Source organism: Mustela nigripes, chromosome 7 (genome assembly GCF_022355385.1).
Source record: "Mustela nigripes isolate SB6536 chromosome 7, MUSNIG.SB6536, whole genome shotgun sequence".
NCBI lineage: Eukaryota > Metazoa > Chordata > Mammalia > Carnivora > Mustelidae > Mustela > Mustela nigripes.
Genome location: NC_081563.1, coordinates 58,454,564 through 58,526,652, shown reverse-complemented (window position 1 = coordinate 58,526,652; position 72,089 = coordinate 58,454,564). Strand labels below are relative to the sequence as shown.

Genomic DNA, 72,089 nt, shown 5'->3' with positions numbered 1-72,089 from the left:
TCTAATGAATATAACAAAGTTGCATCATGATACATCTAACTTCTTCCCCCATACCAATCCTGGGGTTTCTAAATGTTAATGGTCAAATGACTAACAGATCACAGCCAATACCTAGTACCTTCTCCCACCTCACCTGTGCTGCTTAGCAGTGTGTCCAGTTTTCTCCAGTAACCACTTCAGATCTCATTTGTTCTCTTCAAACTTTTCTCTCTTCCTTCTCCCGTTTCCCTCTCAGCAGTTGGTCTCTCCTTATTTCAGAAGGAAAATACAAAAACCCATTAGATAGAGACTACTCCCTCATGACCCACTTCCTAGATTATCCATATCCACACCCATTTTTTTTTCTTTTCCTCCAGTTACAGTGAGATTAGCTTCTGAAGACTAATTCTTTCCCTTGCTAAGGACCCAGTCTCTTCCATCCCACAAAGAGACTACCCATTATCTTCCTCCCTTATTCCACTGGCTCCTTTTCAGTTTCAACCATCCTCAAGTAGTTCTCATTTGCAAAAGAAACACATAAAAACCTTCCTTCAGCCTTGCATTCCTGTCCAGTTTTCTCTCCTTCCCTGCTTCCCTCTCCTCCCTCTTCCCTCTCTAACACCCTCCCCATCTCCTCCTCTCCACAGTCAAACTACTTGACTTTTCTAGGATCTTCTCAAACTTCCAGAGCATGGTTTCTGCTCCTACCACTCCACAAAAATACTGTTGTCAAGGTCACCAACACCTTCCTTGTAGCCAAATCAATGGATATTTCTCAGTCCCCAACTTGCTTTGCTTCTCAGTAATGTGACTCTGTAGACCACCACTCCTTAATGCGTTCTCTTTTCTTAGCTTCCACATCATTTATCTCTCCTGGCTTTGTCTTTTTTTCCAATGACATCTCTTTCTCAGTCCTTGTTAAGTTTTTTTTTTTTTCCTTTACTCCATAAATGTTAATCTTCCTGTCTGTCTAGGTCACGACTTCCTGGGAAGTTTCATTCACTTATAGGACCTCAGGCTGGTGATCCCCAAATCTTCATTACCATCTCCAAGGTGGATCTCATTTTGGGGCTTCAGAGTCATACATTCAACAAGCAACAGAGCAGCATCATGGATGTATTATAGTGATCTCAAACTACCTTCATCCCCTACCCCCAGACCTGCTCTTCTGTTAGTCCGATTCAGTAAATAAACAACCATCCATCTAGTTGTCCAAAACAGTCATCGGTCTTCTTTAATCAATCATTAAGTCTTGCCAAGTTTATTCTTTTTTTTTTTTTTTTAATTTATTTGACAGACAGAGATTATAAGTAGGCAGAGAGGCAGGCAGAGAGAGGAGGAAGCAGGCTCTCTGCTCAGCAGAGAGCCCGATGTGGGGCTCGATCCCAGAACCCTGGGATCATGACCTGAGCCGAAGGCAGAGGCTTTAACCCACTGAGCTACCCAGGCGCCCCGCCAAGTTTATTCTTAAATGTGTTAAATATGTTTCAGATCCATCCACTTCTCTCCATTCTCACTGTTACTTCCCTCATGCAGTTCCCCACCATCTCTCCCTTGGGCTATTCTAAACTTGAGCTCTGCTTTCCAGTCTTGCACACCCATTCTCTACAGTACAGCTGAGTGATCTTTCAAAAGTGCAGATCTGCCCATGGCATTCCCTGATTCCTTGTGGCCATTAGGATAAAGCTTAATATCTTGGCTTTCTTACAAAAGCTGTCTGATACGTCTCCAGCTGTGTCTTGGGCTTCTTCTCTTGCCATTTCCCTCCTTTTATTCTCCACTTGGCCACATTCAACTTCAGTTCCTCAAATACGTGCGGCTCTCTATTTGTGCTGAGACTCTGAACAGGCTAAGCTGTTTCCTCTGCTGGGAATCCTCTCCCCACTGCCCTCATCTGCCACCCTCCTTCATCCTTGGTTACCTCCCCCTTCTTTCCGGTCCCTGATTGTTATCACTTTCATCTAAAGAACCTTCTCTGACCTCCCAAGTTTGGTTTAGTACCCTTCCTATGTGCTTTCTGCCAACCACAAAGACTGAGATCTTATTTCTGTCATAGCACTTACACACCACATTGTAATTGTTTACTTATTCACTTCCTTTTACTAGATTTTTGGCATTATGAGGGTAGGGATCATTTCTATTTTACTCATCTTTATATCCCCAGTGTTGCCCGCTTAGTAGATGCTCAATATATTTTTAGTGACTGCGTGAACCCAAAGTAGGTATCTGGTATTCAATAGATGTGTCCTTTTCTCATGGCTAAACTCATCTGACTAGTTAGGCAATTGAGAGATACTCAGTGAAACAACGCTTCTGGTGAGTGAAAAGAAAGAATCCCTCTCTTTAGACATTTTTATTTAATGTTTTTTTAATATTGCTAAGTTCAACAAAGCTCTGGAAATTGTGATGCTCATTCAGAGAAAAAGATTAAATTAAAATCAGCTCTTGCTTTCCAATTAAGCTGTCAACAGGCTTCCCTCTTTGAGGTTTCCCCAGGAGTCCCATAGACTAAGGAGAGAGAAAAGGTTTATCTTAACTGTGAACAAAGACCCTTATTAATTTCCTACTCTATGCAGGAGTGGAGTTCCTCTCTCTTCCATCTTGTGATCTCAAGTTGCTAAAAAATTAAAAATAGTTCTTCATCATTCATGAAGGATGAAGGGTCCACTTCTCAAATATTCAGTGAATATTTAACTGAATGCTGACTATATGCAAGACACCTCTTATTTGTCACAACCTCAGGTTTTAAGAAGGATCATTGGGGCGGGTATGTGCCATGGTGAGTACTGTGAAGTGTGTAAACCTGGCGATTCACAGATCTGTACCCCTGGGGCAAATAATACATTATATGTTAAAAAAAAAAAAAAACTTAAAAAAAAAAAAAAGAAGGATCAAACTTTTTTCTTTTGCAAGTATTTTATTCTCTCGCAGACCTCCCTTCAAGAGGCCCCCTGGCCTTGAAGAAGCAGAATGAAATCAGAGATATAGTTTCAGTCACAGTCATTCAAGTCTAGATCACATTACAGATTTAAGACACCAAAAAAATTTTTGCTCTGAGCTGTTTTTCTAATCATATTGATCATGATGCATTGCACTACTTACATGCTTTGATCCAGTCATTCCAGATGGTCCCTAACTTATAATGATTTGACTTAACAATTTTCTGACTTTATGATAGTTTAAAAGCAATATGCATTCAGTAGAGTGAATTTTAAGTTTGGATCTTATTCTGGACTATCAATGGACCGTTTGAGCTCTTGTGACACTGGGCAACAGCATCCCAGTCAGCCTTGCAATCAGGAGGGTAATAACCAATATACTTACACACATTCTGTCCTCGTACAACCATTCTATTTTTCTCTCTCAATATAGTTCAGTAAATTACATGAGATATTCAGGGCTTTATTGTAAAATAGGCTTTGTTTCACCAACTGTGGGCACATGTAAATGTTCTGAGCACAGTTAAGGTAGGTGAGGCTAAGCTATGATGTGCAGTAGTATTCAAAGCATTTTCAACTTAAGATATTTTCAACTTATGATGGGTTTATTGGAATGCAACCCCATTGTAAATCAAGGTAGATCTGTATATATTAGCCCCTGATACATGTTTGTTGGTCATAAAATAGTTTTCTCCATGAGAAGATAATTGGTTTAGAAGGATCAGAAATTTTAGTGTTATTAAAAAACCCATTTCATTATCTCCAACTTCACTTAGAGAACTGAACTCCTGGAATTCTCCAAAAACATGGCATTACTTTTGTTGGCCCCCATGTAAGTTGAGCTTGCTTAAACACAACACCAGAAAACAGAAAGCCAATGCTGGCATTTCAGAAATGCTGTGTTAGCTGGAAAGAAAGCATGCAAACAGAAGCAAATGAAAGAGGGCCTTAAAAGTTACAGAGTGCTTGCCAACCAGGAAGATAATATCACTGTTTAAGATTCCATTTTGTTTCATTACACCTAGTTCTCCAAATAAATAAAGACTTCTATCACCTTTCCACATAAAGAGAAACTGTAAAAAAGCAAAGTCACAAAATAGGTTTTCTGGAAATATTCTCACTTGATTGCATGTAAATCTTCTCTAGTGAAATGTGGTTACAAGTGAACTTATGATTCAGACCAAGGGTATTTCAGAATCCAGAAAGTTGACTGGTAGCTCAAAGTGTCAGCCATTATGAGCAATGATAATGACCTACATCAAATTAATGTCATATTCTCAGTAAAAATTTAAACTACTACATGTGTTGCCCATTCTTTCATTCATGTCTCTCTCATTTGATGGTATATTTTATGGGTGAGCAGGCTTAATTCATAATACAGAAATATATAAAAAGGTTAAGATCAACTATCTATTCAAATTCCCATCATAACCAAATATTTTTGCAGATCAAAAAGATACTCAAACTGCTGTGATAGATCAACATATAGCTAAATTGCAATACAGGCTAATATGGACAGATCCTTGGGATCTGTTAGGAGATTTCAAATGTTGCATCTCAGAATTTCTTTAAGACTCTCTGGTTCTGTTATATTTCAGAGAGGCTACTGAGCTGTTCAACTGAAGCTTTCTTAGTCTGGGACCATCTGCTCTGACAAGTCTCATTCCACACAAAGACCAGCACCCAAGTCCTAAAGGACTAAGATGAGGTAGAATGAGTACTAATGCACCGATGCCAAAGAGTCAGATTATCTTGTTCCCATAGGTTAGCAGGTAATGAGATTCTTAACCACAGTAGAGCTAAACATAAAAAGTATGTTGCAAAATTACAGGAAACGCTGGCTTCAGCATAACTGGATCATCTCCAAAAGGGGACTACTTATCTCCATATTTTCGAACTCCCCTCACTCAGTCTCTAGTTTATTTACAGCGAATAACTGCTCATTGTTACCTACTTTGATAAAAGAACATCTAAGCACTGATATCTGGGGCCAGACTGGATTAAGGCTTGGACTCATGCCTTGTCTGAAGAATTCCTTGTGTTTGTGAAATTCCACCCAGACATTTTCAATGGTCCTTTTGTATTTGAAGAGGAATTAAAACACTTTGGTAAATAAATATGGTCATATTTGAAGTCAGGAGTAATAATGAAACCATAAAAGCACCTTTAAACAAACCGTTGATTATAAACTCTCAACCTTTTAAACTCCTAAAGCACATGCCAAAGCGGTAAACGTTCTCTTAGTGCTTGTCTGCAAAAGGCCGCGTCTCAAGAGTAGTATCTCTGACTTTCACTTCATCATATCACAGGTATCACTTCATAGTTATTTATATTCATTACCTCTGCCACAAGATACCAACTTTGCATAGGACACCTCATTCAGGAATTCCTGCCATAGTCGAGTTCTTTGAATAAAATCAATCAAAAATATAATTAACTTTTGCATTCATGCAATGTGACTAGTATAGAAATTACACTAACAAACTTGTTAGAATTTACACACTCAAGTGAACACTGTTTCTTTCAAAAAGTCATCTTGAGAGGCTATACTTATTCCAGAATTGCAAGCAGCTGTTTGGTGGGTGTGTGTGTGAGACAGAGACAGAGGGACAGAGAGCTCCAAGAAACTGTCAATCTCTTCTTGTTAGGATTCCTTCTTATAATGTCCACACCTGGACATGTGGATAATTACTATGGCTTCTCAGGGGAGAGGCACAATTAATTCTCAAACCCACCAACCCATCCCCAACCCCTGTTTACACTCAACTCTGAAAGTAATTACTTTAGGGATCCTAACATGTTGCTAAGACCCCTCTTATCATGTTACTAAGATCCTAATATGTTACTAAGAATTCCTTTCCTTACCCCTTCTCACCTGCACCTGAGCCCATCTCTGCTTTGGGAGCTCTTACCTACTGTAGGTATTCGAATTCCTTTTGTAGGAAATTCCTTCTTTTGTCCTTGTACAGCTAGGTACAACTGTCAACTACTGTTTCACTACCTAGGGATCTCTCCCTTGTAAGGGCCTATTCACCCAGAGCAGTCTCACCCTGGTTGAACTGCCATTTTGTTGTAAAACTTAAATTGACTTTGCCCCCCCCCCCCCCAGGGGAACTTACTTAAAAGCAAGTCCGGGAAACCAGTTCTAGGTAACAAAGTCCAAATACAAGGGTGGGTCAGGCCAGGTGGAGGTATTCAATCAGTGGTGGCGCATACTGTCTCCTGGCTACTGAGGAGTATGGGTTCCGCCCTCTGGGCACCTTTGGGGCGCCAATACTGAACTAGGTGATAGGCTGGTTCAAATGTCTACTAGGGTAAATTGTAATTCAATTGGTCACCTAGCATCACTGTGGAGTTTCCTGTGTGTGTTACAATCTCATTGGCCACCTGTGTGTGGCCAGGCCCAACCACATGGCCTTGCTCTATAAAAGTTAGTCTGTAAAGCAGGGAGGGGTTGTCCTCTGTGTAGGAGCGGGCCCCCAATCGGTCTGTTTGACAGTCGGTCTGATTCCTGATGCTTGGCGGAAAATAGAGCTTTGCTTGACCTTTGCTTTGTATCAATCTTGCTCCTTTAAAAACGGACCCATTATTGGGGTACCCAACTTTGGGGGGACCCAACACTTTCATGATTCAAGCTTTGGACAACTTTATGGGCACTTAGGATTCAGGTGACTATGGTTAATTACATCATGGATTAAAAAAGACTTGGGGTTGCTTGCCAATACAATAATTTTAACTTTTTTTTTTTTTAAAGATTTTATTTATTTAACAGACAGATCACAAATAGGCAGAGAGGCAGGCAGAGAGAGAGGGGGGGAAGCAGGCTCCCTGCAGAGCAGAGAGCCCACTGTGGGGCTTGATTCCAGGACCCTGGGATCATGACCTGAGCTGAAGGCAGAGGCTTAACCCACTGAGCCACCTTGGCACCCTAATTTTAACATTTTGATGAGACATTACATCACCATTTCAAATAACTCATTTTCCAAAGGTTGTTTGACAAGCCAATTCAAAGTGAGGAGTATCTGAGCGTGCTGCATTCCCATAGAGGTGTGGTATGCAAAACAATTGTGCTAACCACACAATAAACAGAAAAAGGGACAGAAGAGCCTTGTCACTGAGTGAGTGCTCCTGTTAGCTGAATGAGTCATACAGAGTACCAAAGGGCTAATAGTCAAACTACTGCAGGTTTTGATTCTCACTTCCTCTTGTCTTTCATTTCCAAACTAGGCAGCCTTTTAGTTCAAAGAGTTCTGAAGTAGATCATCCCCTACAATTGGGAATCATTGTTTATAACACAAGGACAGTTGATGTTTTGACTCTACTGGCACTCATAATTTAAAAATAGAAACTATTAAAGTGCAACATAGTTATCTCTGCTTCAACAAACAAAACTTGGGAATTTAACTGAATCTTGGTGACTTAAGTCCCTGAATTAGGTGGACATAGGAAACAGAGGTTCTAGTACCAAATTTATCAGTCAAGAGCCACTTTGCCTGACTAGGCTTTGGTTTCTCAACTGTAACTTGCTTGATGGAGGGATAGTCCTAGTTTCATATTCTGTATTTTTATTAATAGTTACACAGTAATATGATATAGTAGAACTTTAGGAAATTCCAAGGTGGACAGATCTTAATTTTCCCTTTCAGTCTTGGATTGATTTTTGTGCCTTTCCTACCAAAGACAGGCTCTCAAGTCTGTATAACATACTTCTGGGCTGTAATTGATATTCCTTGTCTTTTCTCCAGGAGAATTCTTTTTTTCTCTTCTGGCATCATCCCTGGGTTTCTTTCTGTTGCCCAGTTACCTACTATTGTTACCTTTTGTTATGTCTACACATTTTCCATTTTTATCTTTTTAGCCAATAAAAACCATTTTCTTATCAAACAAATAGCTTCTGTAACCTTCATTCTTTTGACTGTTTTTGTTAATGCTCCTACTTAGAGACTGTTTTGGTAGCTAATAGTTCAGAGTTCTCACAGTTTCCTACAATTAACTAAGAAATAGTTTTTGAGCATCTACCTTGTGCGAGGCACCATGATAGCTCATCAACTGGGTTAAGAATTCCTTCAGTGTATACTCTCATTAAAGTGGGGAAGGAGCAGACAGGACATCTGAAGCACAGGCAACAAAAGCAAAAATAAACAAGTGGTACAATATAAACTAAAACCCTTTTGAACAGCACAGCAAACAATAGAATTTTGAAAAGGTAACCTGTGGAATGGGAGAATTTATTTGCAAACTGTATCTGATAAGAAACTCATACGATTCAATAGTTTTTAAAAAACAACTAAAGTTGATTAAAAAATGGGCTAAGGACTTGAATAGCTATTTCTTTTAAGAAGATATACAAATGGCCAATAAGTATATGAAAATGCTCAATGTCACTAATCATCAAGGAAATGAAAATCAAAACCACAGGGAGATGTCATTTCATATCTATCAGGTTGGGTCTTTTTTAAAGACATTTTCTTTATTCACTTGAGAGAGACAGAGCAAGCAAGAGCACAGCTGGTAGGGGTGAGAGGGAGAAGACGACTCCCTGCTAGGCAGGAAGCCCAACACAGGGCTGGATCTCAGGACCCTGGGATCATGACCTGAGCTGAAGGCAGACATTTAACTGACTGCGCCACCCAGGTGCCCCAGACAGGTTGGCTATTTAAAAAAAAAAAAAAAAAAAAAAAAAAAAGACAACAAAGCATTGGCAAGGTTGTAGAGAAATTGGAATTCTTGCACACGGTTGGTGGAAATGCAAAATGGTGCAGCCACTATGGCACACAACACACACACACGCGCACACACACAACCCTCAAGAAGTTAAAAATATAACTACCATTTGATCCAGCAATCCCGTTTCTGGGTATTACCCAAGAGAATTGAAATCAGGTTCCAGAGGAGATACTAGCCCTCCTGTGTTCACCATGACACTATTCACAAGAGCCAAGGTATGGAAACAACCTAAAAGTCCAACATGTGAACAGATAAAGAAAATATGGTATATACATACTCTGGAATGCAATTCAGCCTTAAAAAAGAAATTTTACAATATGCAATATGGACAATACCTTAAGGACATTGTGTTAAGTGAAATAAGCCAGTCACAGAAAGACAATCCTGCATGAATCTACCTATATGAAGGAATGGCACTATTTCCCGGATGTGAATTTCTCTGGTTATAGGATTAGAAATGATCATGAGTTTCTTCATCAGTGAGTTTGCTGTTACTTTCTAAGCAGCTGCCCAGATCTTATAACTGATCGTGTTGCCCTTACTGAATAACCCACTAAACACCTTTGTGCTAGACTGATTTGTGATTCTCATCTAACAAGTTTATAGGTCTTTATTAAATCCATTCATGTACTCATGCCACTTCTGGTTCTATCTTACTTCGTTCTAATTTCAAACCCTTTTTTTCTTTTTATTGTTGTTCATTTAAAAATTTTTGTTATTGATGTTTTAATCTTCCTAATTATAATTTTGGTTAGCTACCATAAATCATTTTAAAAACAGTGAAAGAAATAGACTTCAACTCCCACTCAATAAAAAAGGTCTAAGGAACAAACATGGTGGCTGTGTACACAGGAATGGAGCAAGAATTTCTTTTTTTAAAGATTTTATTTATTCATTTGACAGACAGAGATCACAAGTAGGCAGAGAGGCAGGCAGAGAGAGAGGAAGGGAAGCAGGCTTTCTCTCTCTGAGCAGAGAGCCTGATGCGAGCAGAGAGCCCGATGTAGGGCTCTATCCATGGACCCTGAGATCATTACCTGAGCTGAGGGCAGAGGCTTTAACCCACTGAGCCACCCAGGTGCCCTGGAGCAAGAATTTCAAGGTTCAAATTCCAACTTCTGTAGTCATGGGCCATGTGAACCTTAGGCAAGATACTAGAATACAATGTACCTGGTTTTTGTCATGACATGGAGACAAGAATTCCTGTGTCACAGAGCTCTTTTCAACTTTAAATAATATACGTAAAATTGTGCATTTAGAACAGTGCTTGACACATAACAAATAGTCATATGTTAGTTGTGAGGAATTTATTTTATGCTGTGGTTGAACTTTAACACACGTAGCTGAGTTTACAATCTAATGTCAACCTAAATAGACCAGTATTTCCACCATATCATCTAACAGAATGTTTGGACATGATGCTTTACAAGTCACTAGGGAAACTCTGATACTCTGATCTCATTTCCTCTGTTTTCTGCTGACAATATTATCAAATACAGGCATACTTCTTTAAGGGAAGCTGAATATTGAAATCTGGATTTATAGGTTCAAGATTTATTTTATGTAAACATCTGAATATTTGACATTTTTAAAAACAAAACACAACTTATACTTTGCCAGAAAGAATTTGAAGTAGCAAAATATTAAGATTCAAAGGACTTTTTTTTGTTTCTGTTTTTTTAAAGGCAAGAGCAACAGAAAAAAGATGTACATGAAAAGGGAGAAAAACTGTATTAGAACACATTGGTTAAAGGAAGTTACTATAGTTGAAAACAGAACTGCATTTCCTCAGAGGGCAGCCAAAGCAAAGAGACAAACATGAGAGGTCCCAACTCTATCTAATGACAGGAAGTTTGCCATTAATCAGGAGAAACACTTGTTTCTAAGCTAACAGAGCATGTATGGAGAACTTTGTTCATGATGGTTAAGAACTTCGACAGCAGGGACGCCTGGGTGGGCTCAATGGGTTAAGCTTCTGCCTTCTGTTCATGTCCTGATCTCGGGGTCTTGGTGTTCAGTCCCGCATGGGGCTCTCTGCTCAGCAGGGAGGTTGCTTCCACCACCTCCCCCGCCCCCCCCCCCCGCCTCCTCTGCTAACTTGTAATCTCTGTCAAATAAATAAAATCTTAAAAAAAAAAAAAATTTGAGAACAGCTTAAAAAAAGTGGAGCCAGCTTACCTTTGGCAAGTACCTTGTCTAACAGAGAAGTCTCAGTCTAATGTCCAGGGCTCTGTTCCTGGTTCTTAAGTAGTGAGCCCTCCTCCCCAACACCGTCTCTTCTCATAATCTCCACTTTATTTAAATGGTAATTCTATTCTTCCAGTTGGTGAGGCCAAGTGATTCTGGACTCCTCTCCTTTTACACCCTATGTCGGATCTGCCAGCAAATATTGTCAGCTCTGCCTTCAAATATATTCAGATTCTGGTCACTTTTCAAACCGGCTCCACAGCCACCACTTTGTCCCATGCCGCCATCATTTCCTTCCAGGGTTACTGCATTGGTCTAACTGGACTCCCCCTGATCACTTCAGTCTATCTGTATCTATAAAAAACGTGAAGTCGGATCATGTTACCCTGCTCAAATTCCTCCTATAGCTCCCAACTCTCTCAGAATAAAAACCAGCCTCAGGAGGCACTCCATGATCTAGTTTCATCCCTTTTCCTCTTTGGCCTTACCAATTACTCCTCCCTCTCATACTATATAGCTACACTGCCGTTTTGCCATTATGGAAATATTCCAAGCACACTTTTACTTCAAGACTCTTGCAATTCTATTCCCTTTGTCTAAATGCTCTTCCCCTAAGTGTGGCTTTCCCTTGCTCTCCTCTTTAACATTGCAAACATTGCACACACATTGCTTTATTTGATCTTCAGCACTATTTACTATCTATCATGCTGTGTCTTTTATTTTTCTTATTCACTTTTATCTTCCCCACTAAAATATAAGCCCCATGAAGGCAGGTATTTTTTTCCTGTTAAATCACCCAGTGTGGCTTGGTGTGTAGCAGATATTCAAATATCTGTTGCAAGAATGTGTAGATAAAATTTGAGGGCATGGTCTTAAAGTATACTTGTTTCTGAAAGTGGGAGTGGGTGACAGAACAATATAGTTTCCTAAGCAGTATTTTGATAATCTGATTTGCTACAGGGTTAATGCTCGGAACACAAATTATGAAAGAATGGATCATAGATCTCTTAGCTAGTGGTCTCTAAAGTGGAATAGAACAGTTAGATAACCCGTCAGGATGAGGGCCCAAGTGTTTAAATTTATATGAAAAATATAATCCTAAAGAATAATGGATGGACTTTCACTGGTGCCCTCACTCAGTCTATGTGTCAGAAGATCGTGCATCACCCATGGTTCTTGAGGTATCCTGAGAGAAAAGTAGAGTAGGAGTACTATGTTAGATGTAATTATATATTTATTTACATTATTATATATTCCTATCCTATTTTAAATGTTCCAGAATATTTTTAAAATGGTAGAAGTAAGCAATTATAGCTTCCAGAAGATAGCCTGGTAAAAGACTCCTCCTTTGGGTTATTTAGCGTATCTCACATCAAGACCCTAATATTTTAGATGATGGGAACTTCCCTATATAAATTAAGGAACATTTAGATGGTAAGATCACTTTGATAAAAGAGTTAAGCCATAAAGATGATCTTTCTTTCAAGTACATTTGGGAGATCTAAATATGACTTCTTCTCCTTGGCCAGGATACTGATATTCCCTTAATACAACTAAGTAACTAAAAGTGTTCCATTAGGCATCAGCAAAATGACAGAACAAATATTCAAAATGCTTGAACAGAAATACACCTAATGATTTAAATTACTGGAGTTTTCAAAACTTGAATTTGGTAGAAAATGAACCTGTCTTTTCATAGTCAGTGAAGCACTGTTTCAACAGTCTAGTATCACATCCTTGCAGAAAGCCAACTCCGTAGCAGGGCTTAACTAAAGCTTCAATTATTCGACCACTAAACAAAGTTCTTTTATTAATAAGTAAGAGATGCTTTCCCAAAAGAACCAGAGATTTGAAGTGTTACATTAAATGCAAATTCTTTATCTATTTCAAGTGAATATTTTTGAAGTCAGGGGTAGATTTGTCCACAAGTTTTCATTTCTGGTTTCCCATTCTCAGTTATGCAAAAACGAACTCACAGAGACAAATTCAAGTATCTATTTTGAAAAGTATTTACTTAGTTTGAATAAATTAATTGCAAATAAAAATTAGCTACAATATATAGCCTGAATAGAAATGACTAGAACAAATACAACACAGGGCTTGATTTCCTTGCATTAGTCACAAAGCATGTGACTAGAAAACTTCAAAATCAATTATATTTCTTTGAAAAGGGGGTAACAGCAGTTACGGATACATCACAACTAGTAAACTTATAATACAAGTTTCCTGACATGCATTTCCTGAGTGAACCCAAATGATCATTTTTTAAAAACAAGGAAATTTTGACAAGTTGAATTAAAGTAAAATAGTTCATGGCTTCTAAGCAACAGGTTTTTTTTTTTTTTTTTTTTTTAAACCAAAAGAAAATTCAGAACAGCATAGTAATAGTTATGATAAATTAAAGCTATACTACCACATACGAAAATTTGCTAGAGTCAATTATTACACAACTTTTGAACTAAAGGAAAAACAAATCAAAAGATTAAAAAAAAAAAGATTCTGTCTACTCTAAAAGTGTACTGATTTCTACAAGTGTCACAAAGGGTTTGATGTAGTGCAACTGTCTATACTTCTCTTGTGGTGTATTAAAGAAAGGGGAGGGGAGGGAGTGAAGAAACGTTTCCTTGCTTCTTTAAGCAAAGAACTTACTGGAATTAGAGAATAAACATACCATGCAAGTATGTTCCTCTACTCGGCTGTCACTGGTGCTCATCTGCCAACCAAACATTTCCTTGAGTCACACGGTGGCAACTCTCCTTAGGATTCAAAGCCCACAAAGTTAAGGCTGGTCTGCTAGGTTAAAAAAAAAAGAGGGGGCACTATTGTCATTGAACCCTTTATCTCTCTCTACATTTCTTAATGCCTGGATAAAATCACACACAGAATAATCAACTTATTTATTTTTCTAAAAGCAAATCAAGACACTCTCCTCCTTGTTAATTTATGCGTTTTCTCATGAAAAATTTTTTTTCTAGAAACAGTGAACAGATGAACCACAGTTTATATCTAAAAAATAAACTTGCCAAATGTTGCTGGTACTAAAAACAGATTAGTTATCATGGGAGAAAAATAGATAATCTAGATTAAATTGCATATTCAAAGGAGCATATAAAATGTTTCTTAGCATTTTTTGTTATATACTACACTTGAGAGAAACATTAAGAAAAAAACCTTCCTGATTATATTCAATGTGGTTAAAAACAAACAGCTCTTACACAATAATAATTAATATGAATTTGGTTTTACAAAGTATTTTAATTTACCAAATTCCATATTTAGAAGGGGGTAGGGAGAGAGGCTCTCTTGTCCTTCTTTCTAAGCTTAGAAATCCTTGAGCTGTGCTCACTAAACTACCATTCACACCAAGAGTGTGACACCATCATTACCATGCTACTCTATCAAGAACATTCTAAGATGTTTTCTATAATAAAGATAAATAGAAAAAAGTTAATATACATGTTGCTGTATTTTACAATGTTTGCAACAAACTGTAAACTAACATAGTTTGAACCAACAGTACCCTCAGTTATATGAAACAATTTTCAACACTGAGGATGGGTGATTCAAAAACACTAAAAGGAAGGCAACAAATTAGACTGTGTCTTTTCATCCTCAAAATATATTTCCAAAACTCAGAATTCAGAAGTCTGGTACTTTCAGAAATTCTTTTCCTTGAGTTTCCCAGATTTTTTGATCAGAAATTGTTACTTTTTATTATAAATGTTTAAAAAAATTCTTCATCTTAATGCAAATGACCAGAGCAGAGAAACTGTGACATGGACAACAGGTTGGAAAACCCAACTCACTTAGCTTATAAATTTATAATGTAGTCCTGGAGGACAACTGTCTGTTAGTCTAGAGGTCCTTGGAAAATAAGTCTGATGTAGCCTTGTTCACCAGCCAACTGATGTGCACAAAAGGGGCAGGCTGCATGAAAAGTATGAGTACCATGAGGAAGCGGGATCTGGGACCAATAAGCAGTTGTCTTTTCTGAACACACATGCCCACATGGGCTGAATGCATGGGTTGGAGGGCCGGCGTCCACATAAAATCCAGCTTCACATCCAAGCCACAGAGGGACATAGGGACCAACAGACCTACACATGGGACATTCACGATCTTTTCCATCACGTTCTTCTTTGTTTCCCCAGTTATGATAGCCATGCACATGGCCGCAGTTTAGATACACCCATGGTTGTTTTTCATCGACAACATCTTTCCTCTTCATACTAGGAAATGCTAGTGTGTTGAACCCTACGGGGCATTGAGGTCGTGCTGCATTGATTTCCTGTCTTAAAGCTTCTAAATGCTTCACTGTAGGAGTGTGGGAAAGGCCTTCTGCAGTACGCCACAGCAACGTTGCACCGCAGAGGTCAATTAATGAGCCATCTTGTAACTGATTGGTTTCAATTTCCACCTAGAGGAAACAAGAATCAAAAAATACATTTACCACTATGTTTTCAATTTTTACATAAGAGTTTTGGTCTTATATGCTCCTTACTCAAGAACTGAGATTTCCTATGATTATTACTAAATATAAGAAGCTCTATTGGCAGTCATGAAAAATTTAAGTCTGAAAATCAAGGATAAAATATTGAACAGGAACATATTTCTTCTCAGCCTTATAGTAAAGACAATTTATGATTAAAACACCTGGCTACTCAGTAAGTCTAATATTTCCTATATATATCATGGCCAAAGAGGTAGAAAATACACAGTGTTATCTAATTTAGGAAAGCTTAGGTTTTAAAATATATTAACATAACATGAAAGAACAAATTTTTAAAGGTCCTGATTGAAACCTTAAGATAATACCCTGTAGTATAATATTTAGTGGTCAGCGTTTTTGATAGTCAGACTTAAGTACTCTGTGTCAGCAAGAGATTTAAGTTTTTGGAATTATGTAATGCATTCAATCCAACACACCCAATGTGTTTAGTGGAAGTAAGTAAGAAGCTACATCTCAATACTTGCCATTTTTCCTCTCTGCTGGGCTGATCTGGTTTCCCGCAGGCTGAATACATTTCCACACACTGATATTTCTCTCCATATTCCAGGCTTGGAGTCTTCTGTGAACCCATTGCGTGGATGCATAACAAGAACGCCATTAGTTGTCAAACCATCCATCTGCCCATCTGATGTCTTCCATTTGGCAGCCTTCTCCTAGTAGCAATAAAAATAGTGAGCTTCCAGTTCTTAGGAATTTGGAAACAGAAATGGTTAAAAATAATGCACCATTCAGGAAAAAAGTTCTTTACCCCAAGAAAGATGTTTTTTGATGAGTCAAATCCTGCAGCATAAATCCGTGCTGTAAAGGGGGGATTCCGTTCACATATGATTCTACAGGCAAATCTTGATATAGTGCTTTGCACTGACTGTGTATCAGAATTACTTTGGCTTCCAGGAACTGTGTCAGTTACTACAAAATCAATGGGACTTTCAGTAGACCGACCAATCTAAGGGAAAAAGAAATATCTATAAACCTATTGAAAGGAACACTGGAAAATCCATTCAAGAAAGGTACAAGAAAAAAAAAAGGTACAAGAAGATGAAATCATTAAGCCTCTGAGATTTCTAAAGTGCAAACATAACTCTGAGAGCATCTACACCCTAGAAAATTAATCTGTCGAACTTGTTGTGACTTAATAATTATTTAGAGCATAGGAGTAAGTAGGAACTTACCATCCAGAATATATGAAACCCTCAGGGAATGCAGAATTTAGGATGGCTGAGATTTCTAGATGGCTGCAGATTTTAATTTTAATCCCTCTGGATGGAAATATGGCTACCATGTATTACTCTACCTTCTTTAACAGAATATAGTGAACATACACTATGTTATGATGACTCCAGGACATTGAACTATGAATACCATTTATACTACACTAAATGCAGTAATGTCTTCAGGTGCTATAGCAATGTACAAGAAGGCTGATCCTTACGTTATGGGTTTACATAGCTTCCTTTGAGGTCTTATGTATACTTTATAGATATTCTTGTGTGTTCTGTGAGGTTGTCAGCTATCACTTCTTGCGGTTGGGCATACCTGACTCTAGCAGCATACCCCTCCTCTAACTAGTCACTATTATTCTGCTGTGGGTTGAGAAATTAAAAAAACTAAACTTTAAAGAACAGTCTTTCAAAAGGTTCTTGGTAAATACCTAAAAGATTCTCCAGGAAGCAAAGAAAAGGAATTTTAGTGTGTGGCCTACATGGCCTTTATTTTATATGCCTAGATGTCCTTTTTATTTTCTTCCTGGTTCTCAGCCATGTTTTAGAGAGACAAGGTTCCCAGATCAGAGTTCTGGTGGATGGGTGAGCAAATTAAAAATCTCCAGAGGTACTAGCTAGTAAATAAATTAATTTTTATTTTGAAAGATGAAAGTTGAGGGAAAAAAAAAGGAAACAGATGACAGAACTGATCAAGTGTCACAGGGTTTTAAAGTAAACATTTAAAAATGAAAAGAAAAAAAGAAATCTATGGAATAGATGACAGACCTGATAAGTGTCACAGAGTTTTAAAGCAAACATTTAAAAATGATGAGTTCATTCATGTACTGGTTATAAAGTAATATCATAAAATTGAAGAAAGTGGATACTGAGAAAAAACACTGACCCTCTACAATGATGATGACACTTCAAAGTCATTCTTAGCATAGTTAAGTCTCAAGAATTCCTCATAACCACATACTTTTAGATAAGATCCTTTTAGCATTTTTGTCTTATCTAGTGTAAGTCTTTCTTTAGTTTGGATAGTTTTAGAAGAAAACTGGCTGGTTAACAAACTTAAGATTGGATGTCCCTTTTCCTGCTTTTTAAGATATGATATCCAAAGAAAATGGTCTCAGCCTTTTGAAACTAAAAATAGTTCTAAGAATAAAAGACTCCTTTAGATCCAAAAGATGTAGGCCCAGGAATGGATTGAGGATTGGTATTTAGAATCAAGATATTCAGAAGGGGCACTTATTTGGAAGGAGAGATTGTTCCAAAACAGTTGAAACTTGATCTGTGTCTTAGAGGAGATTTAAGACTTCAAAGCAATATTGGTCAAGATTGGTAAGAAGGAAGATATGTTAAGTATCTACAAAGAGAAAAAAACCTATGTGATCATGATCAGTTGACAAAATATAACTATGTGGTAAGATAAATTTTAGTAATTCCTCCTCTTTCTAACTGCCACTATTAGCTTTAAAGGTATAGATCTTACCATGTCATTCCCTCCCACTCTCATTAAAAACCGTAACAGTTCCTTACAGACTATTCAAACTTCTTAGTTCCTTCCTTCTTTTTTTTTTTTTTAAAGATTTTATTTATTTATTTGACAGAGAGAGATCACAAGTAGGCAGAGAGGCAGGCAGAGAGAGAGAGAGAGAGAGGAGGAAGCAGGCTCCCCGCTGAGCAGAGAGCCTGATGCGGGACTCGATCCCAGGACCCTGAGATCATGACCTGAGCCGAAGGCAGCGGCTTAACCCACTGAGCCACCCAGGCGCCCTTAGTTCCTTATTTCTGTAATAATTAGAAACTGACTTCACAATTTGCATCCCACTGATGCAGCTTAATTTCCTATCATTGCTATTCACATAAAAAGTATATTCTAGCTGCAAGCAGCTCATCGGTCAATCTTCTTTTTGTTTTTTTTTTTAAATTTATTTTGATGGACAGAGATCACAAGCAGGCAGAGAGAGAGGAGGAAGCAGGCTCCCTGCTGAGCAGCAAGCCTGACTCGGGGCTCGATCCCAGGACCCTGGGACCATGACCTGAGCCGAAGGCAGAGGCTTTAACCCACTGAGCCACCCAGGTGCCCCTCATTGGTCAATCTTCTACTACACTTTGCCATCTCTTTTGTCAGAATGCCTTTCTACTGGCTGGACTGATAAAATCCTACTCAAATTTCATTAAAACAAACAAACAAACAAACAAAAAAACTCCAAACATATCTGGATAAAAAGGCACTACTATGAAGTCTTTCCCTCACCCTTCTTCAACCCAATCAGAAACTTGTACTTCATATTTAGACTGCCAGTGTACCACCTATGAATATAAACAACTTGTAATGTCTCCTTTATTTACTTCATAGTGTTAACCAATGCAGAGAGTCAGAGTTTGAATAGTTGATGAATTGAACAATAAATATTCTTTGTTCAGTGTGGAAGGCAGGTAATCTCAGAATGGTTATAAAACCAGTTCCTCAAAGACTGGTTAATTTATCAGGGTAGTTTCAGATATATCTCTGTTTTTTTTTTGATGTAGAAATGTTTGGATTTTTCACTGGTCTCATGCTTTGTAGAAAGAACATTATGAAGACTATTTAAGAAAAACTCTATTCCTTTATGAAAAGGAAAAAAAAATGTTGAAAGTTATTTAAGGACCTTCATAAAATGGCAAAGACACTGTTCTATAATTCAGAATGCCTGGTTTAATCCCAATTCTGCCCCCAACTAACTATAACTTTTAACTCACAAGACTTCAGTAAGTTTTGACAAAAAACAAGGGGTAAACAAATGAATACAAGGTATCTTCTGAAACAAAACTTCTAGTCTGGGGTCAAACATCTAGGTAACATCTTGACTTTTTAAAAAAGCTAATTAAGCGGGCGCCTGGGTGGCTCAGTGGGTTAAGCCGCTGCCTTCGGCTTAGGTCATGATCTCGGGGTCCTGGGATCGAGTCCCGCATCGGGCTCTCTGCTCAAGCGGGGAGCCTGCTTCTCTCTGTCTCTCTCTCTCTGCCTGCCTCTCCATCTACTTGTGATTTCTCTCTGTCAAAAAAAAAAAAACCTTAAAAAAAAAAAAAGCTAATTAAGCATATTTATTTTAACTGGTTGTCAGTAAAATAAAATGTGGAAAATTATCCTAAAGCTTGTGTTAGGTTCTCATTAAGATCCCAACCTTAATCTTCATTAAGAGTGTTATTTATTTTAAATTTTTTTTGGCAAAAGCAAGAAAGATAAACATACATCCATACTCTGATATTAACTATAGAGACCCTATTCTAAAAAATTCAGTATTTTACTAGAAGGGCTAGAGGGGAACAATTGACTTCAATGAGAAATATTTTGCTATTGGTTATAATTAAAGACATCTCCAGGCCTTTTCTATTTAATCTTATAAAACAAAACAAAAAAAATTTGAGAAGTCACTGAGACAGTAATTGCAAAAGCAACATTATTGGGTACTTTATGTCTTATTTGTTTCCAAAAATCCAGGCTCTACAAAGCCAAACAAGAGAAGGCATCATGGATCCTGTTTATATCTTTGGGTTTGACTGTTCTATAATCTATTAAGTTTATGAAAACATCAGCACTGGATTGGTACAAAAATGAGAGGCAGGAAAAAAAAAAAAACTTTAACTGCATTAGTAGCAGAAAATATGTGCTAAAAAACAAGCCTGATCGCAAACATTATACAGACAATTAGAGATCGCCTGTACATTTTGCTACCTAGAGAGGAAGGTGGGAAACGGTGGCAAAAAAAAGTCACAAGTATGTGCAGACTATTTGTTTGTTTTTTTTTCTGATAACAGCTAACTAAGCTATTTTTATAACCACTATTATTAATTGCTAAGTGTTTACCAGCTCTCTGGCCCAGCTTTGAGCACTTTACATGTACTAACACATTTAAGCCTCCTAAATGTCCTATGAAGGAAGCTCTATTATCTGCACTTCACAGGAGGAAACTGAGGCATAGAGTGATTAAGTAATGTTCACCAGAGCCCATTTTTAAACCATGCTATGCTGACTTCTATATATGAGATTTAGAAATCAATATATATTTTAATGTAATACTTGACTAAAATATGATCATCATCAAACCGACCACAGCAAAAGTCACAGACAACAGGTTGTCAACTTTTTTGTTTTTTCAAGAAAAAAAAAAAAAATTCAGATGTTATAGTACCTGAAACATATCTGTGTTGCTGTCATGAGTATATTCAACCACCACTGTCTGGGCCCGAGATAAAGTATATGATATGCTGTGCTGGTCCTTGTTGCTTATTGCCTAAGAAAGAAAATATTAATAGCAAAAATTAGCTGGTAGGCCAATCAAATCAAATTCAAAAAAGAAAAGTAATCTATCACATGTTTGATATATTTTCTCCCAAAATTTAAGGTAGAAATTAGTAACTTTTCTGTAATGTGAGCTGTGATAGTAGTTACTCAGACTGAGTGGGGTGTACAAGAATACTTTGAAGATTCTAGAGTAAGCATAATTTCATTGTATAAAAACACTGTAAAATCTGGGTTTCCCTTATAAATATTTTTATTATAAAGTAATCAAAATGAAACTCCATGTAGAAACTGAAAATAGTACTCGATTATACTTTATTAAGGAGAAAATACAAAATTTTACAAGATAAGATTCTTATATTTAAAGTAATTCAAAGAGTTATAAACAAGTTACCAACATGCAGAGTTAAATGTTTTTCTTAATCATTCTGTGACTCTACTGGTGACAAATATTTGTCATATGCTGGGCAAATACGGAAAAATTCATAGAATGATTAAACCTTACACCAAAGGAAATGGACATAATGCTTACGATGGTACTTCTGACTTATCCCAAACTAAAACTAAAAACATTGCTAAAAAGAACTTTTTGGTTTTGTTTTTGGGCATTTTCTATGTATTTGAGTTGAAGATAATATCAGAAAGGGGGAAAACCTGCACAAAGGAAGTGGAGACAGGTTGCGTAAAAGGAAAACGGATACAAAGACGTAAAGCAAAGAAGCTAAATTCAAAAAATGTTTCTTAATTAGAACCGTGGCATTATAAAATCTCACTTGGTTTCAATTTGTAGGTAATCTATCTGTAATAGATAAAGCCTTAAAATAATAGATTTAAAGTTAATTAAGGCTGTGAAATTTTCAAATACTTAAAGAAAATTTTAAAAAACCACCTGGATACCAAGCTTTATCGAAGCATAACAATGCCATTTTTGCTTCTGGTTTCTTAAATTCAACAGAGTGTCAAGGCTGCTTACATGTTTCTCTCACTCTGCTCTCTTCATAGAGGTATCTTAACCTCATTAATGCATGTACATCATTCCCATGCATGTTGCTGATGTTTTAAAAATAAATAAAAATTGTTTATAGATTTTTAAAACCTTTAATTACTTTAACTTAGCATAAAGCAATGATTTTTCAATCAAATAACTGCCCAGAATCTTGGAAGTAACGTGTTCTTAATGGCTAAAGAGATTTAAAAAACACAAGTTTTTGTGTACTTTGACATTGTAATCTCTGGCTTTATTAGCAATTAAACCTAGTCTTAATTATATTAAGAGTAAGAACTATGTCTAGTTAAGTTCTCACTGGACTGAAAGGCAGAGTTTAACCTTCTCCCAGATGATTGCCAGAACAGGTATTTTAGATATAGAGATTATAACTATTTTCCCTCTGCTAGTGGTTCTCAACCAGAGGTAGTAGTAGCTGTGAAAGGGGCACTTGGAAATATGTAGGAGCATTTTCTGGCTGTGATTTGCAGGCTTACATGGCATTAGTGGTAGGGACAACAGATGTAACAACCCTGCACAAAGAAGTGGCATACACCCAATGTAAGAGCACTGCTGCCAGGGCAGGTCTGGCATCGAGCTCCTCGGGTTGGGTCATTAGCTTTCATTCACTCTCACTACCTGCTTAGCACAACCTTTCTCTGCAAAGGAACAAAAAGAAACATTTGAAAGAAACTGTCCCTTTTCTACATTTACAGGGTTTCAAACAGTAATAGATGAGAGGCTGCATCAAGACATGAAGACTGTTCTAGACACCATGTGGGATACAAAAATTCAATTAACTTCAGGGACTGGAGCTATGACCTAAAACAAGTCACCATATGCCAATTTCTCCATCTCTTTTTCATTTAACTTACAGAGATATATCTCAGGGGTATAATATTAATGCACATGTTGGGGCTGCCTAGCTAAAGATACAATTAATTCCAGAAGGTGAGAGACTTTGTAATTTTTATTCACACAACACAATATCCAATACAAATTCTGTATTATGAAACTGGAAGTAGAAGAATTCACAGAAATGTAAAGATTTAAAATTCCCCCCAAACTGTCTATCACTCCAGGAAAAGCCTGAGTGTCCTGAAATGATGGCTCAGGTTCTGGATATTTTGGCAGGGAAAGATAAAGGAGCCAATACAGTTGGGTATTTGCTTTTATAGTTTTGATTCAATTTAATAGTTAACTGTGGTCCATTTTGTTCAAGGCACTATGTTAAAAGCTTTGAGGCCCATAAAACAAGCAAACAAAAAAATAAGAGCATAAGCAGAATCTTTGATAAAGATCTCCTGTAAGAATCACACAATTAACCCTGAGTTTAAAAAAATCACCTCATCTATACAATGCTTCAACTACCTGAGTATGCTTATTATATACTACATTCATTGGCAAGGCCCCTCTAGTACCAGTGGAAACTCCCTACTTCTCAGGGTAGACAGCTGTATAATTCTAAATACTAGATAAAGCCCTGGTCCCAACCTACCTTTTTAAAAATTTCTTATTGAAAGGGAATGTTTCCTCCTAATTTCTACCCACTGATCCTGGTTTTTTATTTAAAAAAAAAAAAAAAAAAAAAAGTCTGATGCCCTTCTATATGGCAGCCTTTCAAGTAATGTCTCCAAAGTGTCTGCTCCCATTGAAACAAAAGGAAACTTCTGGTACAGAATGTGAAGGGAACCCTAGAGAACATAAACAACATGTACGGGTCTTTCAATTTCTCAAGTTAACTTATTTAGTTTAATTTGGGTTTGTTTGCTTTTTACCTTTGCAGCCTGAGGAGTACAAGCGATATGCACAGTGCTGGGCTTCACCCCATTTGCCTTAGGTCTTTTAAACAAAGCAAACCTACTTTTCCTTCTTCCTCTGTCACCGTTTGGGAGAGATCCATTATACCTGGTGGGGGGAAAAAAGTTTAGGTGATCTCTTGTAAGAACCACACAATTCTGAAACAAATGTTTTACTTTGCCTTAAAATATGGATCGATCTCCAATTAATTATCTATTAGCACACTGTAAGTATCTCAAATTCCCTTCAGTAATTACTGATCCCTAGACCAGCTGTCTGAGTATGAAACAAAATGATATTCTGGTTACATTCCAAGTCACAAAGAAGTATTTTTTGGATTATAAATAGCTTTAAATTATCTGTATTTTTCTTCCCTCTTTTATTCAAGATAATCAAGAGCTGATTAATGGCATGTCTGATTCCTTATGACTCATTCTATGTTTTTTAAAGGTGGATGTTTGCATGTGCTAATACAACCTTTAAAAGTACAGTATGAATTGTCTAAAACAGAATCTCCTTTAATTGTCAACTAAATACTTTAAATACCTTTTGAAATAAGACATTTTTAGACTCATTTGATAAGTCTGATAAGACTTAGGACATGAATGCACACATACACATTCACATTATGTTGGGAAAACCTATCTAATTAAAGATGCCTGCTAAACAGTGACAAAACACATTTTTGTCATTCAGATCTTATAACCATTTCTCCATGATACTATATACATGTCCTGAAAATAAGCAAGTAAATGAGGATTGGATAGGAAAGAAGTTCACAAGAAAACATTTGGGTGTTTACTGTGTATTAGGCACTATTGTGTTCTCTACCATATAGCACCTCATTTAATCCATCCACATAAAAATTCTAGAGATTTGCATCACTTGGCTTTTACCAGTTATGAATTTAAGTTATTCCTCAGGGGAATAAAATTCCTTAGAGGCTCAGGGAAATTAAGTCATCTTCTGAAGGTCACACAAGTGGCAATGAAAATACTAGAATTTGAATCCAGGTGTTTGTGCCATGCTTTTTTGAATTCTTTTTTGCTTCATTTGGCCTGAGTAGTGGCTTAATAATAATTTCTCCTCATTCACTGCCCCCTGCCCCCTGGCAAATCTTTGGTTTCCTGGTCTCTTATATATAGTTGGTTAATCTTGAGGGAAAATGAAGGAGGGACCAGGGACAGTTTTGAGGTTGAAGGAGAATGTGATTGTAAAATGGCCTCCAGTAGTGGCTGACAAGGAAGAGAAGGGGCTTTACTCAAATTTACAGAAATTATATTTGATAAAGATCTCCTGTAAGAGATTATATTGATTCTTTACAAAAAATAAAACACACTGATTTCTGTTGGAGAAAGCCCTTGCTAATCTTGCTAGCCTTGCTAAGAGCTCAGAGTCACACCCCTTAGTTAATACAACACTAATTCTAGGCTGTGTTTTGCCACCGGTCCTACGTGGATCCTGACTATTCTGTCTGCTTAGTTACTTGACTTGTTTCTCTTCTGGGGATATACTCTCTATTCCCAAACACTGTGTTTCTGTAGCTCAAAACTCTATTCTACAGTAGCAATAACACCAAACTGACAATCTTATCCAGCTTTATTTCTCCTGAGGGCTGGAAAGAAGTATTATTTGTATTTTAAGAAATCAAGTGCCAGATACAGAGACAACTACGATGAGAAACTGCTGGGCTAAGAAAGGCAGTTTAAACGATATACTAAATTTTAAATTCCAGTCTTCAAATGACTCAGAATTCCTAGTAGAAGAATTTAACTTTGAATAATTTTTGGAAATTAGAAGCTGTTAGTCATTACTATATTAAGATCTATGTGATCTCAAGTTGTATTAAGTTGTTTTTGGGAAAAGAGATTTTTAGGTCTCAATGGGCCTTAGATGATCTTGTCTGTCATTTTACTGAAGAGGAAACTAAGACCCAGAATGATGAAGTGACTTGCCCAAGGTCATATAATTAGCAATGGTAGAATAGGCACTGGAATCTAGCATTCATGACTTCTAGTCAAGCTCATTAACTCCATATTATCATCTGACTTTCTCTCACTCTCTCCTCTGAAACAAGGGACACATTCTCACTTAAACAAGAACTTGTACCAACATGACTCTAAAACCTGTTGTTTCAAATATCTAAAGTCATATAATTGTTCCTAGAGCTGATTTCTAGACAGAAGAAAAGAAACATCAGGGGGAAAGTAAAATATGCAATTTCTAGTTTCTGAAATCTCTTGCTAATGGACTAATATTCTCAGTTTTGACAGTTAATGCAAGTTTAGATTGAATAAACTGAAATATGGAATCATCTGTTCCTTATTCTTTAGATTATGTCTATGTAAGTTGTATGGATGAGAACACTTAGAAAGCAAATAAGTAGTGAGACTCTGGGCTTCAGAGTCATCATATCTTTAGCCTGTACAACTCTATCACAAGAAGAATAGGACCATATGCATAAAGCAACAACTATCTCAGAAGGACAAAGGAACAAATAAATACTAACTTATATGAAATGACCTAAACAGGGAAGGGATTTTGGTAAAGGCAGCTGAGTCATACTTTTCTAAAAGATGGGACAGATTTTACATTTTTCATCTTTAAGAAGCTTTGTTCTTTCTGAGAGTAACGGTAAGGCAAAGTTTATGCATACATGAGCACTTTTAAGAGATGGCATAAAAATGAGGATTAAGAGTTTCTTGATTTAACATTATCAATATTATTTTGAGATAATCATCCTGTAGCTTTAAATCATTTTTGGAAATAGATAGGATATACAATCTAAAAAGTAATTTCATTTTTTTTTAATAAATAATCTTTTTTTTTTTTAAGATTTTATTTATTTATTTGAGAGAGAGACAGTGAGAGAGAACATGAGCGAGGAAAAGGTCAGAGAGAGAAGCAGACTCCCCATGGAGCTGGGAGCCGGATGCGGGACTCAATCCCAGGACTCCGGGATCATGACCTGAGCCGAAGGCAGTCGTCCAACCAACTGAGCCACCCAGGCGTCCCTAAAAAGTAATTTCAATCTGGATGTTAAAGTCACTATAAATTATTCAATTTTATGTGTCATCAGATGGAGAAAACTTACCCTAAGACAATGAGTTCACCGTATTTTACTGGTGCTTTGGATGGATGATTTTCTTGATCAGGAGAAAACATGAGCTTGGCTGTCTTTCTCAAATCTTTGTTCACTGGTCAGGAGCCTTGGGACACCTTTTGCATTATCTCCTAGAGGCAAAAAGTTTTCATTAATAGTGTGAACAATGAATTTCAGTTTAAATAAAGATGTTATCTTCCAGCAGTCCTTGTGAGCACAATATTGTGCAAAGTTATATAATTTTCTCTCTCTTTATATACACACAATATTATGCAAAGTTATATATTTTCTATATAATATAGAAAGTGCATGATATATTCCCCAATAATGGTTATTTATATATTTGGTTCTTCTATTTAAATAGTTTATAAATGTAAATTTGGTAACTTTAGGAAGATGGAATAGGAGTAATTGTTCCCTATTATTTCCACTAAGTACAACTGCAAACTCTGGACATTATATACAAAACATAAGAAGACTCTGAAAAATAGAGAGCAGACAGACCAGCTAGGGACCTTGAGGCACAAGGAGTGACACAGTGCTAAGTTTCTCTGGGTTTTCTTTATGGTTCCTATATCCCAGATTTAGAGCTGAACAATCCAGGAACCTGGAAATAGCAATTGGCAGAGACAAAAACCAAATGAACAAACAAAAAGCCACCCCAAAAGCTTTATTTCTCCAGTTAAAGGAATGAGGAAGGGGCAGCCTTAGTAAGAGAGATAACTTTTGACAATAACTATTCTACTATAGCCAACCACCACAGAAAACACTGGCCCTACCACTGCCCACACAAGCAAGATCCTAGTGGGGAGCCTAGACTTCTACCTCACAAGGCCATAATAAAGAAGCCTAGCCCCCTGCCCCCAACCAAGGTACTGTCGGGCAGCCAAGTAGGGATCCAAGACTTTCACCCTGCTGGTTGGTAACATGCCCCCACCTCTACTCTAGCAGTGTTAGGGAAGCCTGGACTTCCATCACCACATGGCAGTAACAAGGATTCCCTTGCGCTAGGTGTCAGTGAAGGCTGAGTATGGAACCTGGACTTCTATGTCTATCTGGCAGTAAAAAGAAGGCAGCCACTATTCCCCAGCCAAGGCAGTGAGAGAAAAAGACAGTGGAAATAGTAGGTTTAGGTAACATCCAGAGTCTCAGAACATAATACCAAAATGTCCAGGTTTCAACAGAAAACCATTCATTGTATTAAGAACTATAAAGATTTAAGACAATGCAAAAAGAAATAAATACTGAAGCTGAGATGACAGAGATATCAGAATTACCAGACAAGGATTTTAAACCAATCATGATAAAAATATAAGATGCAAACATATTTGGGACAAACAAAAAAGTCTGCACAGAGAGACAAAAATTTAAATGCTCACTTTTTAGGACGGGCTTACCAGCAGAATAAAAGTGACATAATAAAGAATCAGTGAACCAGAAGAGAGAAATTACTTAATCTGAACAACAGAGGGAAAACAGACAAGAAGAAGAGAAAGAGGAAGAGGAGGAAGAAGGGGAGGAGGAGGGAAAATCGGTAAGAAGGAGGAGAAGGAGGGAAAATAGACAAGAAGAAGAAGAAGGAAGAGGAGGAGGGGGAGGAGGAGGGAAAATGGACAGGAAGAAAGACGAGGGAAAAAAAAATGAAGAAAGAGCAGAGCCTCATGAACCTGTGGGATCACAGCAAAAGAGCTAATACTTGTATCACTAGAACCCAGAAAAAGAAGAAAGAGAATGGAACTGAAAAGTATTCATATAATGGCTGAAATCTTAGCAAATTTGGAAAAAGAAACCACAACCACAGATTCAAGAAGCTGAACAAAACTCATAGAGCATAAACCTAAAAAAATCCATGTCAAAATACCTCAGAGAAGCCAAGAAAGTAACATATCTTTTTCAGGTGTTGAAAGAAAAGAACTGTCAACCCAGAATCCTATACCCAGCAAAAATGGAGGGGAAATCAAGACAGTCTCAGGTGAGAGAAAATTAAGCAGAAGTTGTCACCACAGATCTACTCTATTAGAACGGCTAGCAGAAATTCTCTAAGAAGAAAACTGATAGACGAACCCTGAAACATCAGAAAAGAAGAAAGAACATGGTAAGTAAAAATACAGGTAAATACAATGAACTTTCCTTTTCTTGGATTTCTACAGTATGTCTGAAAGTCAAAGCAAAAATTATTAACACTGTCAGAGATGGTTTCAAATGTATGTAAAGGAATATTTAAGACAATTATATATGGCATACCTTGGCATTTATTCTAGAGAAATGAAATGAAGATTTATGTTATAAAACCTGTACATGAATGTCTTATAGCAGCCTTATTCATAATAGCCAAAAACTGGAAATAGTCCAGATGTTCTTTACTGAGTGAATGATTAAACTGTGGTACATTCATGTTGTGGAATAGTACTCAGCAATAAAAAGGAACGCAGAAGAAATAACAAGGATGAATCTCTAGAGAATGATGTTGAGTTAAAAAAAAAGCTAACCTAAACAGGTTACATAAATGATTTTATTTATGTAACACTCTTAACATGACAGAATTATAGAAATGGGAAAAACATAAATGCTTGCTAGGATGTTAAGGAGTAGGTAGGAGTAAAAGGGAAGTGGGTGTGGGAACAGAAAGACATCAGAAAGGACCCCTGTGGTCATGGAAATGTTCTGTTTTTACCAGTGTCAATATTCTGGTTGTGATATTTTACTATAGTTTTGCAAGATATTACAATTGGGGGGAACTGTGTGAAGGGTACACAGAATCTCTTGTCTTATAACTTATGACCACATATGAATTTACAATGACTTCAAATTAAAAAGCTTAATTAAGAAATATAAATTTGACAGGAAAAACAAGACTAGTATTTCTGATAAGCCAGAAGAAATACTACAAACAATCCCCATAATACTGTATCTATTTCATCAGCAGCTTAATGGGACTAATTATTTCCTACATCTATTCTCTCCATGATCTTCCTGTTAGACCTCTTACAAAGGTTTTCACAACTCTTACTAGCTAACCCATGACAGTCTCCTCCTGACTTCATACTTCCACCAACAAGTTTCACAGGAAACAAAATGAATGAAAAATGCCTATTTGTCTTTTTCTGTAGTACAGTGAAATACAGCCTCTACAGCAGCACTTTTGGAGAGAAGGCAACACAGACTATTTGTAGCCCAATGAGAAAGAACAAGTAAAAGGAGAAGGCTTAACCATTCTGACCCTCTTTTATCCCTCATAACTGACATACACATTTAGACCAGCAATTCAAACACACTAATTTTTATTGTTAGTAAATTTAAGAAACACTGAAGTTATTTTAAATAAATAAAATACGCTTAAGAACTATTTTTAAAAATTTTCCTCCATTCAAATACTCTACAAAATTCTCTCAACTCTCTGGGTGCCTAGGTGGCTCAGTGGGTTAAGCCTCTGCTTTTGGCTCAGGTCACAATCTCAGGGTCCTGGGATCAAGCCCCGCATTAGGCTCTTTGCACAGCAGAGAGCCTGCTTCCCCCTCTCTCTGCCTGCCTCTCTGCCATTTGTGATCTCTGTTGAAAAAATAAAGAAAAATCTTAAAAAAAAAAATAAAGAGCTACAATTCTATGAAAAAAAAAAAATTCTCTCAACTCCCCAAAGAAATGTTTTATTTCAGTAAAATAAACAATACTGATAATATCCTCCATTTAGAAAAAGAAATAACATGAAGCTAACTAAAATCTTCAATGAAAAAAATGAAGTTTTAAAACAAATTAATTCAAATTAACCAAAGAACAATTTTGGTCCATTTACCAAGACCTTCTGATCTATATTAAATCAGATTTTAATATACAAACAAGAATTCATACCCTCTTATTCCCCCCCACAGAAACATCCCATTACAAAAAGCTGAGCAAAGCTTAATTAGAAGCTTTAACCGTGCTTTTCTTGTTAGAAATTAAAGTACTGCCGTCAAACACAAAAAACATTGCTTTGATACATTTCTAACCAGGAACAGCAAAAATTAAAAATTTAATAACAAGAATTAAATGTAAAGTTTAAACTAAATTTTAATATTGTGGCTTTGTCTTGATTTAGACTCCTATTTAGAGTTACTTTCTATTTTTACAAAGTGATAATTTTCCATTTATAGAAGTAAAATGTTCCTTTTAAAAACATTTACTTAAAGAGGTAAGTCATCTAATAGTATTAAATAGTATCAATAAGTACACATATATGGCCAAAATCTGAAAGTGATATATATGAATGCCCATAATTGGCTGATACTAGCGTATAGCATGGCTAACAAATATTAGTCCATGTTCTAGTTCTAGTTCTTTGAACAAAGCAATGTTCCCTCATTTCTAAAAATGAAGGGACTAAAGTCGAATAAAGAGAATTTTGGAGCTGTAAAAAATACAAGACCATCTGGTTCTAACATAAGAATTTATAAGGAATGTACATGTAGGACTATAGATTTAGTCCCATCGCCTTGATAGCAAAAGGAACAATTTTTAGCTTTGACAAGTAACTGGAATAGGGCTAGCATACATCCACCATTCCATACTTCCTAGAGACCCTGGCCAAATTAGCCAAGGAAAATCAACAAACTTTCAATTATTCTTACTCTTCTTAGGTCCCTTAGATTTTGGGATATTTTATTAGTAATATCAAAGTTTCAATAACGGGAACACACCCAAGCTTGGCTTTTACTTCTGTATCTAATAATCTGAAACCCATAATAAAACACTTTAGTAGTACTGTTTATACACTTAAATCACCCAAGATAAAGTTTTCTTAAATTCAAAATGGCATATAACCAATGATATATAACTTGCCATTCTTAAACTATGAGTAACATATGCTATGACAGCTACTTGTGGAACCTTTCATTGTAATTCTAATACATGTTGACAGGCGTTTGTTGGAAAGAAGTGTTAGAATCTTTCATGTTCTGAAGAGTCATGATTTTGAGTGGTTTAGAATCTTTAACAAAGCCAAGTTGCTAGATGGTGCTCTTGTACACACCCTCCTTCTGTATTCTCTATATTTAAAATCTGAATAAAAAACAGAATTCTTCAAAATTAATTCCTAAAGTCATTCCTAAATTCACTTGAGAATGTGAAATGATATCTCTATAAAGTATATTCTAGTGCCTCAATTACTGGCCCGACCTGTTGATACTCAATTAAGTTAGCTGGTTTGATCTCATATATTCAGTTCTATCCCAATGTGATGATCTAACAAAAAGAACATTAAATAGCACATGGGGCACCCCTGGGTGGCTCAGTGGGTTAAAGCCTCTGCCTTCGGCTCAGGTCATGATCCCGGAGTCCTAGAATCTAGCCCTGCATCAGGCTCTCTGCTCAGTGGGGAGCCTGCTTCCCCCTCTCTCTGCCTGCCTCTCTGCCTACTTGTGATCTCTGCCTGTCAAATAAATAAAATCTTTAAAAAATTAAAAAAAAAAAAGAACATTAAATAGCACAATTCTACCTGAGACTGGGAAAAAATGATAAGAAAAAAATCTTGCTAATAATAAGGCTGCTTCCTATAATACCTATTATTTTAAAACTCCGCTTGATCCTTAGAAAGTAAGCATGTTTTCATTGGCAGGGACCTTCCCTAGTTAAATTGTTTTAAAGAAACGCATTCTAAAATAGTGTTATTTTCTGTGTAGGCTGGGAAAACATAAAAAAAGAGCTATAAACTATATAGTTTTCTTATAAATAGTCTCATTAATTTGATAAAACATTCCAATCGCTTGTTGTTTAAAGTTTTTTTAATCAACTCTTCCCAAAGGAATGACTTTCTTTAACATATAATTGTCAGTTTCACTTAAAGAAGGAAAACTGGGAAATCAATTTTTGTTCAAACTGCTCCTTCAGCATAACATGTTTTTTTTCTTTTATTTACATTGCACACAGCCTCTTGCTTACTACCTACTAAACACAGAACTCCTGCCCTGAAAAATAAAAAGAAGCAAAACAAATACTAAACAAAGAGCAAATACAAAATATTATGTAAACATAATATTCTATTTTGATGGGGGAAGTGAATAGGCACAAAGGGATGCTGAGAAAAAAAAAAGAAAATGTTTTAAAACATGAAATGCTTCTTTTATGGTGAAAAATGGTGTGGACTGCATATATTATTCTCTAATGAAACAGACTCCCATCTACACTAGAGTTTCCCTTTGGTTGATTTCAAAAGGATGACTCAAACAGAACTGTTTTGATATATTTGTGGAGGAGCCATTTTATGAAACCAATTAAGCTACCATGGAAGGGAGGTGAATTTATAGCAGTTTCTTGATAAGAGTGAAAATCTAATCCCCTTCTTTCATAATCAGCAGGATTAATAAGCAGCATTCTTCCATAAAAGAAAGGATAGAAGAAACAATGGAGCCAACAGGAATATGAGGTTACTACTGCCTGTCAATGACTTTAAGCCTTTTAATACAGCAGTGGAGGAGGTGAAGTCCACGTTCCCCTTCCCAAAATACAGGGCACCCCCTGTGCAAACACCTAGTCTTCCCCGTCAGGATAGCTAAATGACACACTGATATTCTACCACTTACAGGGACAAGATATTTTCATCCTGATGGGAAAGTAGTTAACATCTTTCACGCGGACAATATTTGCTCCTCTAAACTAGGGCTTCTCAACCTCAGCACTACCGATATTTTGATATTGTGGGGTGGCTGGCCTGTTCACTGCAGAAGGCTTGGTAGCACTCCTAGCCTTTCCACCCCTTAGGTGCCAGTGGCATCCCTACTTGTGATGATTGAAAATGTCCCACCTTCTCACCCTTCACCCTATGAGAACCACTGTTCTAATCTCAAATTGAGGATGACAGCTTGTTTTTAGGAGGGGAATTTCTCCTATTTTTGGCATAATGCTTGGTACATAGTAAGATAATTAACAAATGTTTGCTTTCTTACCTCATCATCTGATATCTTAAATGGTTATTACTAAGCCTTGTGTTAGGCAATGGCTTAGAAGGTAGCAGCAGTTTCAGTATTTTTTTAGACTTGATAAGAGTGGCTGGAAGTGAAAATTGAACTATCACCTTACCTTGATGGTGATTAATTATTAATATTTCTGTGCATTTAAAATATTTTAATATTGTAGCAACCTCTCTTAAGTGGTTGAAGGAAAGGGACTGGAGCTGGGGTGACCATAGAAGTAGTCTTACAGGATAGTGCTGGATAGTCTGACATTTGGAAAAAGGCTAATCCGTGAGGGCCAGATAAGCAAATATCTTCTTGACCTAGGGGGCCCATATCTAGAGAAATTAAAAGCAAGCTTTGGAAAGCATAGGGGAATCTTTTTAAATCAAAAGGGGTGTCAACTTGAATCAACCTTGGATTAAAGTCTATCTTGCACTTGCACAGAATGTTAATTAGCAAAGTGCTTTCACATAAGGTTATTTTATTTGACCCTCACAATAGCCCTGTGAATTAGATAGGAAAGTCTTATTAACTCCACTTGCCAGATAAGGGAACTGAGTGTGTTAGTCAGAAAGGCCACTACTGGGTTCAAGGTCAAAAAGGTAATATCTGGCAAAGCTAGAACTGAAACCCATATATTAATTCAACATACATTAACTCATTTATCCCCATTTTATAAATGGAGAAACTGTGGCTCCTACAAGTTAAGTAGTCTGGGTTTTCTGATACCACAAATCAAATCCCATACAAGATTGGATGGGGGTAATTCCTAAATAAGAACAGGAGACTCTACTATGGGTTAGGAGAGAGACTAGAAAGTATACCTGGATGAAATGAACTAAACAAGTTACACTCTGGTATGGAATAGTAACAACTATGCAACTATAACTAGTGTTTTTTGAGACTGTTTGAAACTGTCACTTCCTCACTGCTCACTGTATTTGTTAATCCTGTTTCCTGGTAGCAACCAACAATAAAAACTTCAGTAAATGAAGTGGACTTTGCATGGCTGTTTAAAAAATGGAAAGGGAGAAAGGAAACCAAGATGAAAAGCAGGTATTAGACTAAGGCAAATTCCTGGTACCATCGGAAAGAAAAACATATACTGGAAGTGAGTCAAGACAGCTTATGGACAGAAGTCTTCATGTACTCCCTAAAAAGTAACAACCAAGAAAAAACTACAGGGCAGTATTCCTGATTGGCTGACCTCAAACGATCACTTAATACCCTACACCTAGAAATGTATTTTAAAAGACTCAAATAAGGCCTCAAACATTTTTACTGTCTCTGCCCATATTTGGCCTGTGTGCAACCCTTTCAGATTTCCAAAGTTCCTAAAATGAGAATATGCTTCTCAGAAAGCAAGACTAGAAATTCCCTTAGGTTTAACCACTAAAATCCCAAGCAAAAGCAGCAAATTCAGTGGGCTTTGACAGCTATTTGGAACAAAAACATCGGATAAGAGTATATCCATGGAAAATTCTATCATTTTCTCAAGTCAGCACTCAACACTGGCAGTCAACTCACACTTAACGCTATTTTTTTTTCATAGTGGCTAACACTTACTGGGTTCTGTCCCTATGCCAAGCACTGTTCTAAGCACTTTACATGTATTAACTGATTTAATCCCCAGAACAACCTTAATGAGGTAGGAACTATTTCAATTCTTACTTTATAGATCAGAAAACTAAAGTTACTACTCTAGCTCTCTGGAACTGCTGAAATACAGAATTTAAAAGTCCATGGCAGGGGGTGGTACAGAGAGAACTACAATGGTAAACAACAAGCAAGAATATCCTTTAACTATTCCTAATATAAAATTTTAAAGAGAGTTTACAGGCTACATGTTACATGCTATTGTCCTAGCACGGAAATAAAGTAATACTGACTAGCTATTTTAAATTTTCTCAGTAATTCAACCAATTGTTTAAAGCTGAATTTAAAAGTCCCTTGAATAAAATTTAAACATGGAAAAAATGAATAAAATGGTTTCTTTGCCAACCACTTTAAATGTATACTAACCTATGAAATTAAAAATGAAACACTGAGCCCATCATCATCTTTTTATATTCCAACGGTAAACCATATTAATCTAATGTAGGTTATGGGCCCTTCCAAAAAGAGAATGATGTAATAATTATTTTGGACAGTTAAATTTCTCCCAGGAAGAGAATAACCTGGGTTTTCTCTAGACCTTATTTTTACTGAAACACTGACCAAGTTACATGCATTTTAAAAAAGGCAACAACAGGGGCGCCTGAGTGGCTGAGTCAGTTGAGCAACAGACTCCTGATTTCAACTCATGTCTTGTGGGATTGAGCCCTGATTCAAGCTCTGCACTCATTGGGGAGTCAGTGTGTCCCTTTTCCTCTGCTTCTCCCCCACCACCTGTGCACGTGTGCGCTCTCTCTCTCTCTTTCTCTCAAATAAATAAATAATTAAAAAGGGCAACAACAGTCTCAAAATATCTCCCCCAAGACATTTATTATTTATACAGGAGAAAACAAACTTCGCAGTGTTTTAACCTGGCCGACACCACTTTAATCAACTGATCAAGGATAACATTATGTATAATAAGACATCTGATATCATGTATCCTCTGATTAGGCTGCACCAAAGGACACACTGCTTCCATGGAATGTCACCAAAAAATGCATAATCATGTCCATCTAGTAACCAGAAAATGTCAGACCAATGCAAACGGACATTCTACAAAATAACTATCAGTACTCATTCAAAGTGCCAAAGTCATAAAAGACAAAGGAGGACTGAGAAATTCCCAGACTGGCAGAGATTAGGAGATGCAGTAACTGCCTGGGGTATGGGATCATGAAACAGAAAAAGACATTAGTGGAAAACTGGTTAAATTTGAATATGATCTATAGTTTAGTGAATCATATTGTACAGACATTAATCTCCTGGTTTTGATTAATATAATCTGATTATATAGACTGTTCACATTAGAGGAAGCTGAATAAAGGGTATATGTAAACTAGTCGAATTACTTTTCTGATTTTTCTATAAGCTAAAATTACTCCAAAATCAAAAGTAAAAATGGAACAATAAAAACAGAAAATACACAAAATAGCCCCTTTAATTAATAAAAGGCATTAAATAATGAATTCAATAAGTTGACCTTTCAGCCTTCTCACAACCTAAAAGTACAATTATTTCCATGCTATGCTGGTCCTATCAAGTCACAGAACCTCCCAAGCCTCCCATCCTTTCTCTGATGTGAAACTGCCAATCCACACAGCCCCTTGGTCAAGAAGGTTGTTATACAAGTATGGCCACTCAACAGACTAAGTGATACCAGACCCAAAGTGATCCATTTCCCACAATGACTAGAATTTTGCAGAACTATGTTTCATGGATTTTCCTTTAAGAAAGAAAAAGAAGTTATGACACAGAAGGGCAACTTTACTATTAATCTACTGTAGGTGCTTTATTAGAAAACACTCTGTAAACGCAATAGTATCATAGCTTCTGAATTAATGTATTTACATTTATTTTTCTTATCTATAAAGTCAGGGTTATAATAGTACCTACCTCATTAGGTTGTTCTGTGGATTAAGTCAGTTAATACATGTAAATTCAGTTAATATATGTACTTTTACAGGTAGAAATCTTTAACAGCGTTTGAATTTGAGTTCTGTCCACCTACACACATGAATGAATCCTCGTCTTAAATAGTTTATGAAAAGGAATAGAAAGGGAGCTGGGAGGAAGAAGAGTTAGGAAAAAGCAGCATCAAAGTGTAATTCTGGTATACTTCATTAAAACAAAATCTTGAAAAGTTATAAAGTCAAGGACTTTCCTGAATTATTCACTAAATTACTTCATTACAATGGTGTTTTCTTCGGATTAGAGAAGACACTGTAAAAGTTCAAGCTGTGACTGCCTACGGCCAACCCTGAGAATTCTGGCCCCTGATAGTCATGAGGGCTATATCCAGGGTCCTTCATGAATTCTTGATTCTATTAACCTATTCTGCGGCAAGTGATTTGCTCTACCTATAAAATGGTAACCGTATTTTCCACACTTCATAGAATTTGTTACCAGGGCTGAATGAGAACAACAAAGTTGCTTTGAGATTTGGATGTTGGGCCATCTGCTTGGTAAATTATTCAAACTGTGAGGGTTAAACCAGGGATTTTCCAGGACCTAATGTGATACAAATTTTTCTTTAAAAAAGTACTTGCTAAATACCCACTATATTTAGTTAGGCATACAAGTAGGTGTTACTAATACTTAGTAATTCTGTTCCATCATTTTAGATTTATTTTCTCAGAGATTCATCTCTATTTCTTGGTATCTAAACAAAAGTGTATAATCTATTATTGGTAGATAACTGACACCATGCAATTTCTAGTTTTCTACTACTTGTAACATGTAACAGGCTCTGAAATACAATCAAAGGCCTCAAAAATCATTGCAATTAGTGTCAAGGTTGAATGTGGTCTAAATGTTTGATTTTCAAAAACGGGGAAAAACAGCAACCTAAGTCAAGTCAGAGTTAGTGTTATGTATTCCCTGCTCTTAAAGGGAAGTTAACTTTAACTCTTTTATAGTTTCATAATTCCATTATAAATTCTATTAAAAAGGAAGGGAAAAATATAGTTGAAAATTCAAATTACAAATGAATCATCAATATTGTTTCTAAAGTAAGATCAGCTACCTATAGAAAGAGAACATTATTACAAGATGACAACTATTATTCATGTGACAAAAAGTTTTATCTTTTGAGAATTTTAGTTTTCTCTTTAGTTCATGAAAAGTTCTCAAAGTAGCGACTGATCTTTGTTTGACCAAATCATGTTTTCCCCATAAATTTTTATAGCAGTAATTTAGAGACATTGTGTGTGGGAGGCTAAGAACATCTATTTTTTAGCAGAGTGAATATTTTAAATCACTCAGTGTGGTATTCCTACTTAACTTTTTTCATTAGGAAAATGATACATACATATATACAGCTGAGGTAGTTTTACAAATTTCCTCTCTCTACTCTGATTATTGTTATATTATCACATTACAAATACCCTAATTATGCAAAATTACTATGATCAATTTTTCCTCCTAATTTGCAACTTTTCCTATTATTTCCATTTTATATATGTACAAGAGACTGAATACTTCCCCTCACAAACAAATTAGAAAATCTGGCAAAAAATGAACACTAGGCAGCATGTCACTATTCTAGTAAAAAGATTCAATTTTTAATAAATTTCCTATAAAAAGAAAAATAAACCTCAATTATAACCCTTTCTTTGAATGAAAACACAATGCTTTAGAAAAGAATATTGGGAACTTATGATTGTTCATTTTAAAAGCAGAAAGGAATCCCCTCTCATCAAAGATCAGATCTAAAATTATTAAATCTCTTCCCATCATATCAGAGGAAGAACAACAAAACATTCAGGATAGGAACATGTCTTAAAATCTTTATAAAGCAAGACTCAATATTTTAAAAAAATCTTAATAATTTTTTCCTACCTTGTGAAAATGTCTAAATAGTAAATTGTATTTATTTCAAAAGCCTAGATCTCTTGAGAGAATTCAAGAGGAGATTTATGGTCAAACAACAAGATTGTGAATAAACTCTCAATAGCTAACCAAAGTACAACGACAGCACCATCATTCTGGCTCCCAAACAATTTTCTTTAGAGAGCAACAGAGTTCACAAATTTAATAATTCAAAAGAAAACAATGGACATTAAGTTCTAAGGCATGTAAAAAAAAAGCTATGTACACTAGCTTGGATTGGAAAAATATTACACATGAAGAGTTTGCAGGTTTCTGTTGACCAACACTCAAGAGGCAATAAACACCTATAGATATTTTTCTTAGGACTGATGGAGGTGAAATTAACAGTGTAAAGCCTCCCTAAAAACACAAAAGCCTCAGAGCTAGAGATTTATTCAAACCTTTCTCTAAGATAGAAGGAAATATAATTCATACATAACATACTTCTAAGGCTAAAAGTGAAAAAATTAAACATAAGCGATCTGATTATGATTCAAAAAGTTCCTCTTAGAGAACTTTACCTTTAACCTGAAGTACTGACAATGTGACACTTAAAATAAAGCTACAGAATACCTACCTCTTTATTCCATTGCTATCAGAATAAGCTAGATAAACAATCTTCTCACCAGTAGATAAAATCCAGACAGTATTAAAGCATCTCCCAATTACACTTGGAATCACACATGGAATAGCTGTCTGCTCAGTGTTCTTTCACTTAAGCACTTCATAATGTGTGTGGGTGGGCCTGTGTTACGCAAAATAGGTAAACACTATATAATTCTAAATTCTATTGGCTGAAGTAGGAACTCAGTTCTCCCTCATGTCCTCCCTAAGGAAGCTTATAGCCCAAAAGGGAAAAAACGGAAATAAGAGGGAAGCACAGAACAGTTTTTAACACAGGCTTAATTTCAAGTTATGGAATAAGACAGTATTCTATTTCTTAAAAGGCTGACTGAATTAACTATATAAACGCTCTAAAAATGTCAGAGGTATAACTACAATACCGAACTACCTTTCCATGATAGTGTAATAATCTATTTTTAACAGATTTAATATAAAAATCTGTTAAGAAATATGCCATTAAAAAAAAAAAACCCAGAAGAATCAATGCAATTCACATATAAAGAAATAGTATCCATTTGGCATTATCTAATGAATCAGACTTTTTTGGTTTTGTTACAAAACACTACATTAACCCAGACGTAAGAACAGCTGAACATTCAATCACATTTTCAATTGATCATGTTTTTTTATTTCTAGTTTTGTATTTTAAAATAAATTAGATTTATCTGGTGCTCATGAACATGGAGAATCAACAGCAATACCCAGCGGTGAGTTGGGATTGTTTAACACTCCTCAAATAGCTACTGAGGGCACCCTACTTACTGACTTCAGCTGCTCTTGTAAACTTCATTTGAAGAGTTAATTCCCTGCTACTCCAAATTCCCCCATTCCTTCTAAGAAATGTGTTTTCCTAAGGTGAAGGGTTGTACATGGAACTCAGTTATTCCTCTACACAGTCAAAGGTGAACTTAATTACATTTAAGATTTCTTTTTTAAAGCATGCCAATTAAGTCACAAGAGTAAAGGCTAGTTCATGCCTGTTCAATGAGCTGCATATGCAAACCCATCCATACTCTCCACCCACTAACAGGGGCTGATATTCTCACAAAAGTGCTTTCAGTTGGCCTAAGTCTTATAATACCTTGTTACCTAACACCCTGGCATAAAATAAACCCCCCTCTATGTTATAGCTGCAAGTTTACTTCTCTTGCTTCCCAGCATTCCATATCTGCGTCATATCCCCTGAAGCTGTTCTTCAGTAAATCTGCATAATGCTTCCTTCGCCCCTTCTGCTGGCAGCAGGCCCACTTCAGTTACCATGAAGAAAATCTGCTCCAGTGGTCTGCTTTTGTCCAACTAGTGTAGATGCATGTCCAGTTCAGGAAATATATCTGTAAAAATGATCTATTCTATTCTATTCTATATTCTAATATTCTAAGATTTTGCTATTTGGTGATCCTGCCTTGTCATGTGATTCTGGGCTGATGAAACTGCTCAAGAAGCCAGACATGACAGGTCCAATACTCATACGAAATAGAATGCAGTTGTGACTATGCCTTAAACCTGAGTCTACAACAAAACCTGAGGACATGCCAGTCTTTAGACCAACATATCAACTCTCTTAATTTTGGGAGTGTGTTTCTTGCTCAACAACTAAGGTAAATGAGATATAAGTAGCTCCTGAACCACCTTAATGATTAACACTAGAGCATTAAGATCATAAAAGGTCCTTATGTATTTCAAGCTCTGTGTTTATACCAAATAGTCCCCTGAGGGAATATAGTTTTCTTAAAGAACTCTAAGAAAACTTTAAAGACAAAACCTCCATATTTTCTAAGTGAGTATGGTGAGTTATTTTTATGAGACAAAGACCCATATTCATAAGGGACAGAAGGGCTAGAATTAAATCCCCAAGCTCTTCTTTCCCAGTCTGAATTCTACTTTTTTCTTTTCCTTTTTTTTCAAGTTTTATTTATTTAAGTGATCTCTACACCAAATGTGAGGCTCGAACTCATGACTGCAAGGATCAAGGGTCAGATGATCTACCTACTAAACCAGCCAGATGCCCCTACTTTTTGCTTCTCACATGTGCTTTATTTATAAGAATGTATGATTAATAATACCATGTAGACCAGTCAAATACAAAAACAAAAACTTTAAGCACTTTTCTTGGTTGGTGGGAATCAAAGTTTCCAAATGTTGACAAATGGGCCTGAATTTCAGTGACCTTCCACCTACTCCATATCTAGCTTGGTTTACAGGTGTCTTAAACTTCCTGGTCTCTATCTACAATGTCTGAACTTCAGGCAAGTATCTCAGTTGAGCTTTAGGACCAGTGATAAACTTATAGTACCCTGAAAACTTTTAAAAATCATTCTGGAAAAAGGCTAAAGAAAACAAAGAATACTTACCTCATAATTTCTAGGTCTTTTCAGATGTTTCTTTTCTTATGGTCCTGTTTTTTTCTTATAAGTTTAGGTTTTTATTTCACCTTTGGACACAACTAACCTCTGAGAGCGTGCTTCTTCTCTATTGGTCTCTGAAAACTTCCATGGAAGCAATTAAGGACTTACTCCTCATACTCCCTTTACCTCTAGCTACGCCTACAGCAGGTGTGTAAATTATTTCATCCTTTAGTTCCGCCTCACTGATGATGTGTAGGTCATGTTCTTCTAACACATAAGCAAATTCATACAGATGGCATTGGCTACTCTATAACGTCTTTAGTGAGTATCTACATGTTCCTGGTTTTTCACTTGCCAAGTCCATCTACCTCCAATCCTTCTGAGAAAAAGACATAATGGAGCCAAAGATTTTTCAACAAGGAGGGGGGAAAGAAAAAAGGAAAAAGGAAGAAGGAATAAGGAGAAGAAGGAGAGGAAGAAGAAAAGGAAGAAGAAGGAAAAGAAAGTCACTGGTACTACTGTACCATATAATCACATTCTAAAGCTGGAAAGAACCTTAAAAAATATCCTTCCTATTCAACTTGCACAATTTTCCTTTCAATTCCCTCATTTTATAGATGAGATAAATCTATACCCAAAGAGGGTAAGTTATTTGATGAAGTTATAGGACTAAGTTGTGGAGCTAGCTAACAGACCTTCTGATTTCTTCTCTTCCCCCACCCCCTGATCTTTTGACTTCTATTTCATTAGTTTTGGAGTTTCATTAGTTTTGGAGGCAAGACCATAAGCACTAAAGAACAGAACAGTAACCCAACATGTAACTCATATCTTCTACTGTGCAAGTATTATCATATGAGACAGCCAAGTATTCACCTTTAGCTCTATTATTTGTTGTGCTGGTTGTTATATCAAAGGTACTGCCTCTAGGATGACCATAGTAAAAGATAAAAATAAGTATTAGCAAGGAGGTGGAAAAGGTGGAACCCTCAATCATTGCTGGTAGGAAAGTAAAACGGAGCAGTCATTTGGAAAACAGCCTGGCAGTTCCTTAAAAGAGTAAACATAAAGTTATCATACGACCAGAAATTCTACTCCTAGGTATATATCCAAGAGAAACGATAACATATGTTCACATACAGACTTATGGATAAATGTGCAAGGCACCATTATTCATATGGTCAGAGTGGAACAACCCAAATGTCCATCAACTGATGAATGAATAAACAAAATGTCATCTGTCCATACAACCGAATATTTGGTAATAAAAAGGAATAAAGACCTGTTAGAATAAAACACAAATGGTAACCAGACTTGAGAACTCCCTGAACAGTCATACAAAGTTTAATTTAGCTTATTAAGCAAGATAAGTGATGGTAACTTGACCTGGGTCACTTCTAAAAATCGTAAGCAAAACAGTTCTCCCAAATTGATAAGGGGTGAGCAGTAACCAGTTATCTTTAAGATAATTCCAAAATTGCAAGTTGTCACCGTAAAGAATAAACATTCATGCCTTCACACTATATAAGGTGCTTTATAACAATATACGTCTGAGTCTTATTCCATGTTTTGGTTTGAGCGCTCCTGGTTTGCAAATTGTCTTTTTGAGGTGTGTTCAATAAACTTTTACTAATTTCTACATAAGTGATTGATATTACTTTTGTTTTCTTTATGAACTTTTGACAGTACTGAGAGATGCTACAACATAGATGAACTTTGAAAACATCATGTTAAATGAAAGAAGCCACTCACAAAGGTCTACATTATTATATGATTCCATTTACATGAAATGTCCAGAATAGGCAAATCCAGAGACAGAATGAGGGCAGTAAGTGGGGTTTGAGGAGTGATGGCTAAAGGCTATGAGGTTTCTTCTCCAGCTGATGAAAATGTCCTAAAATTGATTGTGATAATGGTTGCACAACTCTGTGACTATGCTAAAATCCAGTGAATACACTTTAACGTGGGTAAACTGTATGGTATATAAATTATATCTCAATAAAGCTGTTATAATAAATAACAAAGAAACAAAATAGTACCACATTAAAAAAAAAAAAGCAACTCTGCCATAAACTTGAGATTACTGATTACTGGAGTACATCTGGAATTCAAATACTGATCTTTTGAAGAATAAAAGATCAGAAGAACTTATGCAACTTTAGAATTTGCAAATTAAAAAATTCTACCTATTTTAACTCCTATTACTTGTTGAACCAGAGAAATGGAAAGAAGTAATCATTTGAACATTCTACAAGTTTTTACAAACAGCTTAAAACTTTCCCAAACCAAATGCTTTTGGTACCAGAAATCACAAAATACACAACTAGGCTTGAAATTTCTAACCTCGTATTGTTTCAATCTGGCTTTAATTGCAGACATGAGTTTTCTTGGCTTATGTTTTGCTGACATCTTATATCATCTTCAATGAATGCAATGGAGCACAGTGTTTCCTTTGACATCAATCAGTTCATCAATTCTCTGACACCAAGGGGGTGTCCAACAAGTCAATTCAATTGATGCTATCTATCTGGAGTTAACTCAGATCCCACAAGTTAAAGAGCTCAGTCCCAAAAGACCATCCCACTTCCAAAAACAGTTGCAAATCTCAGGCTATTTCTACTTCTGACTAACAGACTATAAATCGGGGGTTTCCATGTCCCACTCCACATGTTCCATAATTTACTAATATGACTCACACAATTCAGGAATACACTTCACTTACATTTACCACCTTCTTATAAAAGGAAATATTAGCTACAAATACTAGCTTACAGTCCTATTTGGTTAAATAACTAAAAATAGTTTAAAAGCTATTATTTCTAGGTTACCAGATGATGATAACGCTACACAAGATTATAAAGAGCCATCCCTCTTCCAATATTCTAGATTGGTATTTTCCATTAAATGCTTATTTGTGATTATTTTGTACTTACAACAGTAATTGTAGGCTTCCCTTACAGTTTAATTAACTTAGATGTTTGAACAGTTTTCATACTGAGGGCTGTGTTCGCCTTTTTTTTTTTTTTAAAGTAGGCTCCATGCCCAGTATGGAGCCCAATGCAGGGCTTGAACTCACAACCCTGAGATTAAGACCTAAGCAGAGATCAATAGCTGAACACTTAACTACTGAGCCACCCAAGCACCCCTCTCCTTACTTTTAATTTTGTGCATCTAGATAACTAATAATGCAATTACTAATCCAACAAATTATTAGTGAGCATTCACTATAATACCAGAAGCTACGGGAGTATTCGAATGCGTGCAAATGGTGTGATTCCCTATACCACCACTTATTTCCTTATTGTTAGGAAAAAGGGTACAAATCAATCAGCTCAACCCAAATCAGTACAGGACAGATAACTACATTAAAGCAAAAGACCAGAGGTACTGTAAGACCTCAAAGAAAAGTATTACCACTTCAGTGGAAGAACATCCAGGGAAATCCTCATAGGAGGGGTATTTGAGTTGTGCCTTGTGAAATAGATGATGGGCAGACTACCAAGAGCAGAAAAATGGCAGGTCGGGTGGAAGAAACACATACATCAAGACAAAAAAAGGCAAGGAGTAAAAACCATAGTGAGTCTCAAGAAAGAACAAGTAAGCAGGTTCCGTCAAGTGAGGGACTGGTGAGACCAAAAAACAGTAAAAGTCTGGAAATCAAAGCAGTATGTCTCTATAAGCTCAGTCGCTATCAGCCAGCACTGAATAAATGTCTAATAACTGAATGAGATACAGCTAAAAGGCAAAGAAGTGCCCTATATAGTAGGCCTTAAGGATCAGGATAAGGTAAAGAGATTGAACTTTATTCTGGAATTAATCAAAATTCTTTAAACAAGGTTTCAGAGAGGCGAAAAAATGTATTATCTACTAGGTAACAGGTATTAAGAACTTTATATACATTAAACTCAAACTTTATAACTGTCTTATAACAGATACGGAAAACAGGCTAAATAATTTGCTCAAGGTCATTTGGAAACTGAGTGGCAAAAGTTATCTGAATTTAAGCCCCTGTCCTTTCCATCATTCTAACACAGATGATTAAACCAGGGCCAGAAGTTATCTGCCAAAAATTCCTACAATAAAAATAATGTATTATGTCAAATTCATATTTTTAGTCTGGATTATTACCAAATTATGGAAAAATGGGTTTTTGCCAAATTTGGGTGGAATTTTGGAATAGTATGACCCAAAATGTAGGCTGTAGTAGCAGATATGAAACTCACTTTAGGGATTCTTGGGAAGTCATCTCAAAAAACGAGTTCTCTTTCAGAATAAACCAATATGATTAGACAATCTGAATATGAAGAGGGAAATATATGCCATATGCATTAAGCCAAAATGGATGAAGTAAGCTATGGGAAGCCCCAAAGGCACAGGCAGCATGGCCTTTTTTTTCTAGTTACTGATTCTCCTCACATGTCTTATCAATTTTTTACTATTTAGAAAAATCTGTATTGATGAATATAGGGGGCTGGCATGGGATCCCTCAGCATTTGTGTACTATTGTGTATTGTTCAACATCTCCCGGGGGGGGCTCTTTTCCTAAGGAAGGTTACCAGAGAGGGATGGGTTTATATATCTCTATTTTTCCTCAGGGTGAATGGATTAAGAACAGGTCAGTAATGTGGCTCCTCAAGTGAGGTGAGTTGCATAGATGCTTCTGCAATGCAAATACGTAATAGGAATAAAAAACTGTATATGGAGCTAGAAGATGCTTATGAAACTATGTGAAACCAGCCAGGTCAAAACTGATCAAAAGAAATCTCTGATGTTGGACATGGTCTTTATACTTTAAGGTACTGAGAACCAGGACAAATTTGACCAAGTCTGAGTTTACTGAGAAGCTGGGTGGGGTAAGTTGGAAGAAAACCGAAGAAATCACCAATTATGACTTTTTGTATTACACACCAAAATAAAACACTTCATTTTTAAAAATTTAGTGCAAACAAAAATTTTGATTCCCCTTTATAGCCTCACAATAGAGAAAATTTTTTACCTCATATTTTTTCAATGATGGACAGACTACCAAGACCAGAAAAAACATTTCCTCAAAACATATTAATTTGCAAAAGCCCAGGTTGTTATTAACCCTTTTGCTGATGCGTATTAAACAAAAACAATACAACAAGGTAGAATTAAAGCATTAAACCCATCAAATTCCATGCCATTAAGAGTTGATTTGAGGGGCACCTGGGTGGGTCAGTTGGTTAAGCCTCTGTCTTTGGCTTAGGTCATGATTTCAGGATCTTGGGTGGGGCCCCAAGTCGGGGCTTCCTGCTCAACCTGGAGCCTGCTTCTTCTTCTTCTTCTTTTTTTTTTTAAATTAACATAAATTGTATTATTAGCCCCAGGGATAATAAAGCCCCAGTTCTGTGAATCACCAGGTTTATACTCTTCACAGCACTCACCATAGCACATACCTTCCCCAATATCCATAACCCAACTACCCTCTCCCTACCCACCTCCCCCCGCAACCCTGGTTTTGTGAGATTACGAGTCTCTTATGGTTATCCTCCCTGCCAGTGTTCTCTGTCACCCTCCCTCTCTGTCTCAAATAAATAAATAAAATCTTAAAATTAAAAAAAAAATTGATTTGAAAACTTTTCAAAGGCACGATTCTATATACACTTGTTGGGAGACTATGCTTTAGTAGATTACGATACCATAGCAATGTTTCCGAAACAATGTTAAAAGAGTTGATTGACTCTGGTGAATATGGCTTGAATTGGTAGTGGATGTCTTCCGGAACTCTGTTGTACTAAAAATGTATTCATTTAACGCTGTTTTAACTGTTTTTCTCCAAGTCTATCTCCAATGAGAGCTTGACTGAAACAACTGCAACTTTGCTAACCACAGTTCTATTTCTTGTTGTCAAAGGATTACTATACCTGAAATTGGAACTTACTTGGAAAATCTAGGTTTTTGCCTCAGTTAACATTTGAAAATCAGAATTTAGCTTCCCTCTAATTACATTCATTAGGACTGACTGCTAGATAAGGAGTAGATCCTTTTTTCAGAAAGCTTCTCTCCTTGGTTGACTGACTTTTTTCCATCAATCACCTCAGATAAAAACAGATTCTTCCCATTCATATCATTTAGAAACTATATTCTCTACTGTAGATACCTGAAAAGATGATATGCTGTTAAATCTATTTCTCTTTTAAGTACTTTCAGCTCAAAACTAAGATTGGGGAGATGAAAATATCAACCAGTTTTCTTCACACTCAAAACTGAGAGCCTATTTGCACCAAAATTGAGATACAAAAGTGGGTGTGTGGGGAGGGGAGAAGTATAGTTTTAACGCCCAGAAAGATAACACTATCCTATTCCGGAATTTCTAAAATTGAGGTTAGTTCAGTACACATTTACCACATTTACATGGTGCCTACCATGGGTCAGCTACTGTGCAAGGAGTCGCAGATACAAAGATTAAATGAGAAATATTCCTCTCCAAAAGGAACTATTAAAATTAGGAAAAACACCCTTTTTGTGCCACTAGAATTTTTCTGAGATATCCTTTTTAAATCATGTGATAGTTTTATAAGCAAATAAATTTATACATGGTATACTTCTACGCTTTTTTTTTAAGAGGATTTGAAATTTTTTTTTTAAAGACTTTATTTATTTGACAGAGAGACATCATAAGTAGACAGAGAGGAAGGCAGAGAGAGAGAGGGGGAAGCATGTTCCCTGCTGAGCAGAGAGCCCGATGTGGGGCTCAATCCCAGGACCCTGGGGATCATGACCTGAGCTGAAGGCAGAAGCTTTAACCCACTGAGCCACCCAGGTGTCCCTACTTCTATGCTTTTAGAAGACTGAAAGAGAGAAAGACTGATTCACTTCTTGTTTTTTAATATTTAATTTTTTAAAGATTTTATTTACTTATTTGATAGAGGGCACAAGCAGGGGGAGTATCAGGCAGAAGGAGAAGCAGACCTCCCCACAGAGCAGGGAGCCCAACATGGATCTCGATCCCAGGATGCTGGGATCATGACTTGAGTCAACGGGAGACACTTAACTGACTGAGCCACCCAGGAGCCCAGGAATGTACTTTTTAAAAGCACCGTAGGGGGGTGCCTGGGTGGCTCAGTGGGTTAAGCCTCTGCATTTGGTTCAGGTCATGTTCTCAGGCTCCTGGGATCAAGCCCCGCATCATGCTCTCTGCTCAGCAATAAGCCTGCTTCCCCCACTCTCTCTGCCTGCCTCTCTGCCTCCTTGTGATCGCTATCAAATAAATAAATAAGATCTTAAAAAAAAAAAAATAAAAGCACTGTAGGGCCACTGGGGTGGCTCAGTCTGTTGGACATCCGACTCTTGATTTTGGCTCAGGTCATGATTTCAGGGTTGTGAGATTGAGCCTGGGGTCTGCTCTGCACTGAGCATGGAACCTGCTTGGGATTCTCTCCCTTTGCCCCTCTACCTCCCACTCCCCACCTCTGGCTCTGTGCACTCTCTCTCTCACATAAATGAAAAGAATGAATGAATGAATAAAAGTACTGTATGCATTTCTATTGCCATCAACATTTCTTTCTTCTTTTCCTCTCACTAGGGAAAATATTTTTTTACAGGATCTCAAAAATCTCCTAAAATTTTACATTTTTAAACAGTTAAAGACTGAGCTAAAACTAACGTGACATCTATAATGAATTTTTAAAAAATTTAAATTTGCTTCTACTGTCATCTTTAATTATTTGTCCTAATAATGATTCCTGCTTTTACTAGAGTTTTATTGTAGAGAATATGACAATATGTTTAAATTTCTACATACATCTTTAAAATTCATATAGCTTACAATTATCAGCAAAAATCTCCTCTATTAATATTTTCACATATTAAGAGCTGTCAAAAAATTGGGTTTTATATGCTAACAATTAATTTTTCATAATAGAATAAAACACATTTTAATTAATATATTATTCTTTCTCTTTGAAGTCCCTGACACAGACATAAAATTGCTGATATTTGGATCAGTAAGTTTGGTGGATTTTTTTTTTATCTTAACCTTTCACCATAAAGTGTTTGGTCTATTACTGTGTTTATTGAGACAATATCTACAAGGACAAATGGCAAAGCTTCTACTATTCATTCCAGCTAAATCAATTAGGTTATTCACACATTTACTGAACACTTGCCAAAAGCCCCCCCCCCACTTGGTATCAATAAAAAGCATTCTTATAATAAAGGTTTTTTTGTTTTGGAAAAAAGCCAGCATTCTTAAATTTACTGTGTTACTTTGCAACTCCTGCTTCACTTGCCTTCTACATTGTGTAGGAGGAGGAAAGAAACCAAGACATTCAGAACAAAATGTGAAGTCAAGGGAAATTTTTAGACAGCAATAATTTGTGAAAATGACTTAAACTTACTGTCAGAACAATCTTTTGTTTAGAAACATATATGTGGGAACTTTAACATACCCCTGACATTCAATGAAAAAATACGAGACTCAGAATACCATAAATTCAAATCTTATCTGTTTAAACTAATTTGGGCTCTTTTTTATATGTAACTCAATAAGCTACAATTAAAATAATATTTGAATAGGTTTTGTCTAATTACTCCTCTTAGTACTTCAAAAGAAGACAACTTCTTAAAAACTATGAAATTTATTATTCTCTTCTTTGTATTATGAAAATGTTCTTCAATAAACATTTAGAGTATTTATAAATTTTCCAGACCACTCATTTAAAGTCACACTGTATTTTGGAAAGCTCACTTTAAATGAATGATCTTACATTTGAAAAACACATTAATACATATATAAAAACCAAGCACATTAATATGTTGTTGATTCTAGAAGATGTATAGAGTACAGACTACAATTGCTAATATTGCTGATCCATATACAATCACGGGAATTTCTTTAACAATGTTAGAAGATTAATCTAGAACCTTCTAAGGAAATGTGTGTAGAATTTTTTTTTATTTGAATCATTGATTGATTACCTCTTGAGAAACAATGTAATTTTTGTTAGAAATGATTTTCAACTTCTATTTATACTACAAAGAGTTATTGTGGTGGCTGAAATAGAAAGCTTCCCATATGATGTGTCCCAATAAGATCCATTACTTTTGGTTTTTAAGTTTTAAACCATGTATCTTTAGGATCCACCATAATTCAAATTCTTCCAACTTTCCTCCAGATTTAAAAATGATATATCACATGTTTCTGACAAAAAAAATGAAACTGATTATGGGGCACCTGGGTGGCTCAGTGGGTTAAGCCTTTGCCTTTGGCTCAGGTCATGATCTCAGGGTCCTGGGATGGAGCCCCACATTGGGCTCTCTGCTCGGCAAGGAGCCTGCTTCCTCCTCTCTCTCTCTGCCTGGCCCTCTGCCTACATAAATCTTAAAAAAAATCTAAATAAAACCTAAATAAAATCTTAAAAAAATGAAACTGATTATAATTAAATGCTCAGTAAACAATGGTTGTTTTAATGTTGTCACTATTTACCTGTAAAAAATTCTGATAATGTTTCAAGACCCATTTGATATGCCTTTTCCAGAGAGGAAGTCTTTCTTTATTTCCTAAATACTTATCCTTATATCCAGCTTTTCATTACAATAGATATGGGTCTTGTGCCACCCACTATTAAAGATGAAAACTCTTTTAAGGGAAAAATTGCCTTGCTCATTTTGCAGAACTTTGTTAATAAAAGAAAAGAAAATGCTAAATGTATGTTTAAGTTAGAGCTTATGAAGTCTTCATTTTGTTATCATTTTTTAAAGATTTTATTTATTTGAGAGAGACAGAAAATGCACAAGCGGGGGGGAGGGGCAGGGGTAGGGGAGAAGCAGGCTTCCAGCTGAGCAGGGAGCCCCATGACCCAAGCCAAAGGCAGGTGCTTAACCAACTGAGCCACTCAGGCACCCCTGAAGTCTTCATTTTAATTTGGTGAGTAAAGCATTAATATTTCTGTGGTGTCAAGAAATTTGAGGGCATCTGGTTGACTCAGTTGGTTAAGCATCCACCTCTTGATTTCGTCTCAGGTCATGATCTCAGGGTTCTGGGCTCAGTCCCTGAGTCAGACTCTGTGCTCAGTGGCGTCTACCTGGGATTCTCTCTGCCCCTCTCTCTCTAAAATAAACAAAATTAAAAAAAAAAAAAGAAAGAAAGAAATTTAAAAGAAAAAACCTAAAATTTTCTAAATACTATAGGATGGTAAAGCTTTTTGGGGATATTTTTGGTGTCAAAAAGAATAGAAGTACAACAGGTACTTTATTTGCCTTTTCAGTAATAACTGAGTTTCCATTTTCAGACTAAAATCAGTTACAGTAATGAATACATGAAGCCTTTGTTAGTGTCCCTCATCATACTGCTCCTCCTCTAATAGAACCTTAGATTTCATGGTTGCTTATGAACTTTTTGGTCTAAAGCCCAGTCTGCTTAAGGCATTAAAGAAGTATTAACCTAGAAAAACATGTGAATCCCTAAAGACACTGTTGCATATCACAAGAACTAGTTATCAGCAAATGTGATTCCATAACTAATACAAAAATTAGTAGTATGGAATTTGTTAAAGTAGCCCCAATTTTAAAATTTTGATATTCTCAAAGCTCTTCAAAGTTGAAAAGTCCTAGCAATTCCCATTTATATATTGCTTTAAAACAGTAATTTGGAAGGGAAGTCATACAAATTCCAAATTAGCACTGAATACTAAATTTAAAAAAAAAAAAACAATCAATCAAACTGGTCTTTCTTTGAGTCCCAACTCTTAAAATGAAAATATACAACAGGAGTTAAGGACATCTATTTTCTGTTGCCCAGCATACATCACCCTTCCTGCAATATAATGGTATCCTCATTTCCTTTTGGGAAATTACAGTCTATATATATCTGGTGGAGCTGACTACGTATGCCTTCAAACTTGATGGGTAGGCATATGGCTCATTCCCAGACAATCCAAGCTTCACATTCCTGTGGCCACAGAGCAGGCCAGTCTGAGCCAATAAGATGCAGTGAGGCTTTTGCTGGGCCTTCTAGGAAAAAGATGGTCACATCTTTCTGGATACAAATCACCCTGCAGGGTTTTAGGGGCTGAAGGGGTTAAAGTTATCTTCTACTCAGGTAGGGCTAGAGAATAAAGCCAACAGAGAGGAAGTAGTACCAGGCAGGAAAAGCACAGAAATTGAGTCTTAACATTATTAAAGCCTTGGGTGGAGCCATTCCTGAAGCCACACCTATCCTGGTCCAGTTTACACAGACCAATAAAACGTTTCCCCTCTTACGCCAGTTTGAGTGGAGTTTTCTGTCACAATAGAGTTTGTTTCCCCAAGAATAAATACACTAGGCCACAGAATTCCATTCCAAAAACATGGTAAAACACTCTTCTTCATAAATGATTTTGTTTTTCAAAGTCCACTCTCCTTCTCAAGATCCCCTTCTTGCTAAGTTCAAAGGCTATAGAAGACTTTTTATCTTCTGCCTTTATATTGTCTTAACACAAAGGAATTTCTCTTTTGGCCACAAAGAAATAAAATAAAAAACCAACAACGGAAAAAAGAAATAATAAGCAATGGGGTAAATGGAGTAAATCATCTATAGAAACTATAACCAGATGTATTTTTTTTTTTTTTTTTTTACCAAAGCCCTAAATGAGAGTCAGGGATTAAAAGTTACAAAATTAAGCAGATTCAACTATATAAAAATCTAATACAAGACCTCAAAATACTGAAGTCAAAGTTCTGATTCAAAAAGCAGCTGAAAAAATTAAAAGGAAAACTTTTCCTTGAGAAATTGAAATGTCTATGCCTTTTAAAAATAGGCAAATAACTACACGATTTCAAAAGGTATAGTTCATCATAAGCATAAGAATTACTGATTTTAAGCATAATATCTGAATATGACATGCTTTTGAGCTTCCAAGTCATTCTGAAAATATTTAGCAAAATATTCAAAAGAGTAAGTAATTCACAACAACTAAAGATACTTTAATATTTAAAATTAGTACTCCTCCTTTCTAGGGATTTTGGAGACTTAATGGCTAACAAGAAAAAGAGAAAAACAATGCATGTAGAGTAACATGGAATTTAGATGTATATCCTTGTGTTTCCCAAATCATATTCAAGTGAGCTTTTAACTAAATATTTTAGATCTTTTACATTTTAAACACCAGGTATGAGTACTAGAATGAATTACAATACTTGTATGATCACAGTGAGATATATGGAGTCTTGTATGCAAGAGGATGAGATACATTATTATTAGAGATGAAATAAAATAGAGTGGTTGAGGGAATTCTGTAGTCAGACAGTCTATGTTGGCTCCTGGCACTGTCATTTAATAGTTGTAAGTCTTGGACCAACCCTACTGAGGCTCAATCTCAAGCCCAAGATAGTAATAATATTAACATGTATGTAGTGCTTATCATAATAGGTACCAGGTATTTTTGAAAGAACTTTACATATTAGTTCTTTAACTCCTACTTATGTTTTGGGGGGACAAATAATACCTTCTCTGTTTTAGGAGGAAACTGAGGTCCAGATGAGTAAATCACCAGAGGTCACACAGCTAATAAGTGGTAGGGCTGGCATTTGGGATGGGAACCTGGGAAGTCTTGGTTAAGAGTCCACACTTATAAACACTACAGTCTATTACCTTACAACAATATAATATTACCCACTTCAAAGGGTTGTTTTGAGAATTAGACCAAGTGCTTAGCTTATAGTAGTAGTTCAATAAAGATTTATTGTAGTTCTTTTGATAGTCAATTTCTAGGTACTTGGATTTTTATATTGTCAGTTAAATATTTACTTTAGTATAGAAACTATTGCTAAAGAGAATTTGGTGGGGTAGAAGGAAGCCCTGGAAATTAATTTTTATGAAGGGTAATAAATCACTCTTCAACAACTTTTATAGCCAGGTACTGCTGAAGCTCCCGTTAAGTTTGACTTTGAGCATGGGAATTTGAGGTACCTTTTTGGAGACATCCATGGAGCATTAGATGCAATTATACATACAGGTCTGGTGCTTGGGCTGGAAATATAAACCTGAAAACCTTCAAAGTACAAATGAAATTGCCTAGGCAATGAGTACAGAGTATGAGAAGAAAGTCCAAGATTAAGCCTTGAGGAGTTCAAAAATTTAGGAATCTGAAAGAACAGTAGCACCTCCTAAAAGAGATCTTATTTTATTTTATCTTTTATTTTTTTAAATTTATTAATTTGACAGACAGAGATCACAAGTAGGCAGAGAGGCAGGCAGTGAAAGATAGAGTGTTGGGGAAGCAGGCTCCCCGCTGAGCAGAGAGCCCAATGCGTGGCTCGATCCCAGGACCCTGGGATCATGACCTGGGCCCAAGGCAGAGGCTTAACCCACTGAACCACCCAGGCGCCCCCTAAAAGAGCTTTTAAAAAGCGACAGCATCAAAGTGCTGGTCTATGGTGTATGGCATCTTGGAAGTGAAGAATGCTTCAAAAAGTAGGAAGTAGTCAGCAATGTCAAAAGTTGCTGAGAGGTCAAGTAAGATAAATACTGGGGGAAAAAAAAGTATCACTAATACAGTAGGGAGATAGTAAATGATCTTCACAGCCATTTCAAAGGAATAATGGGATTTATTTTAAACACATTTACACATCTTTTTACCAAAAACAGCAAGCAAACATTTGAGATATGCTGATAATTATATTGGGTCTCCCTTCATCCTACCTCCAGCGCCCATAATGCCCATCCAAGAAAGGCTATGTTGGTGAGATATTCTGCCATGAAACTATAAGCCTACTATAATTTTCCTCATTGCACATTAAGTACAGTATTGGGCACGAGGTAAACAAGGAAAACCAAGACTCAGTTCTTGTCCTTAAGAAATGTATATAAAACAATTTAAAGTCAATGTAATATGGTAAAAGTAGTGTCTGCATCCCATGGAAGCAAACAATACTCATCCCAGTTCAAGGGGTACGGTCAGACTGCTTTGTATAAGAAACATATCCACTCATTCATTTTGAGCAGCTCCTATGCACTAGACCCCAGGAACACAAAAGCAATAAGCTTAGATCTCTGGATCCACATAGCTCTTGGTTTAGTAAAATGTGTCTAGATATATCAAAAGAGAGATTCTAATACAATGTGATCAGTGCTGTAACAGAGGTATTAAACAAATATTAACCAAATGACAATAAAAAGTAAAAAAGCCTGAGACCTTAACCTAAACATGGAGAACTTGGAGAAAATTATATAAGAGTAATATTGAAGATTGGCTCTGAAGGGTGAAAAGGTCTCAGCCAAAGATGTTTATTCTACGCAATAACATATGCAAAGGTTCAAAACCGTTTTGAGAACAATGAGAATTTCATATGACTTATGCCCAGTAATGAAGGGAAGTGAGAGAGAAGCTAAAGGTAGATGAGGGTCAACCACTATTAACCCAGTAATTGCTTACAGCAAAAACCTGAAAGTCATTAATAACTCCTTCTTCCTCATTTTCTATATTCTGTCTACAACCATGCCCTACCATATCACTTTTAAAACATACTCAGCATCTTTGCTCATGCTATATCCTCAGCCTGAAGCAATATTCCCTGTTCTTTGCCTAGCTGGCTCCTCATTCTTGAGATAGCAGCTTAAACGTCAATTCCTTAGAAAGTGTTCTCTGACCATCCAATATACAATATAACATAGGTGCCTTCCTGTTATTCTCTCTCAGCACCCTGTTCTGTATTTACTTGTATATTTACTTGTTTTTAATATCTACTGCCCTTCCTAGTCTGTGATTTTTCATTACGAACTGTCTCATTCTGTTCTCTCACCATATAGTCAATGCCTGAACATTGCCTTCTACATAGTAAAGCATTTAAGAAATAGTCGTTTTAAGAAAAAAAATAATTTCTAGGAAAATAACTTTGAAAGCACTATGGAGGATGTGTGAGGAGGAAGAAGTTGTGAAAAACTGCAGGAGACTAGAACCAACAAGATAAGATCAGATAAAAAGAGCCCAGGCAAAGGGGAATGTGGAAATGAGGATAGAGAATAGTAGTACTTGAGAAACCAAGGTGGAACTGACAAATTCCTGGCTTGGGCATTTATAGAGTGAAACCTTAACTTCCATCAGGATTGAAGGAGATAGAACAGATACTGAAAGAATGAAGAGATCTTCTTGACAATGGTAAGTTTGAAGAATTTGGACTAATAGGTCTAGTAGGCAGCTGAAAATTTAAATGTGGCACACAGGAGGGAGGTCCTGGGTTGGGGAACAGATCTTTTCCTCTCTTCTTCCACCTCTACAAATCAAGATGTCGGGAGGAATAAAAACAGCTTCCAATTTTTGATGACCTACATTACGCTTACATTGTGCTGAGGGTTTTATGTATTTCTATTCCTTTCAACAACCCTACTAAGAAGGTATTCAAAGCTTTGAGAGGTTAAGTAAACTTAGTCAACTGCCCAAGGCAGCTCTGTTAAAATCAGAGGCAGAAGGATTTAAATCCAGTTTTCTTTGTATCAAGGCCTCTTTCTGTATACTACCTTACTTGCAACTTGAATGACCACCTATGAAGTTGGTTCTGGGAAGGGAAAAACAAAATTAAAGGAGCTATCAGACTGAGAAAAAAGGAAATGAACCTAGAGAAATGAAGCTTCAAAAACAAGTTTAATAAAATTTCATGTGAAGGAGCTGGAGAAAAAGAAGTAGAGTTAAGATTTAAAGACCCAGCCAGAAGAACATCAAACTGTCATAATAGTTTTATAAAATATGTTCCATGGTTTACAGCATCAACACATTTGGTAGCCTGTTAAAAATGTAGGCTCTCAAGTCTCATCCAGACTTACAGAATCGGAAAATGCATCTTAATATGATCCCCAGAAAACCTGCATAACACATTGATGCCTGAGAAGCAATGGTCTGATACCATTACATAGATGAAGACACTAACCAGGCTAAAAAACAGTTTGCAGAGCTAGAAGTCAGGCCTTTAGCCTCTTGGGCTAGTATTAATTCTGATTCACTATGTACCTTTCAAACAGACACATCAGGTTGAACCTCACTAACCTGCAGTTTTACCATCACAACATTTAGGAGTTGAAATGAGTTTAAAACAAGTCTTCACCAACCCTTTTGAATGTTTCCACTTCACTTGGAATTTTAAGTGTTCCCATGAATTTTCTCCAATTGTTTTTTTTTAAGATTTATTTTTTATTTTAGAGGAGGGGGTAGGGGGAGAGCGCGAGAGTGGTGTAAGCCAGAGGGAAAGGGAAAGAAGAAGATTCACTGCTGATCGTGGAGCCAACGTTGGGCTAGATCTCAGAATCCTGAAATCATGACCTGAGCTGAAACCAAGAGTCAGACATTTAACAGACTGAGCCACCCAGGTGCCCCGGCCAATTTTTTTTTTTTTTTTTAAAGATTTTATTTATTTATTTGACAGACAGAGATCACAAGTAGGTGGAGAGGCAGGCAGAGAGAGAGAGAGAAGGAGAGGTGGGAAAGCAGGCTCCCTGCTGAGCAGAGATGCAGGGCTTGGGGCTGGATCCCAGAACCCTGGGATTATGACCTGAGCCCAAGGCTTTAGGTTAAAGCAGAGGCTTTAACCCACTGAGCCACCTGGGGAATCCCTGTTTTTAACATCACAATATACCTTAGCCATTTGAGTTGCTCTAAGAAAATACCACAGAATGGATGGCTTATAAACAACAGATTTATTCCTCACAGTACCAGTGACTGGGAAGTCCAAGATCAAAACTAGCAGATTAGGTGTCTGGGGAGGGACCTGCTTCCTGGTTCAAAGATGGTCATCTTTTTTTACTGTGTCCTCACATTGACAAAAGGAGTGAGGGATATCTGAGTTCTTTTATAAGATCACTAATCTCATTGATGAAGGCTCTGCCCTAATGACCTAATCCTTCAAAGATTTTATTTATTTATTTGACAAACAGAGATCACAAGTAGGCAGAGAGGCAGGCAGAGAGAGAGGGGAAGCAGGCTCCCCGCTGAACAGAGAGCCCGATGTGGGGCTGGATCCCAGGACCCTGGGGTCATGACCTCAGCCGAAGACAGAGGCTTTAATCCACTGAGCCACCCAGGCGCCCCTCATGACCTAACCCTGTCCCAAAGTCCTACCTCCAAATACATCATTGTATTAGGGATTAGGTTTCAACACGGGAATTTTGGGGAGATACAAACATTCAGTCTATAGTCCTAAATGAAATACACACATGCTATCCAGAGATAGCCATGTACTCAGAACTACAAAGAATTCTTAATTCACAGAGTAAGTTTCAACTCTGATCATTCAACGTGAAAAAAACAGTAAAGACTAAGAAAAAGACTTTCTATTGGCAAGTCATTTAAAATCATGGAATCAAGGAGTTAACAGACACCTTACAAGGCTGAGGTGACAGATTTCATCTAGACTGCCAACTATCTACCTGCTGACAGTGCAGTACCAAAAAGGGAGTATGAGCTGATTTGGGGTAAGCTATTAAGGTATATCTGCCATGGGTTGGTCCCAAAGAGGGCTACCATAGAGTTGTTAACCTTGTAAAGATAAGGAAACTAAGGCCTAGGGAGGTTAAATGAAATATGAGTCATACACCAAATAAATGGACAAGAACTCTAGGTCTCTTGACTTCTGGTATACTGGTTTTTATCCAGAATCCACTGCTTTTCCTCTCTGATACATTTATTCAATGAAAGAGAAAATCCTTTTCATGTAATAGCAAAAATCAAGCCAATTAAAATTTAACTGAGAATAAATAAGTCCTCATGATTTATAAGTCCTATAACAACGACTTACATGTAAGTACATTCAAAGATTTATATGAAGCCCACAATCTCTAGGTTGTATCATAGTGATAAGTGAATGATTTCTGACTCAGATTATTTTCTGACAATTTTACAGCATGGTGAGTTTTTCCATGTTAAAATTCTTCAGAGTTCGGACATGATGACTCAGGGCACCTAGATGCTATGAAGGAACTTTCAATTTAAGAAGTAGGAGGAGAATGAGGGGGCATACTGAATCATTAACAACCTACTCATTTCTGAAATCAAGCAAATCCTTTTTGGAAGCCATTTTACAGATAGCTTAAGGAGGCAGATTCTGGTTAAAGCCTTTAAAGACTGGTCTTTAAGAGGTGAACTATATACAAATAAACTGGTATACCATTTCTAAAAGAGAAACAATCATCAAGTTGTGACTTTCTTTTTGTTGACTAAGTATCAGTTACTTCTTTTTTTTTTTTTTTAAAGATTTTATTTATTTATTTGACAGACAGAGATCACAAGAAGGCAGAGAGGGAGAGAGGAGGAAGCAGGCTCCCTGATGAGCAGAGAGCCCGATGTGGGGCTCGATCCCAGGACCCTGAGATCATGACCTGAGCCTAGGCAGAGGCTTTAACCCACTGAGCCACCCAGGCGCCCCTACCTGTTACTTCTTTAACACTCTTCATTCATTCCAAGCCCACTCTGTAAGTATAAAAAATGGCAGACGTGTAGAAAACATGGTGGAGGAGCAATGGGCACTAAAGCAAGCAAAGGAAGATAAACAGAGCCAGTGACAAAGTGAGAAAGAGATGAAAGTAAGAGAGAGATGAAGTGAGAGCTGCAGAGATGTGGAATACTAATATCTTCCAAAGCACAAGTTGAAAAGAACATCTTGGAACCTGATGCTATAAAAATCTAGAGTTTAATAGAGTGAACTTTCTTTTTTTGAAAAAGGTTTATTTATTTATTTGAGAGAGAGTGTGCAAGTGCACGTGCACGTGTGAGCAGGTGAATAGGGACAGAAGAAGGGAGAGGGACAGAGGGAGGGAGGGAGAGAGAAGCAGACTTCCCGGTAAGCATGGAGCTCAACTCAACTCACGACCTGAGACAAAATCAAGAGTTGGATGTTTAACCAACTGAGCCACCCGGTGCCCCAAGTGTGAGTTTTCAATAATTCTTTATTTCTGTTAATTATCATCACCATCATTATTAACATTATTATCAATTCATTATTGTTATTATTTCCCAAAATAAATACAGGCTTTATCATGGTGAAAAAGTTTAAGCCAATATGAAATTTAAGATGTCTCTTTTGCAAAGCAACTTTTTTTCTTGAAATGGAAGGTGTATTATTATTACTATTCTCCACTTAATTTATAAATTTGAGTCTTAGCTCATTAAGTCATGGACACTTAAGTATATCCAAGTTACAAGAATTATCTATGGACATGTTTACTGTTTTGTGAGAGCCAATTTTTTTCTTTCCTTCCTTCTCTTCCCCTTCCCCTCTTACTCTTCCTCCTCCATCATAAGTTATTTATTCCACAAAAAGGGAAATGAAAAAGATTCATAATCCTACTACCAAATCAACAGACTAAAAACAATTTCCAAGATGAGCCATACAACATGAAATTCCCATCATAGAATTTCAAAGTTCTTCATGAAAAACTATTTTTCTTTTTATTGTATTTTACAGGTGAATCAAATATAGCCTGTAAAGATCTTCAGAGTTAATGGAAAGACCAGGAATTAAACATGGGCTCTCTGTTTCACGTCAATAGACTAGTGTTTAAAATACATTAAATAACCCAACCTAACATCTAAATCCTCATAATATGAAGGAAGAAGGTGCTATTTATCTATTTATCTATATGTACACCTATGCATATATACACACCAAAAGGACCAAAAACTCTGGTTGAATGAAAGAAATTAAAGAATTTTCTGAAAAATGTTTAAAATAGGGAGCTTCTTAAAGTATACTGTTACATACTTATATTCTCAGTGGTCACTTCATGCAACTTTTTTGTTATTATTATTTTTTTAAGATTTTATTTTTTTAAAGTAATCTCTACACCCACCATGGGTCTCAAACTCACAACCTTGAGATAAAAAATGCATACTCTACTGATTGAGGAAGCCAGGTGCCCTTGCAATTTATTATATAATAAAAGTTCACAAGTTCTACTTACCTCATTAAATCCTACATATTATTGATGAAAAATACAAGAGAAAACATTGTGCCCTCCTATTATGCATAATTAACTATAAAAATTGTTTTTAACTTCAATGTTATCAACACAGTAAAACTCATTGAAATAAGTTTAGTTTCTCAGGTTGGAAAACTTATCCCTACAGAGAATGAGAATCATTTATCATTTTAAGTAATTTAGTGTAAAACCATTCAAAGTAATCTCCACATGTATATTGTCCCATGAATAGAAGATTTTAAAAATCTATACTTATGGAGGGTTTCCTTGAAAGGGACTTTCAAACATTTGGAGGATGAGATCAATTTTTCTATTGTAATAAAAGATTTAAAATCGGTTCTTTATTATGGCAAATCATCATGTTCCAGAAGCAACTACTAATCTGAGAACTAAAGCATGAATATAAAAGACTTAATAATCAGATTAGTCTCTAACACTAAACATTTGCTAGTCTTTCAATTCCCCAAATATATGTCATAGCAACAAGAAAGTTATATAACTTCAGTACATTATAAATGTCATCTCTTCAGTCTTGAATACACAACACAGAAACTTACCTGCAATGATTGTTTTGAGGACTTAATTATGAAGAAGTGTGCATGGTCTAGTGTGTATATGTGTTATAAAGCATCAGACAAAACTTAAATATCACAATAAGTGTAATAGCCTCTTCCATATTAGTCACTCTCAGAGGTAGATCCTTATTCTAAATGATGCTACAATTGTCCAAAACATTATTAAAATTCCTTTTCAGTCTACGGGTAGATCTGATTTTTAGAAATAGTAATTGCATTCTCAGAGTGGATGTGAATTTTAGAAACAGTCTGAAGTTATTTCCTATTTTCTTTCTGTCCAAAATCTTTTCTGAATCATATCTGATAAATGAAAAGAGATATCATGTGACTAATACCCCCTTTTTTCTTAAAAACAAGGAACAAATATAAAGTACTGAGTTATTTTTGTATGTGGCTCTTCAAATGGCTTAGAAGGCAATTACCAAAAAAAGGTAGTTCCAAAAATATTTGGAGTAATGCTAGTATTCTTGAAATAAGTGTATAGCTTTCAGGGTGACTAAAGTAAAGTATATAAAATAAATGTCCTTACTTTAAAGCAAGGATGGATAACCAAGCAGGTCCTCTACAATCTGGTCTCCTGGCCCCTCTCTTCACCATTCTTACCCAACCTCCTGCTACTCTCTCACTCTAAGGCAGTCACACCCGTCTTCTTGTAGTTTCTTGCATTCTAGTGAAGATTCTCTACCTCAGGGCCATCATACTTCTTTGCCTGTGTCCTGCCCCAGGATTATCTGCAAGGTTTACTCCCTTACCTCACATGTGTGTATGTGTGAGTGTGTGTGTGTGTGTGTGTGTGTGTGTGTATGTGTTTGTGTATCAACTGTTCATTACAGAAAATTCCAAAAATACACAAAAATAGACTATGAAAAATCTCAGGTATCCATCATCTACCTTCAACAACTTTCAATATATGGCCAATCTTGTTTCATTTATGTTCCTCTCCCCTCCAAATTATTTTAGAGCAATAATCCAAACTTGGTATTTTAATTCATAAATACATTAGATCTCTAAAAGGACTATTTAAAACCCATAATACATTATCACACGTACAAAAATTAACAATTCCTTTTAATCAAATATCTAATGTCCAAATTTCCCCAATTTTCACAAACATCTTTTTACAGTTAGTTTGCTCAAAGCAAGATCTAAGGTCCATACACTATACATTTGGTGGATATGCCTCTGAAGTCTCTTTTAATCTTATAGCTTCCTCTCATTTCTTATTTCCCGTTATTTATTTTTTGAAGAAATGAGGTCAGTTGGGGCACATGGTTGGCTCAGTCGGTTGAGCATCTCCCTCCGGCTCAGGTCATGGTCCCAGGGTCTTGGGATTGAGCCTTGTACCAGGGTTCCCTGCTCAGCAGGGAGCCTGCTTCTCCCTCTCCCTCCACCCTCCCCCATCCGGCTCATGCTCTCTAGCTCTCTCAAATAGGCACATAAATAAAATCTTTAAAAAAATAAAAAAAGAAGAAGAAGAAATGAGGCCATTTCTTCTTAAAACATGAAGTATTTTACTTACTTATTTTATTGCCTGTGTCTTGGTTTAGAATGTAAACACCATTAAGGTAGAGCTTTTACTTTTAGTCTGTGTGAGTGATATTAGCATCTAGACCAGGGCCCAATACATAAAAGACATCCAATAAATACCAAATGAATATTTGGCATTCATGTCAAAAGTCCATTGCCCACCCAATAGCAGAGATTGCTAATCATAGCACTCTTTCCTGCTGAGTCTGAACTGGGACTCCCAGTTTTCTAAATATTGTGCAGGGAGCCAGATTTGGTACCCAAGGGGAAATTTGTTATACCTACTTTACCTTCCCTCTTTTAGAGTAAGCATACTTTTATCTCCAAAATAAATTTAATGCACATTGTACGATGAAATTTAGCTGAAGCTCAGCATCATAAATAACTAACTATATTTCTTGTCAAGTATGTGAAAACTTTTCTTAGCTCATTTTAGACAATTTAGGGGAGAAAGCAAATTGTAGCCAAAAAATGATAGGAAAAGAAACTGCAGAAGATGGTGGGAAACTAGGGGTACTACATATTTTTAGAATTAGCAACATCCCAAGGGTTCATTATAAAAGAAAAATCAGTAATAAATTCTTTGAAAAGGAAGTAAATTACATGCGTATTGAATTTAGAACTTTTTAAAAAACTACATGAATGGTCAAAATTAACTGGGGAATGACAAATGTCTGGATTTTGCCATTTACAGGCAATAGCAACATATTCTATTTTTCTGTAAATGGTATTTTGAGGTGTATAAAAGTCTTTAGGGGTAATACAAGGAATACTATGTAGATTCTTGTTCTTTGAAACAGAGTTTACTGAAGTAAAGAAAAAAAATCTAAAACCCTTGCCTACACATTCTGAAAAAACAATCACATATTCTTAGACTCATTTACAATTCATTTCTCTTAAATTACCTGATGAAGCTCTTTTCCCAAGTTTACTTCTGAAGGAAGCTATGCTAATTGAAAGGCTCCAATCAGATATTCATGTTTTAATTACTTATTTCTACTTAAAAAGGAAAAAAAATCACAAATTCCCTGATATTCCCTCAAGAAATCATTGCTGCTTCTTTATTACTTGCAAATTAATTCAGCAACAACAACAGAACTTATGTAGGGCCTACTAAGTGTAATATGTTAGGCAATTATTTTCAATGAGTCAGGGGTACCAGACTCATTCCCTAACCTGTGCTTCAATCTTTGAAAGGAAAACTAGAGGTGGTCTTTCAAGACAATGTGAGAAAAAGCTAGTGGCATAACTTGAAATTATGTCTAGTTTCAGTGACCAATATTTGTTTTGAGATTCCCACACATTACTGTGGGGGAAATCTTCTCTGGCAGAAGTCAAACTTAAAGAAAAACAACAATAACCCACCCACACCCCTTAACACATGTGTAAAAAAAAATCTCCAACAACCCAAATCCTTTGAAAGAATGATTTGTTTACTTTTTCTGTGTAATATATTTAGAAGGAATCTGGAAAAGATGGCTAGAAATCTATAAACAGAAAGTGCTAAGTGGAATTCACTGTTTATAGATTTTAGCTAGAATTTTGTCCCTTATATAATGTTGCCAGGAATCTTTTATATTGTACTCTTTAAAAACATTATCAGGTTTCCTTCTTTCTGTTGATTTTCCTCTTCCTTTTTTCCACTGGCTCTTAAATTTGTTACATTCTTTTTAATTAAATGACAGAAATGTAACTTTTAGAATAACATGATTTTTCCAAAGAAACTCCTGGGACCATCTTAGTGCCATCATATACCTGTCATTTTGAAATTTTAATATATACTGTACAGTTAAAATATATCTAATAAAATAATCCACACAAATCTTTTTGATTTAATAAATACAAGGATAGATCTATATTGATATGCAGTGGTAAGATGTATGTGTGTGAGAATGCTAGAAAGATAGTTTTCAATTCTAAGCCCGGCTTAAAATATTTATCAGCCCCAGAAGTTTCTGTCTGTAAATAGTTGTTCACAAAGCAGGATTACTACAGTATAGTCCTTATCATCTGGCCCACTGGACAACTACCATAAGGCATATCTGAATCACAAGATTCTGAATATACAAGTGACATTATGACAATCTCAAAAGAAGCTGGAACAAAGTCAAATAGCAGTCTACAGAGGCTTCCCCTTGAAACATGCCCGACTAGCATTCGGGGGTACCAGACTCATTCCCTAACCTGTGCTTTTCAGTCATTTCTTTCAGGGTTTCCCCAAAGACATCAGGAAACCTGCAATGCCAGCCTTTCCCAGTCAACACTAGCTTCTGCCTTTGGACTCCAGTGACTAAGTAAAGATGTTTTGTCAGTAGCTTCCTTAAAGCACAAATACCTATGGCAAATCTGATTTGTAAAAGCTTTCAGAAAAAGTTCAACATAACCAACTAACTGCAAGGTCACCGAAATGACAATTTTAAGAAGAGCACAGCTTCTCCTACTTCACCCCAGATCTGTCACTAAGACACAATTTCTAGCTTTTTCTTTAAGTCAATAAATAATACCATTATTGCAATACCGCACCTCTAATACATTAATTAAAACCCAGATGGCAGTTTTCCCTTTAAAAGGTGTAAAATTATTAGATGAGGCATTAAAACCACTTCACTACATGCAACCTTCCATACACTTAACTGTGATTTCCAACTGTTTGTTTTAAACTCAAGACCTTTTTAAATATACTACAGGAAGAGGGCAGGTTAGAGGACTACAGAGAAATATGAAAAGAGCAAATGTCTCACTTTCCTTTTCTCATGGAACCACCAGAATCTAAAATTTGGAGACAACTATATTACACAAAGTTAAATTTAGGAGTAATTAGGATAAGTGAAAGTACTCACTGTTACTATAGTTCTAATCATTATTCACTTCAGGAAATAACCAAGAGAAACGATGCTTAATTTAAATTTTTGGTACCCTTCAGTTTGGTTCAACTACCAAAATAAACAAGCTTGTTCTCAGAGTTAAGCATTTTCCTCCAGAAGAGGTTGTTGGTGTGAATAAAAAACAAAAGGAATTCATATGATATATTTGTACAATAAGGACAATGTTTTGAGAGATGTAAATCTGATCACTCTGAGAAAACATTTCCTGTTTTAAAGGAAACATAAACTGTAACAGAAGAACTGAAAGACTGAACCTTCTCCACAATTCAAAAATTTAAATTCCCACTAAAATGCAAACAAACAAAAAAACAGCACTTTACATCTCTCCTCAATTATAATACATATTCAATGTAGAAAAAGACAAAGCCAGTTCTGAAACAAAAGATCAGCTGCCACGAAAACAAAACATTTTGCAGAGGAAAAGTACACAGCCTTGAACCAAAACAAACAGATGACCTTTTCAAACACTTAAAGCTTCAGTCCATGGCACAATCAGCACCTTATGGATGAAATGTTCCCTCAGTTTTTTGTTAACATACTGTTTGCCGACTACACGAAGGGAAGGCTGTTGATGCTGTTAAAACCAAGACACATTTCCTTGTGTGTAGTGATTAATATCTATCAAATGACATTTAAAAACAACAACAACAACAACACAACTCTGCCCTCCTGCCCCCCATCATTGCTCTCTTGTCTCATAAGAGACCTGAGTGTACAAAAATAAAAGTAGATGCTGAGGTGAGTTTATGATTTACAGCATTTTCCAAGAGTCCTTTGAGGTTTTAAGATTCAAATCCTATTTAAGAAGAATTATTGTGTGAACTACCTAACAATTACCCAGACTTCTTTTGGACTTCAGTTAACCTGTAACTAAAACGAGCATCTTTAACTTTTCCACGGGGCATTGGAGAACGAGTTCTTACTCATAAATGCTTTCAGGTCCTCAGACATTAGGCGCGGCGGAAGATCAAGAGCATCCATCAATTAGAGAGCTCTTCCGGACCTCAGTTTACCCACTTACGAAAACGGGCATATTAACTTGTTTCGTAGGGACCCCAGAGGTGTAATTAATTAGTGTTTTTAAACGCTCTGAGATCCAGAGATGAAAGGAAATCCGAGAGACACGCAGAGAAGATGACAATAATCACAACAATAAAAAGAATGACTAACTTAGAAGTCTGCGTTATGTAAGGAAGGAGAAAGAAGTTAGCAGATCCACACAAACAAAAGAAAAGCCCACCGCCCCCTTTGTTTCTCTTTCAGTTCTCTCTTCCTCCCTGCCCCCGCGGAGCTCCCCTCCCGCGGCTTGCGGCCGCGCGCAGAGCGCGGGGCTAGGATTTGGCCGCCGCGCGCCGGACTCCCAGGCGGAGGGGGAGGGCGCGTCGGGCCGGCTCCTGACAAAGGCGCTTCCTCCTGCGAGGGCGCGGGATGCCGGCGCCGCAAACTCCGCTCTCGGCCGCCTCCAGCGCGGGGGCGCGCAGGCGGGCGGGGAGAGCCGGCCGGTCGCCCCAAGCAGCCGCCGAGGAAGTTACGCGCCCGCCTTGCCCGCACCCCTCGCCGGCCCCGTCACCATCCCTCCCGCGGCGCGCCGCGGCCACACTCACCGGACAATTGCTGGTGGCCGCAATCCCAGCACGGCCCCGAGAACCGGAGCGAGGGGGTGAAGTGTGCGTACGCGAGGAGCGCAAGCAGACAGCCCAGCGTTCTGCGCCGCCTTCCTCGCCAACCGGCCAAGCCCCGCGAGGGAAGTTGGCCGCGGAATCGAGTACTGAGGAGCCGCGGGCGGAGGGAAAAGCGCGGGGCCCGCTTTGTGGTGCGCTCCCGGAGGGCTCGAGGCAAATCCGAACGCGCGGCACGGCTGGGGTTGCTGGTGGAGGCGGCGGCCGCGGCGGCGCCCCCCGACGGTCCCTCCGCCTCACACCGCCTCTGGGTCACTGACACACACTCAGAAGGAGGGGAGGGGACTAACAGGAGGGCGGGGCAGGAGGGAGGGGACTAGGCAGGGCCACGGCGGGAGGCGGTGACGCTTCGCGGAGTGGTCTCTTGGGAGTTGTAGTTTTCCGACTGAAGAAAAGAGGGAAACCTTGTGGTTGAGGATGCTGCCGCTCTTTCTGCACTGCGCATGCTCGAGGAGAGAGGGTCGGCCCCCACTGTTACTATGGTCACCGACACACCGAGGAAGAGAACGTGTTCTTTGCTGCAGCGGGCTGAACAAGGCCCTTCTTGTCTTAAGGTGCTGTTAGGGATCCCGCCCTCAGCTAGTCGTTCTTACTGTGCTCCACCCCCAGCTCCTAGCTTCACCACTCACAAGTGCCCAGTGAAGTCTGACTTCCTGTCGCTATTTCGGTCTTCCTTGCTGCTTAATTTTCTTTCAAAATTCTGAATCACAAATACCATTTTCTTTTCCTTCCCTCAAACGAATCCTCTCTGCTTTAAATTCAAGGTTTGGTTTTGTTTTGTTTTACCTAAGACTTGTAGAAGTGTAGCTGCCTTCCAGTAACCTAACAAGTGATGAAACTATTATTGACACTGTCGGAATCCCATAGTTAATTTTTTCACTTAATTAGTCACATCAAACTTTAAGACCAGCAAAGGTAAAAAAAAGTTCAGGATTGGATTGGTATTTTTTTACTTGCTCAGTGTAAAGTAATCCAGATTTGTTTATTTTACAATCTATGATTTTTGAGAAATATACATAAATTCAAACAATACGTGGGACGTTGAAAATTATTTACTGTACATATATTGGCAAACTTTCATTTGGCAATAACAGAAGTCTGAACTAAGGTCTGAGTATGCTGTTGGGCTGGTCAGCTAAGTCTACACCCATATCGAGCACCCAGGTGCAAATTGGTAGTGGTGGAGGGTGGTGAAAGGCAGGATACAGTTACTGGATCTCTACAGGACTAAAGGCAACCTTTCCCAAGCAAGCTCTTTTGTTTTCCTGCTCTGCCTAGCTAGAAACCCATATCCTGGAAGAAAAAGATTAATGTTTATAAATCAGAAACACATTTCGTGAGAGAAAAATTGAGGTTTTCAAATAGAATCTCAAGATCAGAAATCCTTATGCTTGTAGACCACATAATTACTCATTCAAAAAAACATTTATTGAGTATACTATGTTCCAGGCACTTTATTAGTTCTCAGAAGTAGAGATATAAGAATGTAAAAGAAAGTTCCCTTGTTTTGAAAGTGCTTGCCATACACAGAGGACACAGGTAAATAAAGGGACTCAATGTGATAAATACTGTAACAGCAAGATACACCAGGTACTTTAATACACAGCTGCCCCAGAATCAAGCCAGATCAGGAGATATTTCCAAAACATTCGAACTTGAAGATGACTATGTCAACGTGCTTGTGCATTTTGGTGGAGGAGGGGAAGAGAGAAGTGGGTGGGAGCCTTGGGGGTGGAGGTAAAAGGTAGCAAGAGCAAAGTGCTAGAGGCAGGAGAGACTGTTCAGTATTTTGATTATGCAAAGAGTTCAGCATTGTTGGTAGAATGGGTTCAAGGGAGTGGTGAGAGGAGAGACAGAAAAAGTAAGGGAAACTGCTTAGATCATGAAGAATCTTATACAATATGCTAAGGAATGTGGTCTCTTTTCTAGATGCAGTGGAAACTCATGCGAGGACTGTAAGCAGATGAAATTTTGATAAGATATGTATTTTAGAAATGCATTTTATGTATTTAAAAAAAGAGGAGAGCCTGAACTAAGGCATTGGCAATGACGATGACACTAGTGACAGAATCGAGGGTAATCAGACACTATTTAAAAGAGAGAATTAATAGACTCTAGTGAACAATTGCCTATGTTTGGGGGTGAAAGGTGAAGGAAGTTATTAATTATGATGCTTTTGGTTGCAAGCAGCAAAAACCCAGCTCTAACTGGCTTAACCAATAAACCGGTATTACCTGTCTTAGATAGAAAGTCCAATGAAAAGGTGAGCTACAGAGCTGAATGATTCAACAGTTCAGAGATGTCATGTTTCTCTCTAGTTTCATTGCTTTTCCTTCCTTAGTATTAGCCTATGATCAAGTGATAGTGGTTTTATGAAATTCCTATGGTTTTAAGTTTTACCATCTGGGTACATGAAAAGAAAAAAAAAGAGTAATTTTTGAAAACTCTTTTAGGAAGGAGAGAAAACACCTTTCCCAGAAGCCTTAAGAATTGATTCACATGTCTCTACATGGCCAGGGATGACATGAGGCTAATTATTTAAGGATAAAGACATATACCCTTTCCGTAGACCCAAAGGAGTCAGATTCCCCAAGTTGTGATGAGGAGGTATGGCTATCCCAATGAAAACAGGTGCTTGCCCAGAAAATGAAGAACGAAGGCTGACAGGATGGGGGGGGATCCACAATATCTATTATAGGGAAGGAGAAGGATGAGTCACAGATTTATGAGCTAGTGATGCCATTCACTGAAATAAGGAATACAGGAGATTGAACAGCTTTTGAGGGGGAATTTGATGAATTCACTTTGGATATGTTGAGTTTGAGATAATTCTGGACATCTCTGTGGAGAAGTGGAGTAGGCAGTCATACATATATACATATGTATATGTATATATATATGACTCTAGTGCTCTGAAGAGAGATCTGGACAGCAGAAGTTATAATTGGAATATACCATCATTAAGATGGCAGTCAAAATTACAGGAATGGATGAAATAATCCCAGGGGGAGTATGTAGAGCAGAAAAGGAAGAATCAGTAATAGCATCCTGGGGAACACCAGCACGTAAGGCGTAGGCAGGAAGATCATGAAAATGCTGGGTAACTAGCAAGAGAACTAGAACATACAAAGAAGTAGGAAAATGTAATCTATAACCAGGAGAAAAGTCAGTCAACATCAACACAGAAATGACGAAGATGGCAGAATTAGCAGTTGACAACATTAAAAATTATTATAAATATGCTCCATATACTGAAAGAGAAATTAAAGATATAAAAATGTGGAATTTCAATGAACATAAAAATTTCACTGGGTGGGATTCACACTCAAGCAGATTGGATGCTCGGGAAATAAGATTGGTAAACTTGAAGACAAGGCAG

General features: G+C 36.9%; 1 protein-coding gene across 1 annotated transcript; it reads right to left on the bottom strand.

The window, feature by feature from the left end:
* Window positions 1–12,825: 12,825 nt before the first annotated feature.
* PELI1 (pellino E3 ubiquitin protein ligase 1) lies at window positions 12,826–68,970 on the bottom strand. The gene is made up of 7 exons (XM_059405972.1): window positions 68,636–68,970; window positions 26,715–26,854; window positions 23,599–23,728; window positions 20,726–20,827; window positions 16,091–16,288; window positions 15,807–15,995; window positions 12,826–15,249 (listed from the first exon to the last, which is right to left on the bottom strand). Exons 2-7 carry the CDS (start codon window positions 26,783–26,785, stop codon window positions 14,683–14,685), a joined length of 1,257 nt encoding a protein of 418 aa, XP_059261955.1. The 5' UTR covers window positions 26,786–26,854; window positions 68,636–68,970; the 3' UTR covers window positions 12,826–14,682.
* Between the last annotated feature and the right edge of the window lie 3,119 nt (window positions 68,971–72,089).

Coding starts and splice junctions, on each gene's coding strand:
- PELI1 (XM_059405972.1), bottom strand. CDS start 26,785: ATGTTTTCTCCTGATCAAGAAAATCATCCATCCAAAGCACCAGTAAAA. Junction 15,996..16,090: donor CAAAAAACATCTTTCTTGGG/GTAAAGAACTTT, acceptor TATTGCTACTAG/GAGAAGGCTGCCAAATGGAA. Junction 15,250..15,806: donor CCCAGCAGAGAGGAAAAATG/GCAAGTATTGAG, acceptor TGTTTCCTCTAG/GTGGAAATTGAAACCAATCA.